Raw genomic sequence first — 72,089 nt, 5'->3', positions numbered from 1 at the left:
ATTGACACATCACTTCAATTAATTAGGAAAAAAATACAATTTTAGTATATTAAGTAGAAGTATATTATTATTATTATTATTATTATTATTATTATTATTATTATTATTATTATTATTATTATTATTATTATTATTATTATTATTATTATTATATTTTCGATTGATAATTGATAAGTAGTTTAATAATGTATTAAATATGGATTTTATATAATTATAATAAAGATATTTTCCTAAATTAGTATAATTATGCATTATTCATTAAATGCATTCATTTTGGAAGAAAAATGAATTCATGAGAAATTCATACCTCACTCTCATTAGTTGAGAAAAAACCTAATTTTAATATATTAAGTAGATTATATAAATAGAAATACTTGCTAAGTATATATAAAAGAGGAGATATATAATTATATATAATATAATTGCTATATATGTAACAGATATAAATTGTTATAATTATAGAGACTTACTATAATTATATTAAATTTAATTATGAATGTAAATAAATAAAAGTGATAATAATTAATATTATTTTTTTTCTTTTCTATATTTAATATTTACCGTAAATATAAAAAATATTGAGAAAAAAAGTAGATACTGACTTTATTTTATTTTATTTTACGTCATGGATTTCTTTACTAAAATTAATGAAAGAAAAAAAATATTTGTTTATATATCAATCTCAATCACAATAAATAAGTTGAATCGATTGAGCAACTAACAAATTTAACGGGTAAATGTTATTTTCCATTTATGAAAAAAAGGAGGTAATATGCATACGTATATTAATATAGAAAGAATATATACTCACAACTTTAAAATCTTCAAGAATATTCGATTGTATTATGCTTCAAACCAAAAAATTTATCCTTTATTTTCATTAAATATTTATATTAATTCAATTAGATGAGTATTTTAATTAAAGAAAAGATTATTATTATTATTATTATTATTATTGAATAATAACGATAACTATCGTTATTAATATTAAATTGGTTATTAATATATATATATTTTGTTACTTCTACAATCGTGCAATAATATTTCCTTTCATTTGTTAACTAATTAAACTTAGTTATTTATATTAAATATATTTAATGATTACTAAAAAGTAATCATATAATTATCATTATTAATAACCAATTTATATTTTCCTAAAATATTATTTTCTATCTTCTTCTTCTTCTTCTTCTTCTTATTATTATTATTATTATTATTATTATTATTATTATTATTATTATTATTATTATTATTATTATTATTATTATTATTATTGTATAGGTCACCATTAAGATAATAACTTGTCACTAATAAAATTTTAGAATAATGAATAAAAAATAGAATTATATCAATATAATTAAAATAGTTAAAAATATTTCTGATTGATAATTAGGTTAATAATGCATTAATTATTGATTTTATATAATTATAGTAGAGATATTTTTCTAAATTAGTATAATTATGAATTATTCATTAAATATTAAGTATAATATTGTTATATAATTATAATTAAGATAATTTTCTGAAATAAATTTAAAAGAGATTAGTATAATTATAATAAAGAGATTATCTTAAATTAGTATAATTATGTATCATTGATTAAATATTAATTATAATACAATTATATCAATTAAAGATAATTTTTAAAAATAAATTTAAAAGAGAGAAACAGTGCAATCATTTTGGAGGGAAAATGGATTCACGAGAAAATGACACCTCACCATCATAAGTTGGGAAAAAATTCAGTTTTAGTATATTAAGTAGATAGATTGGTATAAATTATAATAAAGTATATAACATTTAAAAAGAAAATAAAATGAATAAGAAGAAAATAAAAATAAATAGAATAGATAAAAGACTACAATAAAATAAATTGAATGTGAGAGTTTTTTTTTTTTTTTTGGTACATTTCATGTCACATCCGTTTCAATAATAATAATAAATAAAAATACGTCAACTTGATATCTAAGAAAAAATGATGAGATAAAATCATAATACAGTTCTAAAGTAAAAGTTTAAATTAGAACATAATAATATCGTTACACAATACATATTGAAAGTAATTTCACACTACAATATACTACAAACAGGTAAATGACTTAAATTTAAATACGAAACATTTTTTATTTATGCATACATGATAACACCATGGTCTATAAATACTTCATAGATAACATATCTTATATAGTTCCGAATGATGAGCACGAAAGTTGGAAAGTGTGGTAGTTTGTGTCCACGATAGTTGCCTTCTTGCAACGACGCCTTATAGGAAGAAAAAGAATTGTTGTAAAAGCTATCAAATGAAAGATTTATTGGTAAACGAATGATATTTTCTTCTAGTATACCATGGTCTTTTATAGTGGTAAAATGAAGATGGAAGGAATTAAATTTTATATTTTTATATTAGGAATAGAATTTGATATTTATTCTAATAAAGTTATTATTATTATCAATATAAATGGGTTAACAACTTGCCACTAATAAAATATATGCTCTCAAATTTAGATTCATGTACCACAGAAAAACACTATATATAGACTTTAGTAAAACAAAAATAAATATGTAAATTACCTATTATTAAGGTAATTTTTTAATAATGCATTAAATTTTGATTTGATACAATTATAATGAAGATATGTTTCTAAATTAGTATAATTATATATTATTCATTAAATATTAATTACAATATAATTATATTAAAGATATTTTTTATAAAATAATTTAGAAAAATTATTTGATATACGTGAATAGGGTAACAAAGATTTTTTATTATTATTATTACTATTATTGATATTATTATTATTATTAAAATTATTAAAGTATTTTTAATTGATAATTGATAAGTAGTTTAATAGTGCATTAAATATTGATTTGATATAATTATAATGAAGATATGTTGCTAAATTAGTATAATTATATATTATTAATTTAGTATTAATTATAATATAATTACAATAAAATAATTTAGAATAAAAAAAAATTTATTCGTTTTGGAGGGAAAACGGAGGCATGAGAGATCGACACGTCACCTTTAGTAGCTGAGGGAAAACCCAGATTTAGTATATTAAATAGATAGAAGTAGATTGGTATAAATTATAATAAATTATATAACATTTAAAAAGAAAATAAAATGAATAAAAAGAAAATAAAAATAAATAGAATAGATAGAAGACTACAATAAAATAAATTGAATGTGAGAGTTTTTTTTGGTACATTTCATATCACATCCGTTTCAATAATAATAATAATAAATAAAAATACGTCAACTTGATATCTAAGAAAAATGATGAGATAAAATCATAATACAATCTACTTAATATACTAAAATTGGGTTTTTCCCAACTAATGAATGTGAGGTGTCGATCTCTCGTGATTCCGTTTTTCCTCCAAAATGAATGCACTTTTCTCTATCTACTTAATATACTAAAATTGGGTTTTTCCCAACTAATGAATGTGAGGTGTCGATCTCTCGTGATTCCGTTTTTCCTCCAAAATGAATGCACTTTTCTCTATTCTAAATTATTTTATAAAAAATATCTTTATTATAATTATATTATAATTAATATTTAATAAATAATACATAATTATATTAATTTAGAAACATATCTTCATTATAATTATATCAAATCAATATTTAATGTATTATTAAACTACTTATCAATTATATATCAATTGAAAATACTTTTAATAATAATAATAATAATAATAATAATAATAATATATGATAATGATATGATAATGGCATCGATTGTAGTAATCATGATAAAAATATTTGATTCTAATCATAAAATGATCAAATCTTATGATATTATTAACGCACATTGATTTAAATATTTTTAGTCATTTTAATTATATTAATTTTAAAAATATTTATACAATTCTAATTCTTATTCATTTTCTAATAATAATAATAATAATAATAATAATAATAATAATAATAATAATAATAATAATAATAACTTGAAAACCCGTATATGAACTATTTCAATTAGCCGTGTATTATTATTAACTTAATCAATTATTTCAACTAATTAATTTAATCAATTATTTCTTAATTTATTTTTTTGAATTCAATAAATCAAATAAAATCAATTATACTAATTGATTTTATCAACTAATTGATTTGATTAATTCTTAAAAATATTTTTATTTTATTTTATTTATTTAAATACATGAATTATAACTAATTAGTTATTTAATTTTATTAGGATAAATATCAAATTCTATTCCTAATATAAAAATACAAAATTTTATTCCTTCTATTTTTATTTTACCACTATAAAAGACCATATATGCTAGAAGAAAATATCATTTGTTTATCAATTACTCTTTCATTGGGTAGCTTTTACAACAATTCTTTTTCTTCCTATGAGGCGTCGTCGCAAGAAGGCAACTATCGTGGACACAAACCACCACACACTCTCTAACTCCCGTGCTCATGATTCAGAGCAATATATGATATGTTATCTATGAGGCATTTATAAACCATGGTGTTATCATGTATGCATAAATAAAAAAAATCGTATTTAAACTTAAGTCATTTACCTGTTTGTGTGGTATATTGTAGTGTAAAATTACTTTCAATTTGTATTGTGCAATGATATTATGGTCTAATTTAAGCTTTTACTTTAGAACTGTGTTATGATTTTATTTCGTCATTTTCTCTTAGATATCAAGTTGATATATTTTTATTTATCATTATTGAAACGGATGTGATATGAAATTTATAAAAAAAAAAAACTCACACTGAATTTATTTTATTGTAGTCTTCTATCTCTTCTATTTTATTTTATTTTCTTCTTATTCATTTTATTTTTTTTAAATATCATATAATTTATTATAATTTATACCAATTAATTAATTATAATTCATTATATCAGTTAGTTTGATTCATTAATTTATAATATGCATGATAAAATAGATTATTTGTTACTTATAACGTTAATTCTTCTAAAATCTAAATCTAAATAATTATATTTTACTTTTTGTTATGAACAAAATATTATTAATAATTAACCACTCATACTTTTAATCAAAGTGTTTGAATGATTTTTATATTTATTAATATTAATTGTTGGTTATTTTTTCATAAATAAATTGTATTAATTTTATGTAAGTTCATAATTGATTAACGATTGATGTTCATGAAGCTATGTTACGCTAAATTTTATATTTGACAAATATTTTATTTAAATATAATTGTTTAAACATAAAAATATATTATTTTTAATAATATCATATTTTTACTTTTTTTTTTAATTATTCTAAACAAATATTTTATCAAATACTAATTAAAGTCATCCTTCGATTTGCTTTTACTAATCTATTATTTAACTATATATAAAATTAAAATCGTATTAATAAGTTTAATATTAAAGTTAATTTAGCTTTTTATTTAGAGCGTTTTTTATTTTTTTAGCCTAATCAACTAAAACTATTCAATTACGAATAGTCACTTCTATCTTATTTTAAATTATTGACTAATTAAAATTACTAAAATTTAATAATACAATTCTGTTTTATATTTTTATATTTAGTCCAATCCATCTAAGCTATATAATAATCACTTTAATTTTTATATTTTATAATGTAATACTACATACAGTAATAGTAAAATAACATAGTAAATTGTCATGTTTTAATATTAAATATAAAATTAATAGGTAAAAAATATACTTAATAAATTAAAACTGGATTTTTTTTCAACTAATGAAAGTGAGGTGTCAATTTCTCATGAATTTATTTTTCCTCCAAATTGAAAGTATTATTCTCTCTTCTAAATTTATTTTATAAAAATATCTTTATTATAATTATATTATAATTAACATTTAATGATGAATAATGTATGATTATATAAAATCAATATTTAATATATTATCAACTAATGAAAATGAGGTATCAATGCATTATTAAATTAATTATCAATCATCAATATTTTTAATCATTCTAATTGTATTAATTGATATAGTTCTAATTTTCATTCATGTGCAATAATTTTATTAGTAGATAGTTGGTGCACACATTAATGACGACTCATTTAATTTGATATCAATTAGTAGATAATAATAATAATAATAATAGAAAAAGTATAGACGGTACATGCATTGTATTTTAAAAAAGAAAAACATATTTTAAAAAGGACTAAAGTATCAATAATAAATTTTGATTGATATCAATATTAATAATTAATTTTTATAATTATTTTTATCTACTAAAAACTACATATAGTATTTCTTTTGTGGTATAAAAAGATTGTGATTCATAACATTTTTGTGAAATTATATTACATATACACAAGATCAATTATTTAACAAATTGAATTTTAATTAATATATTTTATTTTTAATTGCTATTTTTATTCATTAATTATTTTACTTTTTATATTTACAGTAAATATTGAATGTAAAAAAAAATAATATTGATTGTTATATATTTTATTTATTTAGAGTTATAATTAAATTTGATATAATTGTAGTAAGTATCTACAATTAATAATAACATGATACTATAATTTTAAGTTGTATAATATAATAAAAAAACATAGCAATTTATACCTGCTTCCTATATAGCAATAATATTGTATATATTTATATATCTCCTCTTTTAGCTCTTTTATAAAAATATATGGCATTTTTTATTTCTAATAAAATTATTTCTGATTGTAATTAACCTATGCCATGCACGTGATAAAATTGAAAAAATAATTAATTTGATTGTAATAATTAAAATAATTAAAATTGTTGAAATATATGATATAATATCCGTGTAAATTTACTTGAAATTAAAATAACTTGATTGAAATTGATTGAAATATATTATTAGTAATATATGAAATATATGATATAATATCCGTGTAATTAGTGAAAAATAATATTTAAATTACCATGTTTGGCATAAATCTTTAGAATAATTAGTGAAATTACCCGTGCATCTCAACATTTTTTTACACAGTCGTGTAATCACATCCGCTTTTTTTATGACCATTCACGTGGTCAATGTAAAAGATATTTATTTTTATTAATGTGTCATTACATAATTGGATGCACGACACTGTTAATGCATCAAAATTAAATTCTTATAAATATTTGTAGTTCATATTTTAAGTTAATTTTATAAATACACCATTTCATAAGTCAAAACAATTCTTTTTAATAGCTTTGTAAATGTTAACAACTTTTATATTTAACTTACAGTACGATAAAATTCATTATTCAATCAATAATTATTTGACAAAAATATTTGAAAATGAATTGGTAGAAAGGAAGGTCTATGTCTTCTCAAATTTTGAGATTGAGAAATCAAGCGGAATATATCTTCTGAATGTACACACATGCAAAATATCTTTTGAGAATGAGTCACGTATAGTACATAGGATTGATGATTGTAAAATTCCGGATAATAATTTTAATTTGCTTTCCTATGCTGATATATTGAAACAAACAAATGAACGATTCTACTTATTTGGTACGTAATTAATTTATATTAACCCACACAAAATTATTTTCTTTTTTATTTTAAATTTTGCCAAAAAATTGTCTAATAACATCATTTTATCGATAACAAAAATTTTAACAGTTTATTTATGAAAATATTTGAAACTGTATTGTGACTTTTTTTAAAGGTATATCCTTTTATTAATATACTATTATTAGTTTTATCGTTTAACATAAAATAAATAAGTAAATTCTCTTTATTTTATACACATACGAAGTTATAATTTCTTATATTACTCACTCATTGTTATTGGACTCTTGACTAGAAAAGAAAAATTTATATCATGGTCAAAAATAGAGAGAAGTGACTAGTACATTATGATTGATCTTCATGATTTGCAGTATGTAAAATTTTAATATTTTAATATGAATATTTCTTTTGATAATAATTATGTGTTGTGGTGCAAATTTTTTTTCTTTATGTATTACTATTCACTCTTTTAATTATCGCTTTCATTCAAAAATGAGAAAAAAAAATAAGATGTACACTATGAGATCAATTTACAATCCAATTACTTGATCATCTATGTGATCACTAAGCAATCGAACACATAATTTATTCTCTAATTTATAAAATTTAACAAAGACATTGGTAAACATATTAGTTTCGCATTTATTTATATATTTTATTTAGGTTTAATTACTCTGTTGGTCCCTATAGTTTTCCAAAATTTTTAGTTAGGTCTCGATACTTTTTTTTCTTTTTAGTTGGGTCCCTGCACTAAATTTTTTTTTCAATTAGATCCTCTTGGTAGTAATTGGCTTAATTGTATAGGGACCCAACTAGAAAAAAATTTAATACAGGGATTCAAATAAAAGGAAAAAAAAGTGTAGGAATTCAATTAAAAAAAATTCGGTACAAGGACTCAATTAAAAAGAAAAAAAAGTATAGGAACTTAAATAAGAATTTCGCGAAACTATAGGACCAACAGAGTAATTAAACCTTTTATTTATTTATGTTATATTTGTAATTATATTATATCTATTTTTATCAATATATATTTTTTAAAAATACCTTTAGTGTTAGCACATAGTGCATTAAATAAATTAAATGATAGAAATACGTAACTATTTTTTTTTCAGTTAAGATTCAGTAAAATAGTAGTAAAATACTGTAATTTAGACTTGAACGTGCTTCTTATATACCTCCTGATAGATTAATTTGAATTGTAATAATTTTAAAATTATAATTTCAATTTTAATCTTATCAGAAAATTATATTTTTTATTTTTTTATATAATCGATATATTATTAATAATGAATAGTAATTAACCTTTCGTATTTTTAATCAAAACATTTTGACGATAGTTTTTATTTATAGATATTAATAGATGATTGTTTCTTTAAAAACAAATTGCATTATGATTTAAGGTTATTTTACAATAATAATTATTATTCATAATATTGAATTATTCTAAATTTTTTATTTTCTATCGTTAGTAGTTAATCTCAAATTAAAAAGATTATGTTAAATTGTTGAATAGTCCAAGTATAACCAGAATTAATTTAGTTTATTTGTTTATTAATATAACTGATTGAAAGCATAAACGATAAATAAGACAAACAAATAATTAAAAAAATTACACATGAACTCTTTTTTTTTTCAAATAAATTTATTCTAATTATATTACAATTAGCTCATAAATAATGCATGATTATATTAATTTAAAAAATATCTTTATTATAATTATATCAAATTAATATTTAATGCGTTATTAAACTACTTATCAATCATCATATTTTTAATCATTCTAATTATATCAATTGATATAGTTCTAATTTTTATTCAAGTGCAATAATTTTATTAGGAGATAGTTAATGCACACATTATTAGTGACCCATTTAATAATAATAATAATAAAGGTATATACGGTGCATGCATTATATTTTAAAAAGGTAAAATATATTTTAAAAAAATTAGGGTATCAATAATCAATTGTGATTAATATCAATATCAATAATTAATTCTTATAATTATTTTTGTACTACTAAAGACTACATATAGTGTTTTTTTATTGTAGAATAAAAAAGGTTGTGATTCATAATATTTTCGTAAAGTTATATCATATGGATACAAAATTAATTAGATAACAAATTGAATTTTATTTAATATGCTTTATTTTCTGCTCATATTTTTTCATTAATTATTTTACTTTTTATATTTACAGTAAATATTAAATGTAAAAAAAATAATATTAAATGTTATCTATTTTATTTATTTAGAGTCATAATTAAATTTGATATAATTATAGCAAGTATCTAAAATTAATAATAACATGATACTATAATTTTAAGTTGTATAATATAATAAAAAAATATAGCAATTTATGTAGAGTACAGAAATCGGACCGTCCGATTTCTGATAGGTACACAAATCGGACCTAGGGATTTCTGAGAGGTACACAAATCGGTCCCAGGGATTTGTGTTAAAAAAAATTAAAAAATTTTAAGTACAGATATCGGACCCAGGGATTTGTGTACTTCCATATTTTTGAAAAACACCAAAAATTACAATGTTAAAGTATATCACCACTTTTACTTCCATAACAAAAAAATTAGCCATTTATGTATGCTTTCTATATAGCACTAATATTATATATATTTATATATATCTCCTCTTTTAGCTCTTCTCTAAAAATATTGGCATATAATTAATATTAATAACATATATATTGAGTAAGTATCTCTATTGAATTAATCATAAATATTAATAAAATATAATAGCATAAATTTCACCTAATTGTAACAAGTATCTCCATTGAAAATATTTGCTAATTATTACCATGTATAATTAGTATATATATATATATATATATATATATATATATATATATATATATATATATAAAAGGATTAATAGTGAATTGTTATAATTATTTATCATCTAGAAATTTCGTATCTTCGACATAGATCTTCTTCTATTTATTATTTTTCATACCTAAGGGCTACTAACTACGATTCTATCAACAGTATTACCTATGGTAGATTATGTAATGAAAAAGTTTAAAAAATAAAGGTAACAATTATAAGGTTATGGAAAGTCCCATCCAAATTTGACAAGAAGAAGACGACTTACATAAAAATGATTCTCATGAATGATAAGGTAAGTTGATTATTTTCCATGATTGTTTCAAGTGATACTAGGTCCATTTTATAAATATTTTTTGTTCATATTTTAAGTTTATTTGATAAGTAAACCATTGCACGAATCAAAGTCAGTGCAATTTTATAGATTTATAAGTGCTAATAGCCTTTATATTTAATTTGTTTTATAGTGTGATAATAGCTAATATATTTGTAGATGAATTTGACCATTATTATATTATTTATGATAACATTCAATATATATGTTTGATTTATTGAAGAAAGTAGATTATTAAAACCGATTAATAATTATTTTTGAGTTAATCCAATTAACACTAGATTAGAAAAAAATCAAACAATGTATAATATATTATTTTTTTATTAATTAAATTATTATAATTTAAATTAATTTTAAAAAAATAATTTAAAATTATAATTTTAATTTTATCACGTGCATGGCACGGGTAATTACACTTGTTCTAAATTATTTTATAAAAAATATCTTTATTATAATTATATTATAATTAATATTTAATAAATAATACATAATTATATTAATTTAGAAACATATCTTCATTATAATTATATCAAATCAATATTTAATGTATTATTAAACTACTTATCAATTATATATCAATTGAAAATACTTTTAATAATAATAATAATAATAATAATAATATATGATAATGATATGATAATAGCACCGATTGTAGTAATCATGATAAAAATATTTGATTCTAATCATAAAATGATCAAATCTTATGATATTATTAACGCACATTGATTTAAATATTTTTAGTCATTTTAATTATATTAATTTTAAAAATATTTATACAATTCTAATTCTTATTCATTTTCTAATAATAATAATAATAATAATAATAATAATAATAATAATAATAATAATAATAATAATAATAATAACTTGAAAACCCGTATATGAACTATTTCAATTAGCCGTGTATTATTATTAACTTAATCAATTATTTCAACTAATTAATTTAATCAATTATTTCTTAATTTATTTTTTTGAATTCAATAAATCAAATAAAATCAATTATACTAATTGATTTTATCAACTAATTGATTTGATTAATTCTTAAAAATATTTTTATTTTATTTTATTTATTTAAATACATGAATTATAACTAATTAGTTATTTAATTTTATTAGGATAAATATCAAATTCTATTCCTAATATAAAAATACAAAATTTTATTCCTTCTATTTTTATTTTACCACTATAAAAGACCATATATGCTAGAAGAAAATATCATTTGTTTATCAATTACTCTTTCATTGGGTAGCTTTTACAACAATTCTTTTTCTTCCTATGAGGCGTCGTCGCAAGAAGGCAACTATCGTGGACACAAACCACCACACACTCTCTAACTCCCGTGCTCATGATTCAGAGCAATATATGATATGTTATCTATGAGGCATTTATAAACCATGGTGTTATCATGTATGCATAAATAAAAAAAATCGTATTTAAACTTAAGTCATTTACCTGTTTGTGTGGTATATTGTAGTGTAAAATTACTTTCAATTTGTATTGTGCAATGATATTATGGTCTAATTTAAGCTTTTACTTTAGAACTGTGTTATGATTTTATTTCGTCATTTTCTCTTAGATATCAAGTTGATATATTTTTATTTATCATTATTGAAACGGATGTGATATGAAATTTATAAAAAAAAAAAACTCACACTGAATTTATTTTATTGTAGTCTTCTATCTCTTCTATTTTATTTTATTTTCTTCTTATTCATTTTATTTTTTTTAAATATCATATAATTTATTATAATTTATACCAATTAATTAATTATAATTCATTATATCAGTTAGTTTGATTCATTAATTTATAATATGCATGATAAAATAGATTATTTGTTACTTATAACGTTAATTCTTCTAAAATCTAAATCTAAATAATTATATTTTACTTTTTGTTATGAACAAAATATTATTAATAATTAACCACTCATACTTTTAATCAAAGTGTTTGAATGATTTTTATATTTATTAATATTAATTGTTGGTTATTTTTTCATAAATAAATTGTATTAATTTTATGTAAGTTCATAATTGATTAACGATTGATGTTCATGAAGCTATGTTACGCTAAATTTTATATTTGACAAATATTTTATTTAAATATAATTGTTTAAACATAAAAATATATTATTTTTAATAATATCATATTTTTACTTTTTTTTTTAATTATTCTAAACAAATATTTTATCAAATACTAATTAAAGTCATCCTTCGATTTGCTTTTACTAATCTATTATTTAACTATATATAAAATTAAAATCGTATTAATAAGTTTAATATTAAAGTTAATTTAGCTTTTTATTTAGAGCGTTTTTTATTTTTTTAGCCTAATCAACTAAAACTATTCAATTACGAATAGTCACTTCTATCTTATTTTAAATTATTGACTAATTAAAATTACTAAAATTTAATAATACAATTCTGTTTTATATTTTTATATTTAGTCCAATCCATCTAAGCTATATAATAATCACTTTAATTTTTATATTTTATAATGTAATACTACATACAGTAATAGTAAAATAACATAGTAAATTGTCATGTTTTAATATTAAATATAAAATTAATAGGTAAAAAATATACTTAATAAATTAAAACTGGATTTTTTTTCAACTAATGAAAGTGAGGTGTCAATTTCTCATGAATTTATTTTTCCTCCAAATTGAAAGTATTATTCTCTCTTCTAAATTTATTTTATAAAAATATCTTTATTATAATTATATTATAATTAACATTTAATGATGAATAATGTATGATTATATAAAATCAATATTTAATACATTATCAACTAATGAAAATGAGGTATCAATGCATTATTAAATTAATTATCAATCATCAATATTTTTAATCATTCTAATTGTATTAATTGATATAGTTCTAATTTTCATTCATGTGCAATAATTTTATTAGTAGATAGTTGGTGCACACATTAATGACGACTCATTTAATTTGATATCAATTAGTAGATAATAATAATAATAATAATAGAAAAAGTATAGACGGTACATGCATTGTATTTTAAAAAAGAAAAACATATTTTAAAAAGGACTAAAGTATCAATAATAAATTTTGATTGATATCAATATTAATAATTAATTTTTATAATTATTTTTATCTACTAAAAACTACATATAGTATTTCTTTTGTGGTATAAAAAGATTGTGATTCATAACATTTTTGTGAAATTATATTACATATACACAAGATCAATTATTTAACAAATTGAATTTTAATTAATATATTTTATTTTTAATTGCTATTTTTATTCATTAATTATTTTACTTTTTATATTTACAGTAAATATTGAATGTAAAAAAAAATAATATTGATTGTTATATATTTTATTTATTTAGAGTTATAATTAAATTTGATATAATTGTAGTAAGTATCTACAATTAATAATAACATGATACTATAATTTTAAGTTGTATAATATAATAAAAAAACATAGCAATTTATACCTGCTTCCTATATAGCAATAATATTGTATATATTTATATATCTCCTCTTTTAGCTCTTTTATAAAAATATATGGCATTTTTTATTTCTAATAAAATTATTTCTGATTGTAATTAACCTATGCCATGCACGTGATAAAATTGAAAAAATAATTAATTTGATTGTAATAATTAAAATAATTAAAATTGTTGAAATATATGATATAATATCCGTGTAAATTTACTTGAAATTAAAATAACTTGATTGAAATTGATTGAAATATATTATTAGTAATATATGAAATATATGATATAATATCCGTGTAATTAGTGAAAAATAATATTTAAATTACCATGTTTGGCATAAATCTTTAGAATAATTAGTGAAATTACCCGTGCATCTCAACATTTTTTTACACAGTCGTCTAATCACATCCGCTTTTTTTTATGACCATTCACGTGGTCAATGTAAAAGATATTTATTTTTATTAATGTGTCATTACATAATTGGATGCACGACACTGTTAATGCATCAAAATTAAATTCTTATAAATATTTGTAGTTCATATTTTAAGTTAATTTTATAAGTACACCATTTCATAAGTCAAAACAATTCTTTTTAATAGCTTTGTAAATGTTAACAACTTTTATATTTAACTTACAGTACGATAAAATTCATTATTCAATCAATAATTATTTGACAAAAATATTTGAAAATGAATTGGTAGAAAGGAAGGTCTATGTCTTCTCAAATTTTGAGATTGAGAAATCAAGCGGAATATATCTTCTGAATGTACACACATGCAAAATATCTTTTGAGAATGAGTCACGTATAGTACATAGGATTGATGATTGTAAAATTCCGGATAATAATTTTAATTTGCTTTCCTATGCTGATATATTGAAACAAACAAATGAACGATTCTACTTATTTGGTACGTAATTAATTTATATTAACCCACACAAAATTATTTTCTTTTTTATTTTAAATTTTGCCAAAAAATTGTCTAATAACATCATTTTATCGATAACAAAAATTTTAACAGTTTATTTATGAAAATATTTGAAACTGTATTGTGACTTTTTTTAAAGGTATATCCTTTTATTAATATACTATTATTAGTTTTATCGTTTAACATAAAATAAATAAGTAAATTCTCTTTATTTTATACACATACGAAGTTATAATTTCTTATATTACTCACTCATTGTTATTGGACTCTTGACTAGAAAAGAAAAATTTATATCATGGTCAAAAATAGAGAGAAGTGACTAGTACATTATGATTGATCTTCATGATTTGTAGTATGTAAAATTTTAATATTTTAATATGAATATTTCTTTTGATAATAATTATGTGTTGTGGTGCAAATTTTTTTTCTTTATGTATTACTATTCACTCTTTTAATTATCGCTTTCATTCAAAAATGAGAAAAAAAAATAAGATGTACACTATGAGATCAATTTACAATCCAATTACTTGATCATCTATGTGATCACTAAGCAATCGAACACATAATTTATTCTCTAATTTATAAAATTTAACAAAGACATTGGTAAACATATTAGTTTCGCATTTATTTATATATTTTATTTAGGTTTAATTACTCTGTTGGTCCCTATAGTTTTCCAAAATTTTTAGTTAGGTCTCGATACTTTTTTTTCTTTTTAGTTGGGTCCCTGCACTAAATTTTTTTTTCAATTAGATCCTCTTGGTAGTAATTGGCTTAATTGTATAGGGACCCAACTAGAAAAAAAATTTAATACAGGGATTCAAATAAAAGGAAAAAAAAGTGTAGGAATTCAATTAAAAAAAATTCGGTACAAGGACTCAATTAAAAAGAAAAAAAAGTATAGGAACTTAAATAAGAATTTCGCGAAACTATAGGACCAACAGAGTAATTAAACCTTTTATTTATTTATGTTATATTTGTAATTATATTATATCTATTTTTATCAATATATATTTTTTAAAAATACCTTTAGTGTTAGCACATAGTGCATTAAATAAATTAAATGATAGAAATACGTAACTATTTTTTTTTCAGTTAAGATTCAGTAAAATAGTAGTAAAATACTGTAATTTAGACTTGAACGTGCTTCTTATATACCTCCTGATAGATTAATTTGAATTGTAATAATTTTAAAATTATAATTTCAATTTTAATCTTATCAGAAAATTATATTTTTTATTTTTTTATATAATCGATATATTATTAATAATGAATAGTAATTAACCTTTCGTATTTTTAATCAAAACATTTTGACGATAGTTTTTATTTATAGATATTAATAGATGATTGTTTCTTTAAAAACAAATTGCATTATGATTTAAGGTTATTTTACAATAATAATTATTATTCATAATATTGAATTATTCTAAATTTTTTATTTTCTATCGTTAGTAGTTAATCTCAAATTAAAAAGATTATGTTAAATTGTTGAATAGTCCAAGTATAACCAGAATTAATTTAGTTTATTTGTTTATTAATATAACTGATTGAAAGCATAAACGATAAATAAGACAAACAAATAATTAAAAAAATTACACATGAACTCTTTTTTTTTTCAAATAAATTTATTCTAATTATATTACAATTAGCTCATAAATAATGCATGATTATATTAATTTAAAAAATATCTTTATTATAATTATATCAAATTAATATTTAATGCGTTATTAAACTACTTATCAATCATCATATTTTTAATCATTCTAATTATATCAATTGATATAGTTCTAATTTTTATTCAAGTGCAATAATTTTATTAGGAGATAGTTAATGCACACATTATTAGTGACCCATTTAATAATAATAATAATAAAGGTATATACGGTGCATGCATTATATTTTAAAAAGGTAAAATATATTTTAAAAAAATTAGGGTATCAATAATCAATTGTGATTAATATCAATATCAATAATTAATTCTTATAATTATTTTTGTACTACTAAAGACTACATATAGTGTTTTTTTATTGTAGAATAAAAAAGGTTGTGATTCATAATATTTTCGTAAAGTTATATCATATGGATACAAAATTAATTAGATAACAAATTGAATTTTATTTAATATGCTTTATTTTCTGCTCATATTTTTTCATTAATTATTTTACTTTTTATATTTACAGTAAATATTAAATGTAAAAAAAATAATATTAAATGTTATCTATTTTATTTATTTAGAGTCATAATTAAATTTGATATAATTATAGCAAGTATCTAAAATTAATAATAACATGATACTATAATTTTAAGTTGTATAATATAATAAAAAAATATAGCAATTTATGTAGAGTACAGAAATCGGACCGTCCGATTTCTGATAGGTACACAAATCGGACCTAGGGATTTCTGAGAGGTACACAAATCGGTCCCAGGGATTTGTGTTAAAAAAAATTAAAAAATTTTAAGTACAGATATCGGACCCAGGGATTTGTGTACTTCCATATTTTTGAAAAACACCAAAAATTACAATGTTAAAGTATATCACCACTTTTACTTCCATAACAAAAAAATTAGCCATTTATGTATGCTTTCTATATAGCACTAATATTATATATATTTATATATATCTCCTCTTTTAGCTCTTCTCTAAAAATATTGGCATATAATTAATATTAATAACATATATATTGAGTAAGTATCTCTATTGAATTAATCATAAATATTAATAAAATATAATAGCATAAATTTCACCTAATTGTAACAAGTATCTCCATTGAAAATATTTGCTAATTATTACCATGTATAATTAGTATATATATATATATATATATATATATAAAAGGATTAATAGTGAATTGTTATAATTATTTATCATCTAGAAATTTCGTATCTTCGACATAGATCTTCTTCTATTTATTATTTTTCATACCTAAGGGCTACTAACTACGATTCTATCAACAGTATTACCTATGGTAGATTATGTAATGAAAAAGTTTAAAAAATAAAGGTAACAATTATAAGGTTATGGAAAGTCCCATCCAAATTTGACAAGAAGAAGACGACTTACATAAAAATGATTCTCATGAATGATAAGGTAAGTTGATTATTTTCCATGATTGTTTCAAGTGATACTAGGTCCATTTTATAAATATTTTTTGTTCATATTTTAAGTTTATTTGATAAGTAAACCATTGCACGAATCAAAGTCAGTGCAATTTTATAGATTTATAAGTGCTAATAGCCTTTATATTTAATTTGTTTTATAGTGTGATAATAGCTAATATATTTGTAGATGAATTTGACCATTATTATATTATTTATGATAACATTCAATATATATGTTTGATTTATTGAAGAAAGTAGATTATTAAAACCGATTAATAATTATTTTTGAGTTAATCCAATTAACACTAGATTAGAAAAAAATCAAACAATGTATAATATATTATTTTTTTATTAATTAAATTATTATAATTTAAATTAATTTTAAAAAAATAATTTAAAATTATAATTTTAATTTTATCACGTGCATGGCACGGGTAATTACACTTGTATATCTCTAATTTTAAGGCCAAAATGTGCCACATGTCACTCTCTTATTGTAATTGAAATCAAATCTTTTCCTCCAAAATCAAAGAACTCTCCTCTCTTCTTTCTTCCTTTCTCTATCTCTCTCATTTCTTCACTCACTCTATCTCTCTTATATATCATTATCAATGACTAACTATGAATTTGACAATCAAAATATATAACATAACATTCTCTTATTGTATTTAAATTAAATTAAAATTAAAATTGAAATACTAAAATTGAAATATAGCTATATTATATATTATATTTATATATCTATTATTCTATTATATATTATTAATTTTAAGGCTAAAATATACCGCATGTCACTCCCTTATTGCAATTGAAATCAAATCTTTCCTTCCAAAATTAAAGAACTCTCCACACTTCTCTCTTCATTTCTCTATCTCTCTCATTCCTTCACTCACTCTATCTCTCTTATATATCATTATCATTATCAATGACTAATTACGATTTTGACGGTCAAAATATACAATATAACATTCTCTAATTGTATTTAAATTAAATTAAAATACTAAAATTGAAATATAGCTATATTATATATTATATTTATATATTACTAACTAATTTAATAACTAAAATGTGTCATATTACACTCTCTTATTAAAATTTAGAGAAAATATTTTTCTCTAAAATTAGTAAATATCCTTCTTATATTTTCTTATCTACCTCTCTTTTTTTCTATTTCTCTATATCCTTCCTACTCTATATATAATTTATAATTCATATTTTATATTAGTAATTTGACAAATCAAAATTTGTCACTAGATATTTTCATTATAATTAAAATAAAAAATTTTCTCAACTTTCAAAATTAACAAACTCTCTCTCTCATTCTTCTTCTTTATCTTTCTCTCTCTTTTTTCTCATTCTCTATTTTTCTCTACCTTTATGTTCTACAAAAAATAAAATTAACAACATAATATAATTTAAATAAAAAATATTATTATATACATATGTTTTATTTAAATTTAAATTTTTACTGCTTATCTTTTTAATATATATTTTTACTTCTTTTCTTTTAAATATTTATTATATATTATTTAAAAAAAACTAATGTTGTGATTAAAAGTTAGAATCAAGATTCAATTATTTTTTAAAAAATGAGTTAATTTTATAACTATCAATATAAATTTTTTTATGTTAATATATAATTATATTTTTATATATATAAAAAAATATTATTTTTAAATAGCATGTATAAAAATTAATTATTTATATTTGTGTAACAAATTTAATACCTAATCAAATATAAAAATATACACGTTAAATTCTTTTAAATTTTAGATAACGAATGTTAAGATTAAGTAAAAAAATTAAACTCTTTCATTTGAAAATAATAACTAAAAAATTTATTATTTAATTTTGTTTAAGATTCTGGTCTTCTTAGCCGACGGGAATTTTTGTCCCTTAAAACCATTTTATAAAAGTCGTTTAATACTATAAATTTTTCGTGTCATAATCTATAATACCAGGACCTACGTAATTTTAAAAGACTTAAATTTCCATAATAATATTAGGGGTAAAAATACTAGTTGATGTCTAAATTTTATCTAATTTATTTTTTATAATAAATTTTAAATTTTTATCTTTTGAATTAAATATTAATTTTTAATAATTTTTAATAAATTAAACACTTTCTTTTAGATGTCATAGCAATCAACAATTTTAAATGAAATCATTCAAAACAGGTATACATGTTTACATTTACATAATTTTACATTAACAGTATTTTACACCTTTCGTGAAAAAGTTGCAAAATTCTAATAGGACACTCTTGAATGTTGACTTAATGTCCTATTAAAACACGAAGGTGGAGATTGGTGAGATTAAGTACAGAATTAATTTTTCTTTTTCCATCACATAGTTTTTTTTTTTTTAATATTTATGATATGAATGTGAAGGAGGGTTAAAAATTAATTGTACCTTAGTTTTTTTTAAAGTTAAATAATCAGAAATTTATTTTACTATTTGTAGTATTGTTAAAAGTAGATAAGGATATTTTAGTCATTTCAAACGTTAATGTTAAAAGGGCATTTTACCTCTTATGATAGATTAGGTGAATATTTTAGTTTTTATAAAGTTAAATTCACATTTTAATTTCCAATACACTTCAACAATATTTAACTTGAAAGGATATAAAATTAATTCTAAAAGGTTAATTAAAGTATTGAAAAAGATCCTTTAATTCTTTTGCAATATAATACAAAAGAATATTTTTGTATTTTCTTAATTAAATAGAAGGACATTTCATTATGAAATAATTAATATATGATATGTTTTTAATTTTAATTAATATATTTGGGTAAAATATAAGATATAAATTGCTGGGACTAAATATAATTTGATGGCATATAAAAAAGAAATATTTTACCAAATATTAATCATACATCCAACCAAATTTGATTACATTAACAAGAAATTTAGAATATATACATAAATTATGAGATTGTATCATAGTTTATGTTATGTTTCATTTTATGTGTAAACCATGTAGGGGTCCCATAATTTTTGTATGTATTTTAAATTTGCTAAAGAGTCTAGGAATTACATAAAATTATAAATAGGACCGAAATGTAAATTTTTAGGAAAGTTATAAAAGAATAATATTGGAGGAGTTTTGTTTTATGTAAGTAATTTGCTGTTGATTTTTATATACACATAGTATTTTTAAGAAAAATAGTTTTATAAATGTTCTATTAAGTGATTTTCTTAAATAAATTAAATTTATATTTATACTTATATTTTTCAAATTATTTACATTTTTGAACTTTATTATTTATTTTTTCTGGAAACTAAAAAAATATTTGCAATGCGATTTGAATCGTCTTGGTTTAGTTTTATCTTTTAATTTTATTCAAACAATTATGATATCTATTGCATTGATTTAATATAAATTTATTTTTTATTCCTATCTAATTCAAATTATTGTGATTTGAATTGGATTGAATCAGTTTATTCAATTTAAAAAAAAAAAACAATTCAAAAGTTTTAAATTAAAACACTTTTAAAATTTAAAATTTGTATACAGTATAATTTAAAATACAAAAATTCAAAACTTTGACACTAATTGGTTTATGTCCATCCAAATTTTAAATTCTTATCATTTAAATCAAAATTGATTCAATTGAAAAATAAAATAAAATCAATATAATCCAAATTCTAATAAATTACATTGATTTTATCTTTTAAATCAATATATATAGAATAATATTACACATCTAAGTCTTTTTATTAACCAAATTTAGAATCTAGTATAACAAAAATCAGTTATGACTAGTATTATTCTAAATTTTATTATTTAAATTGGTTAAACTTATTCATAGAAAGACTTAGAATGTGTAGCATTATATATATATTATATATATTGGGTTTCAAAAATGGTATATTGTGTTTCAGCTATGTTGACTTAGAATGCTTCTTTAGACGGTTCTTATTATACCAAAAACAGGGCTTTCGTTGTGCATGCTAAACTAACATCTACTCCAATTAGATCCATTCGCATACATGGGCAATCTCATTTTAAAAATGCCTCTCAGCCCATTCTTTATGCTCCATTCAAGCCACATAATGGAGCACAAGAACGTGAAAAAAAACGGAGCCCAAAAAGGGAAACTGCGCACAGCATTAGAAGCTCGTCCGCACTAAGCTGCGGCTACACAACAGCCCATTCTCTGCGAAGCTGCTCCCCCACCATAATTGTCCAAAATGAAATGCTTGTGTCACATATCAGCACACTCATGTCACACATACATCTGTACATGTACATGGTTGTAATATGTACAGAAACGAATTAACAAGAACTAACCAATCATCTCAAAGGGCTAAAGCTATACAAGGTGACCAAAACTTAGACTACTGTCTCTTTTGAAACTAACAGTTCAACATTCAGCAGGTTTATGCAAACGATAAGAATGAATTAACTAGGTCTTTGTTCTTGAAATGCCAAAGGACATGGTATTTTATCAGCATGGAAGAATCAATGGAAGTTCCAAGTATGCATTAGTTGTTGATCATTCTAAACTCGAATCTGGAAAGCTGCTGAGGAATGCTGGAATTAATGGAACCATATTTCTGCAACCAGGTTTGATTCATACACAAATTAGGATATGATCCTTCTAATGCAAACTTTAAGATTAGTCGAACCATCTTCAAAATCAAAAGCTTCAGTTCATGGAAATGTTTTTATATACCCACCAATTGATAAAACAATTTTCAACATAGTAACAGGAAGAAAAAAGAATAAATAAATCATACATAATTTGCCATACCTGAACATTGTCACACAGTTGAAACATTGGAACAGCAAGAAGTGCTAGATCTCCCGGCACCTCAAAGTATCCCCTATCAGATAAATGGACCATGTAAAGCACTCTGCACTCCTGCACAAAGTACTAGCATAATTGTAATCATGGACCAACAAAATCAGGAGTACATGATATTCAATGACAATGGTAAGTTACCTTTGATTTTGTTATGTGAGGAGGACAGTATGAATACATATAGGTTTTGAAGTTCGGTCTCCACCATCTTGCCACACATTCACCTATCTGCAACATCAACAATATCTTCTGGTATGGGCCGATATAATGTGGAAAGACGACAATATTACACTCATCCAATACACAGCAGTAGGTATAGAATCCTAACAATTCTCCAGCTTCAGAGATTCATTCATCCATAAGACACAAACATTTTGATTCTTCTACAACCACATCAGTTTTACTTTGTCCAAGTCTTTGCCTCTAGATAATTTCTTCGATACATCTAAAAAGCAAGTAATACTATAACAGTACCTGCCAGGCAGGCTCAAGATTTTGCAAACTAGGACCGAGCTTCAATCCCTCAATTTCTGTAAGTTAAAGAACAAAAGCACAAAGTGGAAATTCAAGATCCTAATAATATTCCCAAATTACTATCATGTTAAACAAGTGGAAATTCAAGAAATTCAAGATCCTACCACTCTCAACTGTACAGAGATCAATGGCGGCGATAGTAATCCTGTTTCTTAGCCTTACTTTGCGATCTTTGTATAAAACCTTTCCAGGGCAGGCACTAAAAAACCAAGTTTTGCTTAGTATCTGAAAGGAAACAAAGAATTGAAAAAAAATCTTTACCTCATTGATGTGCTGAACCCGCGAGGGCCCTGTTTCGAATCTGTTGCCACATCTTTGGCATGTGAATTTGAACCTGAAATGCGATTCTCGGCAGTGGACTTCCAAATCCAACTTCTGACTGAACTTCACGTTTTCACAATGCGCGCACACATAGGTTGGCCCTGCAGGTTGATCATCTTGCGGTTGATCATGATCCGACATTAATGGCAGCAATTGAAAATCGAGGGCAGAGAGAGAGAGAGAGAAGATGGCGGTGAAAACTGAAAATGGGGGGAATTTTGAGATGAAGAGAGATTTTTATTTTTTAGATACATATATTTCATGAATATGAGTCATTTTAAATTTATTTAAAAAAAAAATATTCATTTTTTATCTTAAAAAGAAATAGTAGACAAAAAGTTCTTTTATATTTAGATAAATATTTAAAAAATTCCAAATATTAAAAACATTTTTTTTCTATTTTTATAAATAAAGTATAATTCGATTTTAGAAAAAAATCATTTATTTTTTTATAAAAATATATTTTTTATTTAAATAAATCAATTAAAATTAATACTTGCTTAGACTTAATTTTATCATTTTTTTTATTTTAAAAATAACTTATAAAATATAAATTTTTTAAAATGGTATCATCTATGTTTTTATTATAATTTTCTTTTAGATAAAAACAAAAATTATAATGATCGTAATTATGGTAGTGATTGTAGTTATTTGAGAATGAACGTGATAGAATAAAAAAAAATAATGATAAAAAAATTATACTTTAAAAATAATTAATTTTGATTAAAAGATTAGCATAAAATAAAATAAATTATACTTTCTTATAGTTATTAATAATTTTGTTATTATATGTTTGCTTTTATAATGTAAACTAAACAATATTTGGCATTTATATATATGGGTGAACTAATATGTTTCTGAATTTCTTTCCCAATGTTAATTAGGGTAATGGGAAAGGATTTTGTGCCGAAGGTGATGTAGTATCAATAATTTCTACCTCACTCATAGGTATAGGTATAATACACAAATAAAAACCAACAACATGGATATAATCAAAATAGTTAATATTTCGATTTATTTCTTGTAATATTTTAATATTACAATTTTAATTAAAGCAATCGTCATTTTTTATTTATTCCAAAATGTTATGAAATTTGAATTTTAACTACTTTAATTTATATAAAACATACAGAACTAAAATATTTTTTTGTAAATAATCATCAGATTTGATAGTAATCAATGGCTAAGAGAAGGGGGTTGAATCTTAACCCTTTTTTTGTTGAGTATTACTTCCTGCCTTTTAAGATAGTTTCAGGAGATTTTTCTACTTTTTGTTTTCATAACCAATCAAGAGATATTTTTTAATTTTGTCTCCTACGCAACAGAAACAGATATGGAGTAGAAGAGAAAGAGAGAATCACACCAAGAAGTATCCTGGTTCAGCTGCAAAGTGCAATGCAGCCTATATCCAGTCTCCATCACAATTGTGACGGAATTTTACTATAATCAACAGATTACATACACCAATTCTTCCCTAGGAACTACCCATTCCTATCAAGGACAAGTCCAGAATCTATCTCCAAAACTAAACTTGACTTGGTTACCTACCAAGTTTTCAACTGCAAAGTGCTAACCCAACTTGTAAGGAAATTCTCACAGGATCATGAAACACAACACAGATGTACAAAGGAACTTTTAGACATTTATGACTTTTTCTTTAATTTTGCACTCTTTGCCTTTTTCTCTCACTGGCTTTTTCTTACAAACCTCAATCTGTTTGCCTTTTTCACCATGAGACTCAGACAGACAAAACTAAAGAAAAGAATACAAAATAAAACCCATTGAAGGAAAAGAACTTCTGTAAGTTTAGGGTAGCTATGAGAACTCTATGCTTTCTCTTCTTGTCTCAACCCTTGGCCGTTCACCGTTATTATAGAAGGGGAAGCTTCTAAGGTTGAAACCGGTTCAACCAAGCCACTTTCTTCTTCTTCAATACCAAGGCCAGTTCGAACAGAGAGAAGAGAGAGGAAAAATTGAAAGCAAATCAACATGCATGTACCTCTACACGTGGAAGTTACACTTTAAATCGATCGGTTAGGAAATGACTATAAATAAGAGAGGCCTTGAAGATACAAGAGTTGAAACTTTGTTTCAGAAATTACTCATGCACACTCACATTCCAGAGACTTTTTTAGTCTTGTTCGAGTTAATTTTCACATATCTTTATTTTTCATTTATCTTTTCCGCAAACTTTACTTTTCATGCAAATTTATCTTTCAAGCAACATTTACTTTTTTGTTCAATTTTATGTTTCGAAACCTTTAATTTTTATGTCAAAAGTCTTTTGATTTAATCAAAGACATTTTATTGTTTTGTTTAAATTCAATGCAAACCATTTTAATTCTAGTTAATCTTATTTTTAAAGCCTTTATTTATGTTTTTTTTATCTTTTCTTTAAATTTCGCTTAATTAAAGAATCTTTGATGCACGGTTAGAAAATTAGTACCCGCAAAAAAAAAGTTAATTTCGCTCCTAGACCATTAAAATCAAATCACTTTCGATTTACTAAAAATCAACTAAATAATAACAAAAATAAAATTAGGTTTCTAGTATGCGATATTATAAACTAAATTACCAAAATATTATGTTCCAATTAGAATATATAGGATGCGACATAGATTATATAATGTTAAAAAATTACGGTACAAGAACGAAGGTTACACCAATCATATCGTGTTCTTTTACACAAAAGACCTTTCACATGTATGCAAAAGAATAAAATTGATAGTAAAATTAAAAGAGAAAAATTAATCTGTTATCATTCTAATTAATAACGACTAATTCATCAACTTAGTTTCATAATTATATAATTTTTGTTTCAAGTTGATGGTAAAAATAACAGGAAAATTCCATAGACTCAGAGAGAATCAGAGAATTGAAGGTTGAAGACTTGAAGTCGAAGTGTTCTTTTTCTTCCGTTAAAAATTTCGTTACTTTTCGTAAAAATGATAAAAAAAAAAAAATCACGTTGGATCTTCACTTATAATTTATAAAAACAAGTGTTGATATTTGATGAATTATTATTATTGTTATTATTATTATTATTATTATTATTTGTAGGTATTTGTAATCCCCGAGGCACTACATATAGGGTATTTTCCAGATGTGGGTGCAAGTTACTTGCTATCTAGGCTTTCTGGCTATTTTTGGTGATTAATTAATTAACTCAAATGCTTCATTTTATATATTATGTGTGTATATATACGAAAAATATTATTAAATTATTTATTTTAAAAAATTAAATTAATAATAAAAATATGTAAATTATTATATATCTAACACATCTTAGACACATCATATATCTATAAAATAATAATTATCTACAATTCTTACTTTTTTCATAAAAATGGCCTTATTAATGAATCAATATGATTTTTTATTTGCTAGTTTTACCAAATTATTATTTGCAGGGGAGTATTTAGGGTTAACTGGAGCTAGTTTGGATGAAATAGAAATGGGAGCATGTGGATTAGCTACACATTTCGTCCATTCCACGGTAATATATATAGTATTGGATTCATAATAATGTAACTGTTCATATATGACTTAACATTAAGGTCCAGGACTAAATAAGACAAAAATGTCCAATATATAAATTGGCCTTTTCTTGTAATCGACCTCCGTCCAAAAGGCCGGATCCTACGCAAACTCCACTAAAAGGAAGTCGGGAGCCAGATTAGCTGGCAGATAACACTTATTCAAATAAGTAACTACCCTTAAAATCTCTCAACCCACTTTCAAGAGTCAAATCTTAACCTCCCTAAGATAAAGGGACAGTTATCCTCCTTAAAAGGTAGAACCACTCCAATAGTGGTTATAGGTTCACCACTATAAGTACGCTGACAACCCTCAGGTATCTCCAAGTTCTCATACTCTCTTAATTTGTTTAAACCCCCTGCTAATTTAAGTATCGGAGTGTCTTTGCAGGTACCACCATACTTCCATCACTCACCTACAAGTCGGACGAAGGCTCTTAATTCGAAGCCAAATCAAAGACCTTCTTCCCCAGACAATTGGGCTAACATCGCGAGTCCGATCCACCAACCTCCGGTTACCCAACGTAACAGTAACCATATCTTTATTTCACATTGTAATTATGAAGTATCATTTCTCAACAATTTTATTTTTTTTCAATTTTTTGCTTTTCATTCTACGTAATAGAAGCTTAATGCATTGGAAAATACCTTACAAGCTATTACTTCTTCAAATGTATCAACAATTGCTGCTTTAATAATAGAAACTTTTACAGAGAAACCAACTGTAGAAAAAGAAATTCCCTTTCAAAAGGTAATTAATTATTACGTCATTAAGAATATTATTATTTTTCTTTAATTTCAATTAAGAAATATATTATTATATATGCATATATAATAATATATAGAAAAGTCTAGGGGATCAGTAATTTTGTTAAATTTTGGCCAGTATGTAATTAATAAAAAAAAGTGAGTCATTGGATGAAATTTTACATCAATCTCACACTATTAAAATCATCATTGATGAATATAAATCACAAAATTGTTGGCCCCTAGTATTGCTCATAATATATTTCTTAATTAAAATTGTTGAGAAATGATACTTCTATTACACATGTGTGCTATTTGATAAAATTGACTATAATAATGCATTTCAACTAATCCTGTTCTCACTATGAAAAAAAAGATTGGAGATTATAAACAAATGTTTCTCAAAAGGGACAGTGGAAGATATAATTCAATCCTTGGTAAGTATATATATTATTTAGTGGTGTTTAATTTTAGTACGATGATAAATTCATATATATCGATACGTAAAAAATATAGACAAAAAATAATAAAGTATGTAAAATTTATTCTTCACATCAGCATCAATTTTTTTTTAAAAAAAATTATACATCATATAACTAATTTTACTAAAATATCTTTATAATTTAATAAAATAAAAAATATTTAATTTTTTAAAAGACTTAAATACCTTTTTTTATATGTTAGACAAAAGTTACTCTTTAGATTAATCAAATTGTTTAATTTTACCGTTTCAAAAATTAAATAATCTAAAAAATAAAAACGAAAACACATTTAACAAAATTATTTATCTCTCTATGAACTCTAATCAATCATTCATACCAAAAAAATTAAACAAATCTAAAAAATATTAAAAAAATTCACTTTATTCTTTGTTCTGTTGGATTTTTCACCCAATCTTCATATCTCTTCTTTGTGTTTGTATCTCCCTCTCTTTCCTGCAATCTGTCTCTTGGTAAAGAAGACAAAGAAGCTTCTTCCGCGACACCCTACCAAAGTCACCACATCTTTCGTGCGCGCCTCACCCAGTCGAGGAGAACGTCGTCGCCGTCTTGTGCGTTCCAAAGAGCGTCGACGTCTTCTTGGTTCCATAGAGCGTCGCCGTCTTCCTCATTCTTCATTACCGTCGTCAGCCTCTCCCTTCCGGTAATTTCCTCTCTGTGATTTTTGTGATTTTAATTATTATAGCATTGGTGTGATTTTTGTAATTAGTGTAATTTTGTTTGATTTATGTGATTTTATATTATTGTTATTAATTTTGACAAAATGAAAAACTTAAGAAGATCAAACACTTTTTTTTTAGATATATTTTTGTTTTGAATTTTTTATTTTTAAATTGTTTTAAATTTAAAATTATAAAATTAAAATTAATTGAATTTTTTATTAAATCAAAAGAATTAAGGTTATTTTTGTCCAATACAAAAAATATTTAATTTTTTTGTAAAAATTAAATAAAAATTATATTTTATTTTTATTAAAATATAAAGGTGATTTAGTAAAAATATTGATATAATATGTATTTAAAAAAATTAATTATTAACGTGAAAAATATAATCTACGTGTCTTGTTCTAATTTGTTCATATTTTTATTTTATCAATACGTGTAAACACATTATATATTAATTCGTAGAGATTTTAGATTCACCTATAGGTATTTGGCTGGTTTTTGGCTAATACTCTTTTTGTTCCCTAACATTATTTATAATATAATAGTTTATCTAAATTAAAATTCATCGTTATTGCAAATTTTTGCACTAATCTATCTCTATGCATTGAGTTTTTTAGATTAGAAAAGGCAGAATACAAAACATTGAAGAATGTTTTTACAGGGATTATAACAGACTTTTTTACTGAAATGCACATGATAAATTCTTTAATTCCCAGAATGTATATATGTAAAAATGTTTCTCAAAATGCGTATGGCTATTTTTAGGATGGCGGACACGAAATGGGTTTTCACACCATTCCTAGTATGGTGGCCACAAAATGAGAGGACCATTTCACTTAGGATCATTTCACTTAGTGCAGGCACGAAATGACGTGGCAGAAGCGAAATAGACAGAACAAATCCGGGACAGCAGACACGAATTGAGGATACGGCTCATCAATGTCAATTTGAATAAACAAAAATACACAACAAAACATACAATATAAACAGCCTACCTGTTTCTGTAACTCAACAATAAGCTGTATGTCTTTTTCTTGAATATGTTCTTGAAGATTATGTATTTATTTCATATGAACTCTTTGAGCTTCTGAATAAATACGCTCCCTTCTACAAAGATTTTATCCATTGAAGCATATTGAAAGTTGAGAATAACATAATTGGATAATAACCAATGTGTCATTTTTTCAACAAAAAACACGAGAGCTTCCATACACATGAAAGAGTACAGGTATGTATCTCTTTTCATGACAGCAAAGTATATATCAAAGAAAACCTGGAAGTTGCTAGCTCTTTGTTTTGCTCACGAAGAAGATCTTGCTTTGCCCATGCCTAAAATAAAAATACAAGCAAGCAGCATATCTGAAAAACAAGTATCGGAAAAAGTAAAATATAAAAAAATGAGAAAAGAAGAATCACAACATACTGCTTCATTGTCTAATTTAATAGTGTGCAGTTTTCTTTTCTTCTCTTTTATTTTTTTTTTAATTCATGAATTGTACGTTTTCTTTCACAAAGTTACTTTTACAGCCAGATAAACATGGTTTAGAGCAGAATATTAACTAGTGCATCATGAGAAGAAAAACATGTAAGCTAATAAAAAAATAAATATTGATCAAAATTAAAACAATGATACTTTTAAATTCTGAGGGAAAAATAAAATTTATATTAAATTATTGGTAATGTAAAACATGATTACAATTTGTATTGTAAAAGGCCCTTGAATAATACATAAAAATTGAAAACATGATTACAGTAAAGTATTCCACTGCTTTGCCCATTTCGTGTGTGTCTGCATTGAGTTGGTTCATTTCGTGTGCTTCATACACGAATTCTACCATTTCGTGTGTCATAGACGAGGTCTCCCATTTTGCCTGCTGTAGAAGATGTGACCCGTGTCAGACCCAATGCACCATTTTGTGGCTAACCCAAACAAAATGGCCGTGCATATTTAAAGAAGAAGATCAAACCGTGCGTATATTGCGAATTAAAGAATTTCTCATGCGCATTTCAGTAAAAAAGCCATTATAACATTGCTTGCCACCTTAATCGAAGAACAATAAGCAATGATTTCTATGAGGTATTTAAATAAATAATTTTTCCTCTGAATAAAGCTAAGAAAGTTTAGCAAATAAATAAATAGTTTCGGGATTATTATTTCATCAATATGAACTAATTCAATATACATCATATTCCAAGAGTTACTTGAAACTGGGTTGTATTTGGGCCTGAAGGTAAGGTCTATATTCTCTTTGTGACGACGTCTGATGACTCGCCTTCCGTGTCGCTGTCCGAGTTTTTCATGAGGAGGTGAAGGGGTGGTATTTATAAGACACTATGATACTTAAGTTAGTAAAAATAACAGCAGGTTTATAGTAGATTGGATTTTCTTTATACTTGAAAGATATCAATGTATTTATAGGTGATGAGTCAATAATCACCGTTAAAATAATTTTACTATTGGTGACAAATAACCGTCTCTTTTGTCTAAGAATTGTTAAAATCTTTTTTATAGAAGTAAGTGAAAAATAGTAAGAATTAATTATAATTTCTTTAGAAAGAATTATCACTTTATAATATTCTGTTTGACCTCTTGAAAAATCGATTATTCGTTAACTATCTTCTGAATTTTCTTTACTTTAAACCTGATTTATGTTTTAAAGTAGGGTATGACCATTTGATTAAGTTCAGAGAATGACCGTATATTATAGATCAATATTAATAACTACTAAGAATATGAAGAGATTGAGATTGGCTTTATTATTTGCCTCTTAATAATTTTTTCTCTTTTTATTTTTGGCAATTTATTCAAATTAAAACTTTTGATGCATGGGGTTCAAGAGCAAAGCTGTTTGATAAAGACAACAAGCCTGAGCTATAAGTGATCTTAATTTTTATCTATTAGATATAAATAATTAGGACAATTTACTTTAATAAACCATTAACATTTTAATATCATACAGATTCTCTAAAATGTAAAAGAATATTTGAATGTCCTAAGTTGTATTTCTATATAAATCAAATTTAATAAATTCGATTTACCTAAATACGCACTAAATCGAACTCATGAGATTCGAATTGCATGTAAATGGATTTTGCATATAAATTGAAGCTAGTGATTTCAAATTAAAAAAATCATACTAAATCGATACAAATGGATTCGATTTATATATGCTAGTAAATCGAATCCATCCAATTCAATCCATAAACGTGAAGAGAAGCCCATAGTAAATCAAAGCTAATGGTTTTAATTTAGTAGTTTGTGTAAATCGAAACCATATATTTGATTTACATGCAACACCTCTCTCAAATAATTTAAATTAAATGGATTCGATTTATGGTGAAAATGGCTATATATACAAATCGAATTTCATTCATTCGGACTACAAAACATACAAACCCCACACCCAACCCCACCATCCAGATCTGAAATCATCGAAAAGCAACCCAGGAATATTAGAAGCTGAACACATGGAGGACGACCCGAATGGTCTATATCGACTAGATGGAGTTGTGCGTAGTGATGGCGCCATCCACCTCGAGGTTAGTGAATAAATTTTCTTTTTTTAAACATAGATTAGTCATTTTAGTAATGTTAACATAAATCGTGTGGTAGTTAGTTAGAGTATTCTAGTGATGTTAATACAAGTGCATGATAGAAATAATAAGCTAATAGGTGGTTGGATTTTGATAACTTGAAATGGTACCAAAGAAGGTTGTTTAGGATTGTAGGATATGTTAGATTTTTGAAGTTATTAGTCTTATATTCAACGAAATTTGGTTGATAAGTCACAACTAGATGGAGTTGTGCGTAGTGATAACAAAATTGCTTAATCCAGACAGATTTAGTCTTTATTACATACGGATTTTTGGTTAATGACAAAATTATCGACGAATTTTGTCGCTCTATAAAAGTTTCGTAAAAAATTATTTACCGACAAATTTTTTCCGTCTCAATTTATATAGATTAAGTTTAGATTGAGATGTAACTAGATTGAGAATGTTGCAATTATGTAATTTTGAGTTATAATTTATTTAAACATGTCATTTGTTTTCTATTTTATACTTTGCTGAAATTGTTAATTATTTTTATTTAATTTAAAAAAAGTTAATGATTTAAAACTTTTAAATTATAAAATGTTTAATTTAATTTAATCAACTTTTTATTAAATTATAGAATAATATTACGTATTTAAGTTTTTTTTATGAAACTAAGTCCAATCAAATTAATAATAAGACTTGAAATAATGTTAGCTATAGATTATTTTCGTTATATTAATAGTAGAATTTTGTCAATAAAAAGAAAATTAAATGGACTTTACACAGATCAAACAATTACAATGTTTCTACAGGCTACCTGATTGCTTACAACTTCTTTCATGAATTTTTGGAGCTTTGTTCTCCAATGTTGAGTCTAAGAGGTCTATGGACGTCCTTGTGGAAGCTCTCAATTCTCCACAAAATCCAAATTTCTCTAAAAAGTTTACCATGAACATCTACAAATTTCCTTTCTTTTTTATTGCTGATTTCCATCCACTCGTAAAATTTACCCTTGCTGTCATGAAGAAGAAGAAACCCAACTTCATTGCTTGGTCAGATGCAGAAAAGTTCAAAAAATTTGGGGACAATCTCAATTCAATTGGTGCTTACCTAGTGCAGATGTTCTTGAATTCAACTCATGTGGTTGACGGCAACTCAAGCGCATGGCAATTTCTGCTGCAACAAGTTGCGATAACTCTTTAGATGGCCTGAAAGGAACAGAATATCTGGATTTTTGAGCGCAAACGTCGTAATGGTAGCTTCGATAAAAAAGTTATACCAAGATCTTCTGTGCCACTCTCCCTCTTAGTTCTTATTATTAATATTCACTTTTTCTTCTTAGTAGTTAGTAGATGAAATATTTATAAGGTTAGTTGGTAATATCCCTATAAATAGGGTGACTCTTTGTATCATGTATTTTCCACACGACAACTTTACATATATTATTATCTTCTTATTTTGCTATTCTCCCAGAAATTTAACATGGTATCAGAGCCATGGTATCCTCGTTGAAGAGGATAAGCCATTAGTTTTTCGGTAAAAGATCACAATGCTTCTTCTTCAAACCCAAATAATCAATCTCCATTGTCTTCTTCCTCTCTAATGCAGAATCATCTTCTAATGTAGCACAAGATCCCACTAGCTCTTTTTATATTTATCCTAAGAAAAATCCAACCTCTGTCCTTATCATTCCTATCCTTATTGGCAGCAACTATCACTCTTAGTGTTGATCCTTTTCTACGGCCATCATCTCCAAAAACAAATATGACTTTTTCATTGGCTCTATTCTTTCTCCTCTAAACTGATGATCTTCTGTTTCCAATATGGAGAGCGTCGCAATAACCTGGTGTTGTCTTGACTATTTCATTCCCTCTCTCCTTCTATTACCTAAAATTATGGTCATTGAGAGCTGAAACGTGCCTTCACGTGCCTCTCAAAGTTTGTTGTCACTGTCACTTCTTCTTCTTTTTCTCTTCTTTTCTCCTTTTTTCCTTTCTCCTTTCTCCTTCTTCCTCTGTCAAAAACCACCTCCTGTCTGTACATTTTCTTTCTCTCTTTATCTATCTGTTCAATCCGCTGACGTCGTCGACGTCCCCGACGTTTCCTTTCTTCTCTCTTCTTTTTCTTCCTGCTCCTTCCTGGTTGTCTCACTCTCGAACACAGAACTAGAGCAGTAGCCCTGTTTCTCCTTTTCGTCGTGACTAAAATCGTCAGCCTGCCACACACGTGTCTTCCTTCTTCCTCTGCGTCTCGCGCCACACGCCTCTTCTTCAACCATCTCATCAAAATTTATCCAAGTTGGAGATTATTGACTTCTTCCATCCACCAGCTTGCGGATGCATATTAAAATATTATTAGTGTTGTTAGCAGTTGAGATTTAAGTTAGTAATGACCAGTAGTTAGTAGATGAAATATTTATGAGGTTAGTTGGTAATATCCCTATAAATAGGGTGACTCTTTGTATTATGTATTTTCAACACGACAACTTCACATATATTATTATCTTCTTATTCTGCTCTTCTCCCAAGAATTTAACATTGTGTTCGTTTCTAATGATTATTGGGAGATTCTTTTTGCTTTGTTGAGTCCTTGTAATATGGACACTTGTTCCTTTTTATTTCTATTAATGAAATATCATTGATTTTGAAAAAAAAAATTTTTTTGTTATATTAAATTAATTTAGTTAACAAAAAGATTTGAATGTGTAATGATATTATTCTAAATTTATATTTATCTAAATTTTAAATTTAAATTCTCTAAAATAAAAAATTAATGAGTAATGCTAGGGCCAGTAATTTTTGTCATTTGTAGCCATCAAATATTGTCATTTGTAGCCATCAAATAGCCATCAATTAATAATATAAGAAATTAATTACGGTTAATTTTGTAACTTTTACAAAATATAAATTTAACTATCTTAAGTTGAGAGTAATTATTTTTGAATTTGGATCCTCTAAATTTTAAATTTTTACTTTAGTGGGTAAAGTGTGATCTCTTACCCTTAAATGGTTTCTCTCTCATATTTTTTCTTGGTCCCACCTATAAAATAAATGGTGAGAGATCACACTTTACTTTCTAAAGTAAAATTCAAAATTTAGAGAATCCAAATCCATTATTTTTTTATTTTACTATTTTTTTAAATTTTGTTTATTTTTATCTATTTTAAATTAAATATTAATTTTTTAACTTTTTTTAATAAATTAAACACTATCTTTTAGAAACCATATCAATCAGCAATTGTAAATTAAATCATTTAAAACACATGTATATATCTTTGAGCAACAGTCAAACCAAAATTTTTCTTTACAAATCTTTGAAGGAAACCCCATCTTTGAATAACCGTAATTCAATATTTAAAAATCAATGTTGTGAGAAAACCCCGCGCATAACACCCCCACCCAGCAGAAAACCCAAATCTTCTGTTGGAATTGGAAGAACAGCCAGCACCCATAATCCTTTCTTCTCTTCGAAGAACCGCCACTCTCAAACTCATCGCCCAACCCCTTCTCTCCTTTCTCTCTCTGTCGCTGCTCCTCGCCGTGGGTCGTCGCTGCTTCTCCCCTGCGTCGTTTCTGCTTCTCCCCTTCTCGCCGACGTGGAGTCTCTAGTCTCTGCTTCAACCCTCTCAGGTCTCAGTCTCTAACTCTCCCTGATTCTATCTCCCTGACTCTACCCCTCGGAAATTTGAATTTTAGTCTGAACATGCATATGATGTATTGATGATTCTGCTGAATTTTGAGATATTAATGTTTTCAATTTTTATTTGAATTCAGTCCGTTCATATTGAATTAATTCTGCTGAGATTAAGTTATAAATTCAATTGTTTAATTTATTAATTTTGCTAAGATTGATTTTTAAATCAATTATGTTGTATTTCTTTTGGTGAATTGTTGTTTTGCTGTTATTGATTCAAAATAAAATCATTGCCACAATTCTACATTGAATTTCCTATATGGCTTCATTCATATGATTTGGTTGAATTATGCCTATGATTCTTAGGTTCGATACATGATTTGGTTGAATTATGCTTATGATTCTTCGGTGCAGCACATTTTTTCTAGGGTTTGGTTTTGACGATTATTATGAATCCTTTTTCGTGTTTGTAGTTTTATTTGTGGGTGGAGTGAATTGACGTTTACTTTCTACGAATTTTCAAATTCTGTCTTTTTTTTTTTTAGATCTGACTCTTTGTAACTCAACATAGCTCGAGTCAGAAACATGGACGAGATTAATCGATGGGCAGACATTGATGAAGATTTGTTGAAAGAAATTTCAAAACGGTTCCATGCCTACCATGATTACATCCAGCTTCGATTGGTTTGCAAAGAGTGGAGCTTGAAACTTCCAAAGATTCCCAATGGAAACAAAATTCCGTGGTTATTGTTACCTGACGAAACTGTCAAGAATCATTCCTACGAAGACGAGGAGATTTATCATCTCATGCAATTAGCTGCTGCAGATGATGAAACTCTTGATACTTGCGCCCTTGAAGAGAAAGATATTTACCATATCATGCTGCCAGAGATGCAGTCCTACAGCAAGTTAATTCGCGGTTCTGGTCATGGATGGTTGATTGTCGTATCCATGTCTGATGGCACTATCCAAATGTTAAATCCATTTACAAATCGTAGATTGGATCTTCCTCCGGTCTCAACTTTTCCTGATATAATTGATTACCAGCCTGATAATCATGGGGATGAATACACACTGTGGGATTTTCGTGACATTAGGAGCACCACGGAAAGAGATGAACTGCATAGACTCCATGTTTGTAAGGTTATTATAAACTCATCTCCTGAGTGTGACATTGAAAATTTTATGGCGTTGGTGATATTTGGACCTAACCGGAGACTGGCCTTTTACAAGCCTGGCAATATGAGATGGGTAGAATTTCCAACAAGAGATAAGAGGTTTGATGATGTAATATTTTTCCAAGAAAAGATATATGCCATAAACAATTACGGGCAGCTATATGAATTTGATACAAAAACAAGAGCAGGGCTTAAGGGAGGAATCCATGAAACCAGACCTCCATCTGAAATTTTCCTAAGCCCTACCAAGCCTAAATATCTTGTTGGGTGCGCCAATGGAAGCTTATTAATGTTAGTAAGACATACAGAGAAAAAGAACAAAGAATATGAAACTTACAAATTTGATATCTATGAGTTAAAAAGAAACAGAAAAGAATGGTCAGCGTTAGATAATTTAGGTAACTATATACTAGTGATTGGATTTAATTCTTCTGTTCAAATTCCTGCGCCTTTTCTAAGCAAAGGAAATCAAATTTGGTTTACGGATAACCAAATAGCGGCGCAATCATCATTTTATGATCCTGTTGCTCAAGATATCGGCATCTTCGACTTGGACCATAGAAGTTTCCAGAGAGTATTGTTAGATGTGAAGCTCTTTTGTCCTCCTGTTTGGTTATCCTAATTCATACTCCTTAGTCCTTAAGCTTTTGCCCTTGTACTTTAATCTTTCCAAATTTCAAGTCTTTGAATTTGTTTAGACTATCTGTTACATATCCTTAAATATTAGTTCTCCCTGTATGGTGAATACATGTCTCCAAATTATTATGACGCTTTTAGGAGAAAGTTTTATATCTTCAAAAGATATGTCTCAAAAGTTTTTCTAAGGATTTAATTTATATATCTTCAAAAGTTTTAGCACAACATATCTTTGACCTTTATTTATTGCTTTGGATGTTTGGTTGCAATTGGAGTGTCTCTTCTGGACTTGGACTGGGATTAGCAATGCTCACGGCTTATATTTGTCTTTCATGCATTCCTCTAATTTCAAACATAGTCCACCTGCATTAGATTTTTGTAACTCAACACAATAAAAATCCTTAGAAAAGTTTATTTTTGCTGCAATAATTGTCTCCTCATGCAAATAAGGCTAGATGATGCAACTTTAATGTCAGCATTGTAATCCATGATTATTGATTACCTTTGAATGGAACTATGTAGAAATTATAAGAAAAGAATTCACTGTTGAATTCTCATGAGTTGGTGAATTCTTGAAGAGGGTAGGGTTAATTTTCAGTTGTGTAATATACTAATATTGGTCTTTATGCGTTATTTTTTAATGGCAAAAAAATATATAGATCGTAGGTCCATATTGTACTTTGTACCTAATATTATTATATGATCTACTTCTAGAACTATTGATCAAAAGTTTATTTTGTATTTTTAGTTTATTATGTCTATATTATTTTATGCCAAACTCATACAAAAGTCTCAATATACAATTGATAAAAAAAAAAAAAACTTATATATGTTTTTCTCATATTTAATTTACAATTAATATTCGTCCAAAAAGCATATCCATGATAATGAATAATAGATTAGTTCAGGTTAGTTTAGCTCATCTCAGATTGGGTATGTTAGGGAAGACTTTCAATTGATTTGAACAAGGTTCATTCTGTGTACTGGGTTTCATGAAATTGAATTTGGTGGTGGACATTATCAAATTCATAGAGTCATTTTTCTTTACTAACTCAGTATGCCTAACTTGACTTAATATATCATCCTGTAATGATGTATAATAATGTCAGAGACTCAGAGGATACTCTATAAAAGCTTAAGTGTATTCTTGCAAAATTATATTGATCAACCAATTTATTTATTTTTTATCTGATAATTTCTGAAATATTAATTTACGTGATGTAAGTCTTTTATACAATAGACTCAACGCAAGCATTTCACAATTTTTTATAAACTTTTTTAATTGTTTTAATAAGTATATATTACAAGCATACAAATAATGAAAGTAATTGTGTGTTTACATTTACATAATTTTACATCAACTGTATTTTACAAATTCTTTCGTGAAAAAGTTGCAAAATTCTAATAGGACAACCTTGAATGTTGACTTAATGTCCTATTAAAACACAAAGGTGGAGAATGGAGAGATTAAGTACAGAACAATTTTTTCTTTTTCCTACACATAGGTTTTTTTTTTAAAATATTTGTGATATGAATGTGAAGGAGGGTTAAAAATCTAATTGTACCTTAGTTTTTTTAAAGTTAAACAATTAGAAATTTATTTTACTATTTGTAGTATGTTAAAAGTGGACAAGGATATTTTAGTCATTTTAAAAGTTAATGTTAAAAGGACATTTTAGCCTCTTATGATAGATTATGTGAATATTTTAGTCTTTATAAAATTAAATTCAAATTTTAATTTCCAATACAATTTAACAATATTTAACTTGAAAGGATATAAAATTAATTATAAAAGGTTAATTAAAGTATTGAAAAAGATCCTTTAATTCTTTTGCAATACAATACAAAAGAATATTTTTGTATTTTCTTAGTTAATTAGAAGGACATTTCGTTAGGAAATAATTATTATATGATATATTTTTAAATTTAATTAATATTTGGGTAAAAATATAAGAAGATATAAATTGTTGGGACTAAATATAACTTGATGACATATAAATTTTTTTTTTTACCAAATATCAACTATACATCTAATCAAATTTGATTATATTAATAAAAAATTTAAAATATATACATAAATTATGAGATTTTGACACCATTTAAGTTATGTTTTATTTTATGTGTAAATCATGTCAGAATTCCAAAATTTATATATATATTTTGAATTCGCTAAAGACCACAGAAATTACATAAAATTAAATAAAACTGAAATATAAGCATTTTTGGAGAATTATAAATAGGTAATATTAGAGGAGTTTTGTTTTATGTAAGTAATTTGCTACTGATTTTTATATACACATAATATTTTTGAAAAAAAAATAGTTCTATAAATATTCTATTAAGTGATTTTTTAAAATAAATTAAATTTATATTTATATTTATATTTTTCAAATTATTTACATTTTTGAACTTTATTATTTATTTCTTTTGGAAACTAAAAAAATATTTGCAACAGGGTTTGTATTGTCTTGGTTTAGTTTTATCTTTCAATCTTATTCAAACGATTATGATATATTGATATCTATGGTAGTGATCTAATTTAATTTTTTTTTATTTCTATCTAATTCAAACTATTATGATTTAGATTGTATTGGATTGGTTTATTTAATTTTAGAAAAAAAATAATTCAAAATTTATATACAATATAATTTAAAATACAAAAATACAAAACTTTAAAACTTTATTGGTTTATGTCCATCCAAATTTTAAATTCTTATCATTTGACTCAAAACTTATTCGATTGAAAAATAAAATGAAATCAATATAATCCAAATTCTAATAAATCACTACAAGAAATTATCGAAATAGCGACCGATTTAGCGACTGATTATGGTGGTCGCTAATTAAAAAATAGAGACCAACTTCAGTCACTAATCGTTAGGGGTGTTCATGGGTCGGACGAAACCGGGTTTAATATGACCTAGACCCGGTCCAAAATATATACCGGGCCTATTTGTTAGACCTGAATCTGGCTCTAAACCTGATAAAATCTATACACTTTTAGGTCACGATTATATTGGGTGAAAACCGGGCCGTTAACATTACATTACTTTGATACCTTCTTGTAAGCTAGCATGTGAAAATATCAAAATTTCCAAAACTCCAACCATTATTTGACATGGTAAAATTCACTTAGAAAAATATAACAAGAACCAACCCTTCTATAAAATTAAAGTATAACCATAATCAATACTAATATTGTCTAATAATATCAAATATTTAAATCAATACAAATAACACAATGCATTAGTCTAAAGTCTTGTGTATTTTAAACATAAAACATTAACTTATAGTCTTATAATAACTAATAACACAAAATATTAAGGTTTACAATACTTAAATTCCACATAAGAATAGCTATCAGCCATCACTAATAACACAAAATATTAATTGTGTATGATGACGGGCCACCGGGCCGAGTCCGGGTGACCCGAGCTATATCCCGGACTCAACCCGAAATAATGACCGGGTCTATTTTTGAGCACCTTATTCAGCCCTAGACCGGGTAAAATCACACCAAATTAGCCCCTAAAATGTTCGGGGTCGGGCCGAGGCGAACCATGCACACCCCTACTAATCGTTAGCGGCTGATTTTTGAACAAGGCCACCAGACACTCACAAAAGAGTATCAGTTGCTAAATCGGTTGCTAACATATTTGGTCGTTGAGTAAATCGGTTGCTAAATGAGGATCACCTTTTCGGTCGCTAAATCGACCGCCGATGAAATCAGTCGCTAATTCCTAAAATTCTGATCCTAAAAATTCTATATCGGTCGTTAAATCAGTTGCTATTAGTAACCAATTTTTTCAGTCACTAAAATCGATTGCTATTATAGTAATTTTTTGTAGTGAATTATATTGATTTTATATTTTAAATTAATATATGTATATAGGATTTTAAAAGTATTAATTTTTTATATTTAAAAAAAATATTTTTTTAACACAAAAAATATTTTATATTTGAATAAATTTTTTAAAAAGAATTTTCAAGTATTAAAAACATCTTTTGCTAATTTTAGAAAAAAGGAAATAATTTGTTTATTTATTTAATAAAAATACTTTTTAAAAGATATATCCAAATATGTTTTTTAAATTAAATAAAGTTCTTTATTTTTTAAAAAGTTTTTTTTTCATTAAAAACCAATTTAAACCAATACTTTGACATCTAAGATTTTTTTTTTTTGTAGGGTAGAAAAAGAAAGAAAAGAGAGAACAATGGAAAAAATGAACTTGACATTGATACCCACAAGAAGAAGAATTAAGAGGCTATATCAACCTCGCGGATAGTGAGTAGTTAGTGACCATCTTTCTTGAGTTTGGGTCTATGACCCTCCCATAGGAGGTATTAATGCAATAACTAATGAGTGAATACTCCATCTGGTATCCGACAATTATTTCGAAAGGATAACGAGACCCTCAAGAAAAAAAAAACACCCAATCCGGCTTCTGATATTTTTTTTGGGACTGATTAGCCCCTGTGTAAAAAAAAAATAACATTAACTTTTTTTGGCACAGAGATCTCGTTGTTCTTTCGAAGTAATTGTTAGGGGCCGGGTTGAGTTTTTTTTTGTTAAGGGTCTCGTTATCTTTTGAGATAATTGTCAAGGACTGTTTTGAGTTTGATTCATAAATTAATTAGTTGTCGTGCAAATTACCTAAAAAAAAAGAGAAAATGTTAACCTAAAAGTCACTTCATTTATTTTTTTTTCGAAATAAAATAAAATAATTATTTTTAAAGGATTTTGTTGAGATTATATCTTGACAAATTTAAAATCACAATTGTTTCATTTTTAATATTGTTCCTGTATGCATATATTACGTACAATTGAATAAATAATAACTTTAATATATAATTTTATTTATTTTTTATGAATTTTCAAATAAGACGTTGTAACATCTCAAGTTTTTTTTTTGAAATATTTTATATATATTCTCTAATTTTATCAAAATACCTAAATTACTCTTTACCCCTTTTTTCTAAACACTAACTCTCTCCTAATACATACACACCCTGCTGAGAATGAAAGAAAGAAAAATAGCGAGGAAAAACAGAGAGGGAGAAGAAAGGAAGAAGAGAGGGAGAAGGAGGTGACACCGGTGAGACTAGACGTCGCCGTCGTTGCTGCGGATCAAGTAGGGAGAGGGAGAAGAAGTTCGAAATAGGAAATGGGAGAAGGAGAAAGGAAGAGGCACGAGAGAGGAGGTGTTGTCCCGCCGACCTCGCCATCGCCCCTGGAGACCGTCCCTGCTGCTGGAAGGGGAGCTTTGTTGTTGCCGTCGCAGCTGCAGGTATGGGGCTTCAAAGAGAGAGAGGAGCTCGCAAAGGAAAGAGAAACACAATGGCTAGAGAGAGGAGAGTCTCGGGAGGAGGGGGAGCTGGTACGCCTCGCCATTGTCGCAAGCTGCGCCACCGCGCCTCTGGTCACCGGGAATCGCGCTGACGTTGCCGGAAGCTGCCGTTGAAAACTCTGCAAGTTTGTCCTAACTCAGCTTTTCTTCTGCCTGTTCTGTCTTTGCCAGTTGGGGGTCACCGGAGCTGCTGATGCTCCATCATCTTATTTCCTTTGGTAAGACTAAACTTGTTCTACCTTGTCTTGCCATAAAGCTCTATTATTGACTCTGTCTTATCATGTTTGATGTCCCTTTTTGTCTTTGCTTAGTTTTAAACCACCGTAGGCTATTGGATTCGCTGCCATTGTTACCGTGGTTGTTCTATGTTATTGATACTAGGGCTGTTGTTGAGGTTGTTGCAGTGAGGAATCCAAGTTGTTGCTGCTACCTCGATCCAAATTTCATGCTCTTTCATTTCATTCTACTTCAACCTTCCTCACCTTTTATCTTAGCTCTCTGGTTTGATTTTTTCGGTCTCCTGGGACCAATTTGTGAGTAAGATTTACATTTATAACCGTTAATTTTTTTTGTTTATGCTATTATGAGTTTCTAATTATATTTATAAAATTATTGTTGAAGAACTTTGATTTGATTAGTATAATTAATTTATTATAATTGAAAAAATATTTTTATGAAGCTCATATCTTAGAAATTTTACATGAGACTTTATATATGTTTGATGAAGTTTTATATTATTTTAGAACATTTGATTTTACTCGAATATATACTTTTGAAGCATTGAAGTATTTGTTAGTACTTATTGACTTTGGAATTGTGATATGTGTTTGAAATAACTTATGATTGAAGAAGTTATGATTAGAAAAGATTTTTTGCGAGAAAGTATTATTTGATTTGATTCAATACCGTATATATTTGAAAGATCAAAGATTTATTATATTTGAATTTATACGATTTGAATTGGTTTGGGAGACTCGTATAAGAAAACCGTAGTTAACGGCGATTATGACGTTAATTTAGATGCATCTAACTCAGACTCCTGCTAGCAAGCGTGTTGCTAGCCTAACGTGTAGGTCACATGTTAGATCTGATATTCCGTTAGGACACACAAGAGGAAAGGGCTACCGATAGAGGTGGAGCCGCCCAAATGTGGACTTTTGATTTGATTTCTGTATGAGGTCTCCCTTATTGATTCACTTATTTATATAAATTATTATCTTATAACTAAAATTATGTTTATATGGTCTCATGTGGATTATAGATGTTCTGTCTAGTCACTTGGTTGCAAAACTCACTCCATTTTTCTAAAAATATTTTTCAGGAATAAATATTTGATTATGTGAGCCTTTCTATTCAAGAGTAATGATCTGCAATGAGTATCTATTCGTTGTTAAGTTCTTAGACATCATCTGCTCCATATGTCACAGGCAGGATCCACCCATATTTATTTTATTTTTTGTTTGTTAAAAATATGTAATTATTTATTTTAGACATTGTAAATTTATTTAAAATATTTATAACTTTCTTATTCAACTTATATTTGAATCGGTTAGGCTTGCTTGGAGATTATTTTCCTGAGCGCCGATCATGGTTCATTTTGGGTCGTGACATACGTATTCTCATGTATTTTCATATACCCCTCGAATGAAGAAGATAATTTAAATTTATATAATTATATTTATTATCTTTGTTTCTATTTTCATAATAATAATAATAATAATAATAATAATAATAATAATAATAATAATAATAATAATAACCAAGTTAGCTAATTAGGTACTAATAATAGAATTATTTTAAAAATTTTCAACTAGGTCTAAATACAAGTACAAAATAATAAATAGTTAGAGATGTTATATAATAATACTATTTCTTCTCCAAAATATAACTAAATTGTAAAGATTCATATCATATTTTTTAGAAGACTTTAAATACACACTATTTAGGGACTTCAGCTGAGAGTGAAATTAGAGGGGGGGGGGCAATTTAGACTTGCCAGAGCAGAACAATTTGCAGAAACATTGGAGGATTGTGGGCTGTTTGATATGGGGGCTATTGGGAGAAGATTCACTTGGTATAGGAAGGTGAAAGGTGGGGTGCAGGTGGCCAAGAAGCTTGATAGAGCAGTCATCAACCAGGACTGGCGACTAATGTTTCCGGAGGCTTATACTGAGGTGCTGGCGCGCCTTCACTCTGATCATTGCCCATTATTCACTAGGTGCAAGATGGCAAAGAGGGCTACCAAGGGCCATCGTCCGTTCAGATTCCAGGCTGTGTGGATGACTCATCCTCTTTTTAGGAATGTTGTTGATATAGCTTGGAATAGAGGAGCTCCGGATGTAGTCAAATGTTTGTTGGAGGTTCAAAAAGATGCAACTAGCTTCAATAAAAAGGTTTTTGGCAATATTTTTGTTAAGAAAAGGGAGTTGGAGAGGCTTTTGAATGACGTTCAGATTACTCTGGAAAGTCGTGAGGATCAACAGCTTAGGATCAAAGAGCAAGTTTTGCATCAGGAACTGAATGCTGTCCTTCTTCAAGAAGAGTTGTTGTGGTATCAAAAATCTAGAGAACAATGGGTGAGATTTGGAGACAGAAATACAAAATTTTTTCATCTGCAGACAGTTATCAGGAGAAAGAGGAACAAAATTCATGGGTTATTTTTGGAGGATGGGTCTTGGGCCACAGAGACTACGACTCTAGAAATGGCGGCAAATTCTTTCTTTCAAAAGCTCTTTTCTACAAGGGAGGATATTGACCTGGACGCCATGGGGCCTTTTCCTTGCCCGTCTCTTAGTACTGAGGCTTGTCAAAAGTTAGTGGAACCGGTGACGTCTGAAGAGGTTAAAAGAGTTGTGATGACCATGAGTTCATTTAAAGCCCCAGGGCCAGATGGATTTCAAGCAATTTTCTACAAAGAGTTCTGGGACTCTCTTAGCAACGATGTATGTGGACTGGTCAAGCGAGCCTTTGAGGGTGAGCCACTGAATGCGGCTATTTTCGATACTCTCATTGTTCTAATTCCTAAAGTGGAAGTTCCCTCTTCCTTACGGGAGTTTCGGCCTATTAGCTTATATAATGTAATTTATAAAATTGTCACAAAGGTTCTATTAACAGGTTCAGACCTTTCCTGTCGGAGATCCTTTGCAAGGAGGGTTCATTCCAGGAAGAGGAACCACAGAGAATATTATCATTGCTCAAGAGATTATGCACTTCATGAGGAACACCAAGTCTCGAAAAGGGACCATGGCATTCAAGATTGATTTGGAAAAAGCTTATGACAGGGTAGACTGGCGTTTTCTGGAAGCTACTTTAGTCCGATTTGGGTTTCCAAAGGCTACCATTAATCTTATATTGAATTGTGTGACTTTCTCTTCGTTGGCAGTTTTGTGGAATGGGAACAGGCTCCAAAATTTCAATCCGAAGAGAGGGTTGAGGCAAGGAGATCCTATGTCTCCTTATCTTTTTGTACTCTGTATGGAAATGCTTGCCTGCTTTATCTCTCATAGAGTTTTCCAAGGTTTGTGGAACCCAGTTGCGGTTTCTAGGAATGGACCACGACTCTCTCATTTGATGTTTGCAGATGATCTTTTGCTTTTCTGTAAGGCATCAAAAGCTCAAGTAATAGAGGTCATGCATTGTTTGGACTTGTTTTCTAGAGCGTCAGGTTTAAAGGTAAATCTTCATAAGTCAAAGGCCAAGTGTTCCAAGAGGGTGTCGGAGAGGAGAAAAGAGGTTCTCTCAGGGGTCTCTAACATCCGGTTCTGCAATGATTTGGGTAAACACCTGGGAATTAACATCGGTCATGCCAGAGCTTCCAGGAAGACGGCTCAAGAGATTATTGAAAAAATTTCGAGGAAGCTCTCCAGTTGGAAAGGACGCCTACTGAATAAGGCAGGGAGGCTTTGTCTTGTTAAATCGGTTATGGCCTCTATTCCAGTTTATGAAATGCAAATTTCTCTTCTCCCGAAGTATGCATGTAATAAAATTGATTCCTTGATGAGACAATTCTTGTGGAAAGGCCAAGCGACTGGAAAAGGGCTGCCTCTGGTCAGGTGGGAGGTCGCCATAACTCCTAAAAAGGCAGGAGGATTGGGTATTAGGGATACTTCCTGTGCTAACATGGCGCTTCTGGGAAAGTTGGTATGAGATTGTCTAAATAATAGTGAGAAGTTATGGGTGCAGGTTCTGAAGCATAAATATCTCAGGAATCAATCTGGTATGAACGGAAACAGTAGAAATTCTTCATCGACTACCTGAAAGAACATTGTTAGTGCCTATGAGCATCTCAAGGAAGGGCTTCATTGGAATATTGGAGATGTCCACAAATCAGTTTGGTATGATGAGTGGACTCCTTTTGGTAAGCTTTGCAACCTTGTCCCTTATGTACATATTTCTGAATCAGATTTCATAGTGGCTGACTTGTGGAAAGGGGTGTCTTGGGAGGTTGATAGTCTTACCACGCCTATTCCGCATGAGATTAAACAGTTTATTTGTGGTCTGAGATATCCTAGTTTGACTGAATTGGAGCCACAGTGGGAGTGGTGGCCTGTAGCAACAAAAAAGTATAGTGCAAGGGAGGGTTATAGATGGTTATTAAAGAAAACATTAAATTGGAATGCCAACAGTAATTGGAACTGGTTGTGGAACACAAACATTCTAGAGAAGTTCAAATTTACTATGTGGCTTAGCTTACATGATGCTCTACCAACTGAGACCTTTCGATTCAAGCGGCATTTAGCTTCTTCAGATATGTGTAAGAGATGTAACAAGGCGCAGGAGACTATGGAGCATTGCCTTAGAGACTGTGAACGATCAAAGGCAATTTGGTATATGTTGGATCCTAGTATCCTAGACTCGACGGCTGGTACTGCTCTTGAAGAGTGGTTTCGGAAGGCCTTGGCTAACAATGAGGCGTCCTTTGGTGCAGGGCTTTGGTGGGTATGGAGACATAGGTGCAATGACATATTCAACACTGACAACCCTTGGACAGACCATAAGGTTGTTGCCTTGGCCAGAATTACCGCCAAGGACTTACAGGTTTACAGGAATCGAAGCAATGCATTTAGGTCTCTCCGAAATTGCCTGTGTTGGGAACCACCGATAGGCAATAGTTTTAAAGTTAATTGTGATGCAAGCTTGTATATGGATTCAAATTTAGCGGGATTTGGGTGTATTATTAGAGATTCTAAGGGAGATTGGATCTCGGGCTGCTCTGGAAGCATTCCCCCTTGGTCTATAATCAGATGTGAATTATTTGCTGCTTGGAGGGGGCTGGTTTTAGCTTGGGATTGCGGTTTGAGGGATATTATATGTGAAACGGATTGCCTTGACATTCTGCCCATCATGCATGAGCTTACAAGTGGGTATTCATCTGAAGTAACAGATTTGATTCACAAGATTCAGGAGCTTTTATCTCGTCCTTGGCTTGTTCACGTTGAATGGATGTCCCGAGAAGCAAATAGAGCTACGGATTGGATGGCTAAATATGGTGCCAAGAGTAACTCTAATCATGTTATTTGGTCTGAGCCTGGTGTTGATTTCCAACGAATCATCTGCTTGGATTTAGGATAGTTTTTGCTTTGTTTCTTTCCTTGTTTAGACACCAAAAAAAAAAAAATACATACTATTTAGGGTTAGATTAAACTTTAAATGTACAATATTTTGGAGCTAAATAATGCCTTAAAACTATAGCGTGGACTTTCAAAAAATTTAACTAATTCTAAAAAAAATTATTTATTTACTATTATATTTTTATGGAAAAATTTAACAATAAACAAACTAGAAGAGGAGATGGAAGTGATGCACTAACTAAACCAATGAGCTTTGTCTAACATTGAAAAAAAAAAACGAATAACTGAACACAAAATTAATACCTCACTTTTGTGCTTTTCTCAACGAATCAGTTTTCAATTGATTCTCACATTTCTTGCATATATACTTGAATTTGGGATGCTTCCTTCTAATGATGCTCTAAATCCTTCTTTTTTGGGAAACTCCCATCTACACATTTAGCACAGATAAACTTTGGTGCTTGAACTTGATTCGTCCTAAAAGTACAATATTTAGTGTATGTTTGAGCGCTATTAGTGGGAAATGGATCCTCTCCAGTTTTTTCAACACTTGACTAAATACAGTGCAATTTCTTATCTTTGTTTTTAATAGTGGGACCAGAAATAAATAAGAGAGAGAATGTGGTGAATGGTTAGATTAAACACTGCACACTATCCAGTTTTTTATTCACTGGAGAGGATCCACTCCCCTATTAGTGCTTGTTTGGGCGTTATTATTTTGATAAAAAAGATCTTTTTTCAATGAAAAAATATTTTTTTTTATTTTTTAGCGTGTTTGGCAAATTTCGAGTAGTAAAAGTAAAAGTACTAGAAAAATCAGAAAAACATCTTTTTTGAGAATGTGTAATTTACATCTTTTTTTAAAAGATTTTTTTCCCTTAAAAAAATATATTTTTCATGTAAGAAATAAACGAAAAAGTACTTTTATATTGTTATATCCAAACATAGTGCATGTTTGGGCGCCATTATTTTGTTAAAAAAAGATCTTTTTTTATTTTTTAACGTGTTTGGCAAATTTCTAGTAGTAAAAGTAAAAGCACTAGTAAAATAAAAAAAAAAATCTTTTTTGAGAAGTTGTAATTTATATCTTTTTTTAAAAGATCTTTTTTTCTTAAAAAAAAGATGTTTTTCATATAATAAATAAACAAAAAAAATACTTTTATATCGTTATACCCAAACATAATTGATAGATAAAAAGACTTTTTTACATGAGATATCCAAGCATAAAATTACTTTTACTTCATCTTTTAAAAAAAGATAACTCGAAAAAAGATATTTTCTTAAAAACTCACCCAAACAAGCCCATAATTGATAGATAAAAAGATCTTTTTGTATGAGATACCCAAACATAAAATTACTTTTACTTTTCCATAAGATCTTTTAAAAAAAGATAACTCAAAAAAAGATCTTTTCTTAGAAGCTCACCCAAACAAGCCCTTATTTTGTTAAAAAAAAAAATTAAATCTTTTTTCAATGAAAAATATCTTTTTTTATTTTTTAACGTGTTTGGCAAATTTTTAGTAGTAAAAGTAAAAGCACTAGTAAAATAAAAAAAATCTTTTTTGAGAAGCTGTAATTTACATTTTTTTTAAAAGATCTTTTTTCTTAAAAAAAAGATATTTTTCATGTAATAAATAAACAAAAAAGTACTTTTATATTGTTATATCCAAACATAATTGATAGATAAAAAGACCTTTTTACATGAGATATCCAAACATAAAATTACTTTTACTTCTCTATAAGGTCTTTTAAAAAAAGATAACTCGAAAAAAAGATCTTTTTCTTAAAAGCTCACCCAAACCATCCCTTAGTTATTTATTTAAAAGATAGAGAATACAGTGCTCTTTTACTTTAGAAATTATTTAAAATATAATATTTAATTATTTGTTTTAAAAGATTTTAATACATCTTTAAAAATATATTATTTTAAAATTTAAATTATCCAATGTTGATTTGGTGGAAACCTTTTGTTGAGACAGTGGGAGCAATCGTAACTTAGTGGCGCTGGAGCTGGAATGAGAGCGAGACATTAACATTATGTTTAGTTAAAAAAAATATGAATTGAAAAAAATGAATGGAACGAAAAATGAATGAAAAATGATATTTTTTGTTTGGTTATTAAAAAAAATAACAAGAAAAAAAATTTTGTATGAGTTCTACTGATTTTTTTTCATCACAATTAAAAAAACAAAAAAAAATATTTGATGGATTTAAAAAATTCTAATTTAATTTGATAATGATCAAATATTATTAAAAATAATTAATTACAAAATTATTAATTTGATTTTAATTCATATATGTTAATTGAAATGATTTTGTCGTGCAGGTTTTTGCCATTGAGCCGAAAAGAAAAGAAAAATTGCAAGCCCAATAAAATTGCAAACATTCGGCCTTGGTTAAAATGTTTAAGTGACTTGGCTGAAACCAACTAGCTTGGTCCGAAATGAAGAAAAGAGAGAAAGCAAATGTTTTGCTTCATGCTTTTTGCTTCCAATGGATTCCACCTTTCAAGTAGTAATAGATTTCAAATTTAATTAATTTGAATTAACTTGCATTGGAACCATGAGAGAGAAATTACAATTGATTTGATTGATTGCCTTAATGAGGCACGCTACTCAGCAAAGGAAAGTGGAAAAACTTAATTCACTATAATTCTCTCTCTTTGTTGTATTGATTATTGTTCAAATTTTCTCTCTCTACTCTCTCTTCTCACTCTCGGTCACTTCTCAGGAAAATATGGAAGTTATGGCAAGCTACCGTAGAGAAGAAGAAGCAAGTAACAAGACCATTGTAATGATGGCACGAAAAAGAAAACAAAAAGTATGTTGTGGTTGAGATCTTCACCAAAATAAGGTAAGATTTGGTGAAATAAGCTCATGCTCTCCATACCAAAAATGGAAGAAGAAGATCTTGGTCAGAGGAAGAAGATCTCAGAGGCATGGCTCTCTGCTTTGTGTTTACTCATCACAGAAGGTAGCTAGGGAGGCTACGTGAAAGAGGAAGCAAAAGTGGAGCAGGAGGAGCTGTCATGCATCAAGAACGCATCAAGGGTTAGGAGTCCTTCTTGGAGTGCAAGTCAAGAGGGATGGCTCGGATTGATGAAGCTTGGTGTAAAAGGAAGACTCAGAGGTAATTGCATGTTGGTTATAGCATTCGGTTATCTCTCCTCTCTCTCTTGCCGAACCGTTTCAATCGTGGAGGCTTCCCCTTCTATAAATAAGGGAGAACAGCAGGGTTGAAGCAAGGAAAAGGGTGAAAGCACAGTGTTCACATAGCTACCTAAGCTAACAGAAGTTCTTCTCCTTCAATGTTCTTCATTTTGTAATTTTCTGTTTAATTTTGTCTGTCTTGAGTCTCATGGAAAAAGGCAAACAGTGAGGTTTGTAAGAAAAAGCCATAGAGCGAAAAAAGGCAGAGTGCACAAAATTAAAAGAAAAATTCATAGATGTCCTTAGAGGTCCGTAGTACATCTGTGTTGTGTTTCATGATTCTGTGGGAATCCCCTTACAAGTTGGGTTAGCACTTAGCAGTTGAAAGCTTGACAGTGACCAAGTCAAGTTCAGGATTGGGGATTAGACTCTAAACTTGTCCCGGATAGGAAGGGTAGTTCCTAGGGAGAATTGGTGTTTGTAATTAAGGATGATTATAGTGAAATTCCATCATTGTTGTGATGGAGACTGGATATAGGCTGCATTGCACTTTGCAGCTGAACCAGGATATATCTGGGTGTAATTTTCCCTCTCTTCTACTCCATTTCATATTCTACTGCGCAGGAGACAAAACTGAAAAATATCTCCTGACTGGTCATGAGACAAAACGAAAAAGTCTCTTGACTAGGCACGAGACAAAAACAAAAATATCTTCTCAAGTGTTCTAAAGGACAACAAGAATTACTAAACAGAAAAGGGGGCTAAGATTCAACTCTCATCCTCTTAGCCACTGATAAATCATCAATACTATATATTACACCTTAAAATTATATATATCAATGAACTTAAAATTACAACTTCTTTGTTTTTAATATTGCTCCTTGTATGTATATATTACACACAATTAAATAAATAATAACTTTAACATATAATTTCATATCAATTTTTAATAAATTTTTAAAAAAATGTACTTTTATATACTCTCGTTAACTCTTTAGATATTTTAAAATATTAATAGTTAGGAATATTATTTAATAATATCTTTTCTTTTTCAAAATACAATTAAATTATAAAGATTCAAATTATATTTTCTAGAAGATTTTAAATACATACTATTTGTAATTAGATTAAACTTTAAATGTATAATATTTTGGTGCGTGAAATTTAACTTACTTAGATATTGTTTAAGAAATAATGTCTTAAAATTACAGTGTGGACTTTTAAAAATTTCAACTAATTCAAAATGGCAGGAATTTGAGAAAAGAGAAGAAGAGAAGTATATAAAGCTGCCTTTAAAATTTATTGTTTGTGTATTGTGTTTGGATACGATGTACAAGACACTAATGTAATGTTTAATATTATGTTTGGATATATATGAACAAGACTAAAATATTATATGAAATGACTAAAATAACCACATGATTCTAAATTTTCTACATCAAGTACAAATTAATTTAATAAAGAATGAGAGTACGTAAGAGTACAGACGAAACTTAAAAAAAATATTTGAAGAGACAAAAAATTTTAATAAAAAAATATATAATAGTATTTATATTAAAATAAAAATTATAAATATATTTATTTTATTTTTAAATTTATTATTAATATGTAGGAATACATATGGTTAAGATTAATAAAAAAATAGATTTGAGTTTGATTAATAAAAAATTTTGTTTGGGTTAATAAGCTAAATTAATTTTAAATAAAAAATCAATTTTAAAAAAGAATCCGTTTTTACATTAAAAAAATTAGTTTTTGCACATAAAAATTAATTTTTATTTAAAAAATTAATTTTTTTTATCTAAAAACTGATTTTTCTTTAAATTATATAAAATCAATTACAACTTATAAATTATTTTTTAGCATTTTAAAAGATCAATTTTACCTTTAATAATATTTATCTTTCAAAAGTTTCAAGATTAATTATAGAAAAAATAAGAAGGGATAATAGTGGAATAATAAAAAATATCTATGGAAAAAAAGGAAAACAAAATTTATAAAAAAGTCCGTGTTCACTCTTCTAAATCCCGTGTCCATCATTGTTCTTCGTAAAAAAGTGGACACAAAAATATAAAAAACTGTCTTGGAGACAATGTGTTCCGTATCCATATCTCTACTTCCAAATATATTTTAAATATGTACTGTCCATGTCTCTGTGTCCTGTCTCCAAAAACAAACGCTACTTAAAGTATTTAAAATTGTCAATCAAAATTTGAAACGATAGTATACATATAAAAGAGAGAAAAAACTAAAATTATAAAATAAAGAAAATAAAATATAATAAAAGATTATTTTAAATGTCATAATTTAAAATTTTTTTATTTAAATTAAATAAATATAAAATTTACAAAAATACATAAATTCTAGAATAATTACGTAAATATATAATTTATCACGTCTCAAATATCGAAGCATGGTTAAAAAATGAGTAGATATGGAATGCTCAGATTTTGGGTTGTGTCATAATAGGCAAATGGATACTGAATACTCTAAATATATGTAAAAAATTCGGTACCGAAATATACACAAATCTCTTATTGAAAACTGAGTATTTGAGGTCAATGAATTATAGTTTAAATAGCATCGTTTTTCTATACTTACTTAAGAGGTGGCAGATTTAAATATTTTTATTTTTAATAAAAAAATTGAGTATCTGAGATATGTTGTTGTGATAAAAATATGGTATTTCAATATTTTTTTATTTTTAAATTTTTACATAAAAATTGAAAATAATATCCAAAAATATATAATTTGTTATTATTATTTTCTTATAAAATTTTAAAATAAAAAATAAAAATATAAACTAATTAATATATCATATTATTTTTATGGTATATTTAAAATTATTCTTTTTAAAAGAAATAAATTTGACGAATAAAAAAATGTAAAATAAAAAATTAATTACAATGTTTAAATCTTTCAGAAAATAAAGCCTAAAAAATTATAGCATTTTTTGGCTGTAACGGCAATGCACATGCATTTTGAATGGCTGGAAAACTTTTCACAGACATAGTTGAAAGTGGAATGAGATTGTTGGGCATGACGATTTATGGGAAAAGCTCTTGTTAGGACAATGCTACAATCATAGATTGGTGGCGCTAGAAGATCAAAGTCAAACATTAAGAAATACGAGGATTCATTGGATGTGAAGAAGGAAGAAAAGTTAACAAGGTAATGTTAAATAGACAATGATATTTTTGAACAATATAAACAATTACTAATAAAATAAAAATATATTATATCTTTAAATTATTTATTTAAATTTTAATATTAGAATAACCATTCTCACACTTAATAAAACAAACATTCGATACATTCATTATTCACTAATATTGTTGGTTACCTATACTTTTTTAAATTTAAATATGGATGATATTTTTAAGATACTATTTGGACACTAACATTAGATAACGACCACCATAGTACCATGTTTTGTCCTCCTAAAAAAAATCCCTAAAAAGGTGATATTTTTGAAACAATTAAATGATAGTTGTTGTCGAAATTTTTTGACATTAAAAAAAAGTTGTGTATAGAAACTTCAATTGATCATACTGCACGGACGATTATTTTTTTTTTGAAAAGAAAGAGCTCAACACAATACAATGGAGCAGTCAAACAACCAAATCAAAGAAATATAGTAACAATAAAAGAAGTCCTTTGTCATCTCCGGCATTGTCCTCAACAACTAAAGGGGTCTACACCTCTCCACTCGTTGTGGCTCAACACAGTCATGTGAGTGATATCTTCAACACTTTTGCTCTAATACCAGATGATAGGGAATGGCTTGGGGGTTAGGGGTTATATCATAATAGATAAAGGATTATTCAGTAAAAAGGGGACAAGAAAATAATGACATCAAGAAGAGGAATTTATTGGCATAAAGAGACATAACGGAAACATAAAAGATAGATAAAGGATAGATAAATGAGTTTTTTCTACTAGACCTCTAAGACACCTGTTCTTAGCAACCTAGGTCATCGGAAAGGATTCCCTACTAGACCTTCAAAGAACCTGTCCTTGACAACCTAGATCAGAGGAACGAAAGCTGAAAGAAACCACCACGCAGATCACCTTAGTGTTGCATCCTCCAATCTTCCTCATGCAACAAGCGAAGCAATCGCCTATTTCAGTGAGAAGTTGAATGGGGCCCGTCTCAACTACTCAACTTATGATAAAGAGCTTTATGCCTTGGTGTGAGCTTTGGAAGTGTGGCAGCATTATTTGCTACCTAAGGAATTTGTGGTACATGCTGACCATGAATCCCTCAAACACTTGAAGGGTCAAGGGAAGCTGAACAAGAGACATGCAAAATGGATATGTAATCGCCTATAAACAAGGTAAAGAGAATGTGGTTGCTGATGTATTATCTAGAAGGTATTCTTTAATCACAATCCTTACTTCTAAACTGTTAGATTTTGAGTGTATGAAAGAATTGTATGCAACTGATTCTGCTTTTGCCTCTATCTATGCTGCATGTGAACATGGTGCATATAACAAATTCTATAAGCATGATGGCTTTCTTTTTCGGGGTAATAGGATTTGTGTACCTACTTGTTCTATTAGGGAGTTACTTGTTCTAGAATCACATAGTGGGGGTTTGATGGGTCATTTTGGTGTGCATAAGACTTTGAATGTTTTATCTGAGCATTTTTACTGGCCCCACATGCGTAAAGATGTTGAGAAATTTTGTGCTAAATGCATTGTATGTAAACAAGCTAAATCTAAGTCTTTACCATATGGTTTGTATACTCCTTTACCTGTTTCTGTGCATCCATGGGTTGATATTTCTATGGATTTTGTTCTTGGTTTGCCTCGAACTAGGAGAGGTCGAGATAGCATTTTTGTTGTGGTAGATAGATTTAGTAAAATGGCTCATTTCATTGCTTGCCATAAAACTGATGATGCCACATATATTACTGACCTATTCTTTCGAGAAGTTGTGCGCTTACATGGTGTTCCCCAAACTATTATTTCTGATCGTGATGTCAAATTCTTAAGTCACTTTTGGAAAGTTTTGTGGAGTAAGTTGGGAACAAAATTGTTATACTCAACCTCTTGTCATCCTCAAACTGATGGTCAAACTGAAGTCGTAAATAGGACATTGGGAACCTTATTGCGTGCTGTTGTTGGTAAGAATTTGAAAACCTGGGAAGATTGTTTACCTTTTATTGAGTTTGTTTATAACAGGACAATCCATTCTTCCACTGGTTTTTCACCCTTTGAACTTGTCTATGGTTTTAATCCTCTCACTGTCTTAGATTTAATGCCTTTACCCTTGAGTGATCTTATTAGTTTAGATGGAGCTGGCAAGGCTGAGAAAGTTAAAGCAATACATGCAAAGGCTCGTGACCTAATTGAGAGGAAGAACAAAACCACGACTGAAAGGATTAACAAGAGCCGAAAGCATATAGTCTTCGAATCAGGAGATTGGGTTTGGGTACATTTGAGGAAGGAGAGATTTCCTACTCAGAGGAAGACTAAACTTTGATGAATAAAATTTTCTTAGTGCTTTATGCACGTTTTTATTGTGTGATTAAGTGAGGTGAGTGATTTACTTCGCTTGTTGCATGGAGAAAATTAAGTGATTCAATTTTCATCCCTCTGATCTAGGTTGTCAAGGACAGGTTCTTTGAAGGTCTAGTAGGGAAAACTCTTCCGGTGACCTAGGTTGCTAAGAACATGTTTCTTAGAGGTCTAGTAGGAAAAAGTCCATTTATCTATCCCAATTCTATTTTCTTATCATCTGGTATCAGTTACAGGTCGTAGGTAAATTCTTATTTATCTACACGTTCTATGGGTCTTGTTTAGTCTCTTTGTTTTTTTTTTCTCTTTAATTTCTGTTAATTCACGTTAGAGTAAAAAAAAAATGAAAAAAAAATATTTTTTAATTTTGTTTTTGCAATTATTCTGTCTTTAAATCAGTGTCTGAAAATAATAATAATAATAATAATAATAATAATAATAATAATAATAAGAAAAATGATTGAGTATTACGATAGTGATGATGAAGGAATCTCATATGCAAAAAAGGATTCTCGGTTGAAAATTTCTGCATTTAAAGGGGGGAAGAATCGTGAGGCTTATTTCGAATGGAAAAGAAAGGTAGAGTCGATTTTTGCAAATTGCATCTTTTCAGAGGAAAAGAAGGTTCGACTGGTGCAAGCCAATTTTTTCGATAATGCCCGTATATGGTGGATTGAATTAGGAAGATCTAGAAGACGGTACGGAAAGCGCCCAATTAGCAGTTGGGAGAAGATGAAGAAAATCATGAGGAGGCAATTTGTGCCATCATCATACCACAATACATTTTTTGAAAAATTTTTAACGTTACAACAAGGCTCACAATAAGTGATGGAGTACCACAAGGAGTTTCTATATTTGCTGTACATGGCTAATATTAGAAGGAGTCCTGAGATTCTTAAGGACCGATTTTTGTTTGGATTACGTGAAGAACTTGCAGATGAAGTCCAACGTTACCGTTTCACAACTATGGACAATTTGGTCAAATTGGCCATTGACTGGGAGCAGGTGCAACAAATGATAGCTCGCTATAACAAGAGGAATTTTTCTACGCCTATCTTTCATTCTTCTTCAAAGCCAGCGGTGGAAGAATTTGCTAAGTATACTGTAGAGGGTGATGTGTCCTTGGAGGATTCAACAGTGCAGAATTTCTCAACTGGGTCCTTGGGATGTGAGCAATTTGAAAAATATGAGAGAAAAGAAATTGAGAAAGAGATTGAGTGTTTGAGTGAAAAGAATCCATGTTTGATTGAAAACGAGAGTTTTGAGAGAAAAGATGAGAATAGTGAGCGAGAGGAGTCAATGAGCGAAAAAGAAACTGAGTTCAATAAACACACTTATGAGAGAGATCTAGAAAGTTCTAGCTTAGACAAGAGTGCATTAGTCTCATTGAAATCCACAGAGTCCTTAGTTTCTCATACATCTAACCATGATATTCCTAGTGTTTTTATATCCACTTTTTCAGGCGTTGTAGATTCACTGGTCAATTATGGAGGCATTAATATGGATGAAAAGGAAGATAGACAACTTGTACACTTTGGACAAGATGGTGATAGCATGGTTGGAAAGATTGAACTTGCACACATGAAGGACATAGCCACCATTCAGTGGGTAGAGAAAAGTCATCAAACCATGGTATTTGAACCCGGAGATTGGATTTGGATTCCTTGGAGGAAAAAGAGCTTCTCAATCAAGATTTGAGGACGAATCTTTTTGAAGAGGGAGAGAATGATACGTGGTCAGGAGGACATTTTCGTCATCTTAGAGTTAAGGGATGGAATGATAATCTTGTCATAGTCAAGAATCTGAATTCTAGAAGAATTGTGTCATGCCAATCTTGGAGCCCATCTTAAAAATAGTGGTGTTGAGAGGGCAACAATTCATAAGTACCATTGGGCTAAGGCAAGACAACAAGAAGTCCAATAAAACTTTTCGAATTCAATGAGAGACAAATTTTATTAATTTTTGAATTTTAGTCATTTATTTTTAATTTTTTGTGCGGTTAGAGTTTGTTAGAAAATTTAATTTACTTTTGATTTGCTTAGTAGTATTTTTAGAGATTTTAAATTTAAATCAAATCTGATCTAATCTTATTAGACGATTATTTTGTATTACGTATATATGTCTGAAAAATAATAATTTTATATTTAAATAGATATCTAATTTTTGTATATTTAATTTACAACTATTAATTAATTTGATTATAATTTTTACAAATTTTCACCCCTTTTTTTTTTTCTTATGGCAACTTAAGTTCATAAACTCGATAAGTTTAATTTAAAATAGTACTAAATTCCGGCGTCAAAAAAGACTTCCAGAGAAGCAGAGAATGACATTAGAGAGATAAGGTTGAGGAAAAAAGAAACTAACCACATGTTTTTATGAATAGCGCAATGTGCTGTTATCAGAAAGAGAGTGGAATTGAAGAACATGATGGCTACTGATGCAGAAGAAAATCAAGTAGAACACGACTCTTGTTATGACAGGCAAATAACATTACACCCGCGAGGTTTCTAGATACCATGAATTAAGTTCTTAATTGAATAAAGAAATTTTATTGAAAACAGAGTGAAACATGGTGGAAGTAGATCATGAAGATGGAGGTTATGATAGGAACAAGGAATTAAAGCTTCTTGATGAAACAAAAGCAGGTGTGAAGGGTCTTGTTGATGCTGGTTTGACTAAGTTACCAAAGATATTCGTTCATGATAACCATAAAGTCAACATTTCTTCTTCTTCTTTTTCTGCTACCAATGTTAGTATTCCAGTTATTGATTTGGGATCACTACACGAAGAAGGTAATTCACGCCATGAGATCGTTCAGAAAGTCAAAGATGCGGGTGAAAAATGGGGGTTCTTTCAAGTGGTCAACCATAAAATTCCACAGAGTGTTTTGGATGAAATGCTTGATGGGGTGCGTAAATTTCATGAGCAAGATGCTAAGGTGAAGAGAGAATTCTATTCACGTGATATTACAAAGAGAGTGTTCTACAACACCAACATCAATTTTTCTACTTCAGAGGTTAATTGGAGGGACACCCTCTATTGTTTATTGGCACCAGGGCCTCTTGACCCTCACCAACTCCCTTCAATTTGCAGGTGAGTAGAACTCTAGCTTGGTTTAGATTGGTAGAGGCTCACTAATTTGGATTAGTTAAGTGATTAATTTATTCGTTCGTTTAAACAAGTATCGAGAAGTTTAAATCTTACATTGTGTATGCAGTAACCATTTATTGGCTGCAAACCCTTAAATAAAACTCTTATTTCGGATGGATTAGTTCTTGACGTACCGAATTAGAGAGATATCGTGAAAAATTTTAAAATATAAATAATAATAAAAATTATTAGAAAATTTGATATATTTTTGACTATTAACTTTTTATAAAAATAACTCTACATAAATTTTTGTCTATTAATTTAACTAAATTATATAAGAGCTATTTCTTTTCTTTAAGTAAGGTGATGGATTTGATTTTTGTTTAGAAGAAGCTAATTAGCTTTCTATTTCATTTTTTATATTTTTATTATTTAAAATTTTGTATAAAAAAAATGTTAAAGAAGAGAAAATAAATTTTGAAAGATAAAAACACAAACCAAAAATGTGAAAATTATTTGTTTCCATGACGTGCGAGATTAATTTGTTTGCAGGGATGTAATAATTGAGTACTTAGATCATCTTAAGAAATTGGCACTGACGCTGTTAGAATTGCTTTCGGAGGCATTAGGCCTAGAAGGCAATTACCTCAAGAACATAGATTGTGCTGAAGGGATTTTCATGGTTGGAAATTATTACCCTCCTTGCCCTGAGCCTGAACTCACTTGGGGGTTAAGTTCTCATACAGATATGGGGTTTGTAACTATTCTTCTACAAGACCAAGTTGGTGGACTTCAAGTCTTTCATGAAAACCAATGATTTGATATCACTCCCTCTCCTGGTGCTTTCATCATTAACCTTGGTGACATGATGCAGGTGATCATAATTTTATCATTCTTTTTGTTAGTGATTTATATCAAAACTAAAGTATATTTTTTATCTCTAATATTTATAATTTTTAATTTTTTAAAAAAATTTTAATTTAATTTTGTTCTTAATATTTTTATTTATGTCAAAATTATTCTGAACGTTAACTCTATTTAAAATATTAGAGACAAAATTAAAAACATATATGAGTAATTTTGATATAAAAAAAAATTCATTAAAAATAAAAAAATAAAAAAATTAAACATTAGAGAAACGTACATTAATCTTTATATTTGTATATCGAATTTAATTTTTATTTTAAACAAATATATAATCATGTATTACTGTGTTATATAATATTCCACAAAATAAATAGTTAAGTTGTTCAAGTGACCTATTTAATGTCTTAGTACTGATTACAGCTAATCACAAATGACAAGTTTATGAGTGCCAAGCACAGAGTTGTGGCTCAAAAGGTAGATCCGCGAGTTTCGGTTTCATGCTCTATGAGACAACATGTTCAGGATGAATGTCTAAGAATGTATGGACCAATAAAAGAGTTGGTGACAAAGGAGAATCCTCCAATTTATAAGGAAATGAAAATATCGGACTTGGTTAAACTGGTGTATACCACAAAGCTAGATTACGATGTCTCCTCTCCACTAAAACACTTCAGGCTATGAAGCATCAAGAATTAAAGATACTCCTGTATGAAACTAAATTATAAACTTTTTTGAGGAATGTTAGAGTGAAAGATTCAACATTTCTAATTTTAAAAACTCTCATATCTTGTGTTTAAATAAAAGTCTCTTCAAAATTTATTTGGTATATGCTAAACTAGATGATGTGAAGAGTTATTTATGGAATATTAAATAAGAATTCTAAAATTGATTGGAGTATAATTTGGACTCTAAAAATGACGTGGCATCTAACATAAGTGTGATTGTACTATTATAAATCTCATGACCACGAAATATTTGAATTTGTTTGAGTGTTATTAAGTTGTTAAAAAAAATATTGTAATAATATATGAAATTATTAGTTATGAATTTTTGTAATGCAATTATTACATGAAAAATGATAATATTACTTTCAAATTGATGACGCAACTTTTTCTTGTATTTCTTTTATCTTCTTCCAAAATTATTTTTGGGTTGCAATAAAATATTCGATCTTTACAAACTTTCGAGTTTCAATGTTTGGTTATAGGAAAATAATAAGATACCAATATATTATTATTTTTTTTTTATCAAAGATAGCACACTCGAATCCACAACGTGTTAATTGAGTATGAGGAGATTATGCCATTTGAGCTATAACTCATCAGTGCACCAATATATTATCTGCTAACTTATTATTAATAATAATTAATTATTATATCTTAGATATATGTATAAGGAGACGCATCTAGAAAATACATCTATGAAAATATTTTCATTAGACACATCTACAAAAACACTTCTATTAAACACAATTATAAATAAGAGTTGGCAGAAGTTGACAGAAATACAGTTGGTAATTGATACCATTAAGGCAAGCAAGGCAGACAAAATAACATTACACGCAAGGTTTCTAGATATCGTGAATTAAGTTCTTACTTGAATAGATAAATTTGATTGCAAACGGAGTGAAACATGGTGGAAGCAGATAGTGAACATGGAGACTATGACAGGAACAGGGAACTAAAGCTTCTTGACGAAACAAAAGCAGGTGTGAAGGGTCTTGTTTTTTTTTAACCAAAGAAGGGTTTTGTTGATTATTATTATTATTATTATTATTACCTTTGTAAATTAAGTGCAAATCTTTTGCTCGGCCATACTAAATTTTATTTAGTAAATCGTATTTAAATTTTAATTAATTAAGAGCTGATAAATTAAATAACATGTCCACTATTTGACATTTTTAATTGATAATTGCATTTAGCATGTCTATCATTTACTTACCATTCATTTTTTACATGTTTTTTTCATTATATTTTGTATAAATTTGTATTATAATAATAGCGAACGTATTTTTTTAAAGATATTTTTTAATAATTAAAATTTAACACATATAACCGATTAAATTGTGTTATTTTTATTAAAATTAGACTGAACAAATCAATTTATCCAAAAAACTAATAAATTAAATTTTAAACCGGTTTAAATTAATATTTTTTTATAAAAAATAACTACAATATCTTTATTATAAAAAATAACTAAAATACTTCCAATATATATATATATATATATATATATATATTGAAAACTCTAAATCCTAATCCTAGGACGGCAGAGAAGAAAAGTGTTAGAATTTAGGATTTTCAAAATTAATATATATATAATAGAAGTATTTTAGTTATTTTTATAATAGGGATATTGTAGTCATTTTTTATAAAAAAAATAATATTAATTTAGACTTGTTCAAAATTTAATTCACTGTTTTTTCAGTTAAATTAATTTGTTTGACCTAATTTTAACAAAAATAATACGATTTAATTGATTATATGTGTTAAATTTTAATTATTGAAAAACATCTTTAAAAAGACTTTATCTGCCAATGGAATATTTGTACAATGTGTACAAGGGAGGTTTATAAAGTATTAGAGATATAACCATTAGTGTTACCTTTTCCGATCAGATAAAACTTTTGGAATGAGTGATTTCATGACATGTGGTGAACCGCAAAATGAAAGCATATGCTGAGACGAACAACTAACACAATCATCAAAGAAATTATCCTAAGAACCCACACTCATTCCAAATAACTTCCCCTATAAAGCCAATGCTAGATGAGAACCTTCTCAATGTTCATATTCTAACTTATTCTTAACATAAGCTCATGTGTTATAAAAGATTTATATTCTATTAACATATTATAAATAGCATTTCAGAGCACCTTATAGAAGGGGATTCATTGTTACATTAAAAAAAGTAGTGATAAAAATGCAGAACATACCAAAGTGCTTAATTCAAGAAAATTAAATCAACAAGTGAACTCATCAGTAAGATACCTTGCAACGCTAGTCCTCATTCTCTCTTGCATATAGCTGAAATTCATAAAACAAAAGAAAAAAAAATATGCATCATATAAGCAACAAAGAACAAACATACCAACCTAAATCCTAAAGCTAAAATCCTGACAGTGGACTCTATAAAGAATGTTATAACAAAATCATGTCAAGAAAGTGCAACATGTCAAAATCTCAACTTTAAATAAAAAAAAGGAGGGTATAAAAAGTGTTTTAAATTTTGTATTTGTTGGAGGGGAAAGAAAAGAAGATAAAAGCGAGTAATGAAAGAAAAAGCGAAAAGAAAACGAACATGGCTTTCAGACGAGCAAGGCGATCTGAGATGGAGGTGTCCTTCTCAATCTTGGTCTCTTTAGTGCCGAATGTATAGTGAGAAGGAGAGTATAAGTTCACTATCGGGCAATGGCGATACCATTTCTTCTTCTTCTTCAATTCAAAGTACGAAACAAAAACAACGAGAAACAAATTCAAAGAGACTTTGACTGTAGTTTGACGTCTTAATACTATATCTAAACCAATTGTGCAAAAAATCTAATACTATAAACTTTTTTTACATAAACTTTTAGATAACTAAACTAATAATAAAAATCTTTTTATTTTATAATTACTTATAAAATAATTTATATAACTCTTAAACAAATAATTGTGTTATAATATAATAATAATATGAAAAATAGTTTTGTCGACCTATCCCTTATATATATATTAAAATAATTGTTAAAACAAATTAAAGAATATTATTGTAATAGATTTTATAGTATATATAATACAATTATAATAGTATAACAAAGCTAATTCTCTCCGTTTATATATATATAAGTATTTGTTTAAGTGAAATTTTTATAAAATATAAAAAAAATTATTCAAGTTAGATTTAAACTAAAATTTGATAAATAAATACAAAAACAATACTATAACATTGAAAAATCCAAAACTATTTGTTCTAAAAAAATTTTTAATAGAAGGAAGGAAATGTTGTTTGGTGTTTCTCATATTCCTTTTACTAGTGATCTAGACAAATACTTGGAAGTGAACCTTAATCATTCTCGAGTTGTTAGGTCTGTTGTTTTGGATTCTTTAGAGAAGATCAAGAATAGACTGGCTAGTTGGAAAGGTCGACTCCTTAACAGAGCAAACAGGCTTTACTTAATTAAAATCTATTGTTTCTTCACTTCCTATTTACCAGATGCAAGTGGCTCTTTTTCCTACTTTGATTTGTCAAAAGATTGATTTTGTACTTCGACAATTCTTGTGGAAGGGAAAGGTGGGAGAGCGTTGCTTAAACTTGGTCAAGTGGAGCAAAGTTGTCACTCCAAAAAAATATGGAAGTTTGGACATTAGAGATACTCAACGTGTGAATTTTGCTTTATTAGGAAAGCTTGTTTGGCAATTACTACATAATAAAAATAAGCTTTGGGTAGGGATTATGTTGGCAAAATATTTATCTGGGGGTTCTTGCTTTTCACCCAATTCTTCTAAAAATGTTTCAAGCACTTGGCGAGCAATTTATAAGACAATCGAAAAGTTTCGTGATGGTTTTGAATGGTATATAGGCAGGATGTCTCAATCCTTTTGGTACATGCTTGGCGACCATCTGGAACGCTAGCTCCTTTGGTTCCTTTTGTACACATTTCTGATTCTCTATTGAAGCTAGATGATGTCTGGCACAATGGATATTGGCAGTGGGATATGCTTTGCACAATGATTGCGGAAGAAATTAAACTTGATTTGATGCTCTTTGATCTTATCAAGCAAGCAGGAGATAAACCAGGTTGGTTTTGGACAAACTCAACTACTCTCACATACTCGACTAAAAGCGGGTATGAGTGGCTATTGAAGAAGAAAGTTGGCTGGAATGATAATGAAAATTGGCTTTGGCTTTGGTGCTTGAGAATAGCGGAGAAGATAAAGTGTCTGCTCTGACTTTGCCTCAATAACGGAGTTCCCACAGCTAGCTACCGGTTTCAAAGAGGTATTGCTACTTCTGATTTTTGTCAGAGATGTTATCTTGCTCTGGAGGATATTAACCATTGCTTTAGGACTTGTCAAAAATCTCGTCAGATTTGGATTAGCTTAAACTTGAGAATGACCGCTGTGGATTCTGGTTTGAATTTTGTGTTTTGGATTCGTTCTAATCTCAACAAAAATGAGTTCCTCTTTGCAGCGGGCCTTTTGGTGGATTTGGAGGGATAGGAACAATGATATCTTCCATCAAGATGATCCATGGAGTAGGGAAAAAATTGTTCATTTGACTAAACATGCTACTCGAGATTTCTCTAATGTCATTACCACCCAAAAACATATTACTCCTTCCTCTTTGCAATATAACTGGGAATCACCTCCGATGAATGTCTGTAAAGTGAACTGCGATGCAAGCGTTTTTGAACATGAGCAATTAGCTGGCTTTGGGTGTATTATTAGAGACAACATGGGAATTTGGATAAAAGGTTGTTCTGCCAGTATGCCTCTTTCTAGTGTTCTCTGTTGTGAGTTTCATGCTATTTGGAGAGGGTTTATTATGATTTGGGATTGCAAGTGCAAAGAGGTCATATGTGAAACTGATAATCTTGATGCGTTTCTTCTTGTTTCGCAAGACACAACCAGCATGATTAGAATTGACTTTGATTTGCTTGACAAAATTAAAGAGATGCTCCAGCGTAATTGGGCAGTTACGGTAGTACTCGTTCAGCGCACAGCAAATAGAGTGGCTGATTTAATGGCTAAGACTGCTGTTAATGGTTGCTACTCCCTAATAATTTAGACATTATTATTAGAGAGAAGTCATACTCTTTCTCTTAGGTCATTTTTCTTTTTGTTATTTCCAGTAAAAAAAAAACAATACGTTTATTGACCGTTAAACATAACTTAACTCATCTATTTTTTTTCACTAAAAAGATTTCTTATCTTAAAAAAATTACAAATATTTATATAAGTTAAGAAAAATTAAATTATAAAGAATTAGAATAAAATTAAATATTTGATTAAAATGGCAATTAAACTCCTGAAAATTTGTATTTTGCATATAATAATTCTTAATAAAAAAAATAACAAATAGATCTTTAAAAATGACTAACAGTAAACTCGTTGGATCCTTCTGTTAAAATTTTTTGTGTGAATGTTGACAGTGTTACTAATAGAATCTCGCTAATAAGTTATATGTTGGAATAAAACAAAAAGTTGAAGATAATTTAGTCTTTATTCACCATCAATCAAATACTCCTTTTGATCCCTAATTTTTCTAGAATTTTTTCAATTTCACTCTTTTTTTCTGCACATTTAGCTTTAGATCTTGACCTATCATTCTTCAACCATTGTAGTTTTTTTCTTTGTGCCATTGAGTAGTCCTTTAGGACCAGCTTGAACAGACTCATTGTGAGCAGGAATTTTCCAAAAAGAGATCCAATATATGGATCATCTTCAACTTCTTTTGTAGCATTTTTAGCATGATTAGAGTTCACATAATGTCCAATATTATCATTGACAATAGCATTCTTCTTAGCATCTGCCTTCTTTGTAGTTATACTTCCAATGCCCAAATCCTCAAACCTCATATTTGGCGCTTATTTTTTCTTGAACCACTAACCTTTCATTTTTTCACCTTCTTCCCCGTCTTAGTTACATTACTAGTGAATGACCTGTGCGATGTACGAAAAATATTTAGTACGGTTAAAAAATATATTAATCGTATAGAAAATATTCAGTACATGAATCAAAAAATATATTATGTATGCACATAATATAATGTCAACTATTAATCAAATTAAATTAACATACACAAATTTTTTTAATTGAATGAAAAATTAAATTTATTAATTACTAATGTTAAGAAGTTTTTTTTATGTCATATTACATAATAAAAAAGAATCTTTTATGTTCACTGTATAAAAAAAAAATAGGTTTAGCAGAAAAAAATACATAAATAAAAATATTTAAATTCACACATCTCTGAGTTGTCCACCTTCAACTCAAATAGATGTGTTAATATAATTTTAAATATACAAACATCCCCAACTTGTTAAATATCTATTAACGAATATTAAAAAAACTTGAATAATCACATGGTTAATATCATATCATGATCATCTGATAAAAATTAGGTAAGAAAAAAATACATGATATAATACATAATATAATCATGTAATGAAAGGTGAAGTGTCTAAATAAAAATAAATTGCATTCATATTAATTATATATATATACAGGCCGTTAGTATAGCATATTATAAATTTACATACATATTTTATAAAAAAAATAACTAAAGTATTATATGTTTAAAATCTTACTACTTAATAAATCTAACAAAACTAAATAGTCTTTTTTTTTTTGACAATCTTCTTTATGATTCAATGAGCAGATTATACTAAAAAGAAAAATTTGTAAGTCAAGTTGAATGTAATTAATTATTTAGTTTTAATTATGTATTATAGCAAATATTATTTTTTTTATTGACTAAATGTTATATATACAAAAAAATTAATTTATTAATCATTATATATATTTTCTAAAGAATAACCCATTCTACCCTTGGAATGTCTAATACACAATGCTACATTAATATGATTGAATAACACAATGAGTTAAAAAATAAAAAAGTGGATAAGTAAAAAAGATACTATATAATTTATCTGTATTTGAATAATTTTATGAGTTCAAAAATCATACATGTTTAACTTACATAAACCACGAACATTAAAAACACCAATAAATTTTGAACGTTTACATCTCATTTTTTTCAAAATGCTATAAATATTATATAATTACATGATATTAAATTTAATGTTAATTTATATAATTACATGAATTCTTACTTATATGTGTTCCAAGTGTATTGCCTGTGCAAATTACGGAAAATACTTAATATATCTTGCTTAATCTTACATCTATACAAACACTTGGAACATAAAAAGCATTTAAATATATCTAGCAAAAATGAAAAATCTTAAAATACTTTTAATCAAAATGAGAATAACTAACTGTCGAGATCATGCGCCATTTAGAGTCATCTACAGTGTTACATCTTCATATGCTTGATAAATCAAGTAGTAGTAGCAGAATATAAAGCAAAGAATTTTACATCATAATCATAATTAACAATTTATTAGAATAGATATGTTTTGTTTTCTGCTAATGGTGTTAATGCAGAACATATCTACATCTCCTTCTTTAAGGAGCATTTAAGAGACAACTCACTTTAACATCATAATATAGATTGTAAAAAACATAGTAAAAAAAATTTGATATACTATAAGGAGAAAAAATTATGTTGCTATTAGATTTGTTAAATGAGTAAGTTTTATAGCTTTAGCACCCTTATTATTTGACAATGTATTGACAAATTTCTACATGAATTTTATTATATTGCTGGGATTAACCTCCTCAGTTTGAGACATATGATGGACCCACATCTTAATTCTCTTTTCTTTTTCATTTCCTTTTATATTTTGATTCGTACAGTTTTATTTTCTTGTCTCTCCAAAAGGCCAAAGTTCAACTCTTCCTCTTTATATTGTCAAGCCAGGAACAACTGACAGATTGAGCAACCTCTTTATTGAATACAGTAAAGCAAGAACTTCATTTATGTGCTTAACTTAAATACTCATCAACTCACTGCAACAAATTTTTATCTCAGCAACGGCATAATAAAAAACTTCAACATAAAAAGAAAAAAAGAGATAAATGTCCAATTCCCAATGACCCACATCCAATAAAATAAAATAAAGTATGAAAGAAAAAATAACAACAAAGCTTTCACATATTAGATCATTAAATGTTTCAAATAAATCATGGTTGTAAACATGACTATTAAAATTTAATTAGAAAAAAAGAAGACCCTCAGACATGATATGAGGAACAAATAAAGAAGCAATGGACATGAAAGCAAAACAACATTATAGTTATTATTTGTCGAAACTATAGATAACTAATGAGTGTAGCATATAGTCTAAGCAAGCACATTAGTTTATTATTTGTAGAAATATGAATACAAAAGTAAAACGACAAATCTTATCAGCTACACTACAACTGTTATAGCAGAAATTGGAGGGTGAAAGGTCCAGATCGCAGTAGAACAAAGGGTAAAATTGCATTTGAGTAAGCTTAGCATGCAATGAGAACAGAGCAATATTGTATAATTGTGCAAAAATAACAAAAAAATACATATTAAATACATATCATAATCATGTGATAAAAATTGGGTGACTCAAATGCACATAAAAAATACATGATATAATACATAATATAATCATGTAATGGAAGGTGAGATACCTAAATAAAAATAAACTGCATTCATATTACAAATAAAAAAATATCAATAGATGATACATATACATATATATATATATCCAGGTAGGGCCCAGGATCCAAATAAAAAAGGCCCAACCCAAAGGGTTGGCCTCACCCAGTACCAATCTTCGTCTTAGGAAGTCGGTACCCAACACGACTTGCTCCAAAGAAGTCGGATACGAGGGTTAGCTGGCAGATAAACACTCATTCAAATGAGTAACTACCCCTAGAATCTCTCTAACCACTTCCAAGAGCCATATCTTAACCTCCCTAAGATAAAGGGATGGTTAACACCCTAAAAAGGTGGCACTACTCCAACGATGGTTATTGGTTCACCACTATAAATACACTGACACCCCTCAGGTATCTCTAAGTCCCAATACTCTCTAGACCTGCTCACACCCTTGCTGACTTAGGCATTGGAGTGTCTTTGCAGGTACCACCCCCCATTCTTTCACGCACACAAGTCGGACGGAGGTCCCCGAGTTGCAGATCCACTCAAAAGCCTCCCCTTTCGTACGTTTGGGCCAACCAACGCCATCCAGCCCATTAATCTCCGGTTACCCATCGTAACATTGGCGCCGTTGTCGGGGACCCGAGAGATCAACCAGTGATGGCGGATAGATCCCCTGAAGAGGGTCATGTGGAGTCAGATTCTGAACAAGAGAATCTGGACGCCGGAAACAATGATGCAGACTTGACCCTTCACCAGGAAGCCACTGATCAACACAGGGAAGGTACCTCCGGAGTAAAAAATCCAAAGGTGAATTCTTCAGAAGGGCGCGAATCAGAGAAAGAGGGACCATCCCATGCGACTGAGCTCATGGGATTAGTCCACAGCCGCCTCGAACAGTTAGAACAGGAACGGGAGCGACAGAAGGAGACCGAAAAGAACCTAAAAGAGGAGATGGAACGACGAAAAGAGTTAGAAAGAAAACTCTTAAAGTTAGAATCCTCCCTCAAAAGTCGGAACTCCCGTGACGAGCGAGAAGAACCGCCCCTCGGAGGGGAAGATCCTTTCAGTGAG

The 72,089-nt window shown here is 27.6% G+C and overlaps 4 protein-coding genes across 5 annotated transcripts; 3 read left to right on the top strand and 1 right to left on the bottom strand.

Annotated features, from left to right (window-relative positions):
• Positions 1-22,318: 22,318 nt before the first annotated feature.
• Positions 22,319-23,996, bottom strand: LOC107617099 (pre-mRNA cleavage factor Im 25 kDa subunit 2-like). 2 transcript variants are annotated; one of them, XM_021111386.2, is made up of 6 exons: positions 23,731-23,872; positions 23,574-23,668; positions 23,410-23,465; positions 23,077-23,163; positions 22,885-22,995; positions 22,319-22,687 (listed from the first exon to the last, which is right to left on the bottom strand). In XM_021111386.2, the coding sequence occupies exons 1-6, from the start codon at positions 23,733-23,735 to the stop codon at positions 22,616-22,618; spliced, it is 426 nt and encodes a 141-aa protein (XP_020967045.1). In that variant the 5' UTR covers positions 23,736-23,872; the 3' UTR covers positions 22,319-22,615. The 2 variants fall into 2 exon arrangements, with proteins under 2 accessions (XP_020967045.1, XP_020967044.1); XM_021111385.2 differs by having other exon boundaries at positions 22,496-22,687; positions 23,574-23,996.
• A 12,997-nt stretch (positions 23,997-36,993) lies between these two features.
• LOC148544108 (putative F-box protein At5g55150) lies at positions 36,994-38,208 on the top strand. The gene has a single exon (XM_088500477.1). It carries the CDS (start codon positions 36,994-36,996, stop codon positions 38,206-38,208), a length of 1,215 nt encoding a protein of 404 aa, XP_088356603.1.
• Positions 38,209-45,615: 7,407 nt separating this feature from the next.
• Positions 45,616-47,003, top strand: LOC148544107 (uncharacterized). Its single transcript, XM_088498870.1, has 4 exons — positions 45,616-46,121; positions 46,365-46,602; positions 46,685-46,852; positions 46,953-47,003. Exons 1-4 carry the CDS (start codon positions 45,616-45,618, stop codon positions 47,001-47,003), a joined length of 963 nt encoding a protein of 320 aa, XP_088354996.1.
• A 13,103-nt stretch (positions 47,004-60,106) lies between these two features.
• On the top strand, positions 60,107-62,598 carry LOC107619715 (deacetoxyvindoline 4-hydroxylase-like). The gene is made up of 3 exons (XM_088500478.1): positions 60,107-60,908; positions 61,458-61,779; positions 62,193-62,598. Exons 1-2 carry the CDS (start codon positions 60,385-60,387, stop codon positions 61,720-61,722), a joined length of 789 nt encoding a protein of 262 aa, XP_088356604.1. The 5' UTR covers positions 60,107-60,384; the 3' UTR covers positions 61,723-61,779; positions 62,193-62,598.
• Positions 62,599-72,089: the final 9,491 nt, after the last annotated feature.

The sequence above is a fragment of the Arachis ipaensis genome, chromosome B9 (assembly GCF_059453495.1).
Source record: "Arachis ipaensis isolate K30076 ecotype BB chromosome B9, ASM5945349v1, whole genome shotgun sequence".
Classification (NCBI taxonomy): Eukaryota; Viridiplantae; Streptophyta; class Magnoliopsida; order Fabales; family Fabaceae; genus Arachis; species Arachis ipaensis.
Note: the sequence above shows the minus strand (reverse complement) of the source record. Positions and strands in the feature narration are given on the sequence as shown.

What these genes read in the sequence shown, in the direction of transcription:
- LOC148544107 (XM_088498870.1), top strand. Translation starts at nt 45,616, where the DNA reads ATGGGGGCTATTGGGAGAAGATTCACTTGGTATAGGAAGGTGAAAGGT. An exon ending in CTTCAAGAAGAGTTGTTGTG is followed by an intron (nt 46,122 to 46,364) that starts GTATCAAAAATC and finishes CCCGTCTCTTAG; the next exon opens with TACTGAGGCTTGTCAAAAGT. An exon ending in TGGAAAAAGCTTATGACAGG is followed by an intron (nt 46,853 to 46,952) that starts GTAGACTGGCGT and finishes CTTCGTTGGCAG; the next exon opens with TTTTGTGGAATGGGAACAGG.
- LOC107619715 (XM_088500478.1), top strand. Translation starts at nt 60,385, where the DNA reads ATGGTGGAAGTAGATCATGAAGATGGAGGTTATGATAGGAACAAGGAA. An exon ending in CAACTCCCTTCAATTTGCAG is followed by an intron (nt 60,909 to 61,457) that starts GTGAGTAGAACT and finishes ATTTGTTTGCAG; the next exon opens with GGATGTAATAATTGAGTACT.
- LOC107617099 (XM_021111385.2), bottom strand. Translation starts at nt 23,931, where the DNA reads ATGTCGGATCATGATCAACCGCAAGATGATCAACCTGCAGGGCCAACC. An exon ending in ATCTTGAGCCTGCCTGGCAG is followed by an intron (nt 23,164 to 23,409) that starts GTACTGTTATAG and finishes TTGATGTTGCAG; the next exon opens with ATAGGTGAATGTGTGGCAAG. An exon ending in AACTGTGTGACAATGTTCAG is followed by an intron (nt 22,688 to 22,884) that starts GTATGGCAAATT and finishes ACCTGGTTGCAG; the next exon opens with AAATATGGTTCCATTAATTC.
- LOC148544108 (XM_088500477.1), top strand. Translation starts at nt 36,994, where the DNA reads ATGGACGAGATTAATCGATGGGCAGACATTGATGAAGATTTGTTGAAA.